Source organism: Papaver somniferum, chromosome 2, assembly GCF_003573695.1.
Source record: "Papaver somniferum cultivar HN1 chromosome 2, ASM357369v1, whole genome shotgun sequence".
Lineage (NCBI taxonomy): Eukaryota > Viridiplantae > Streptophyta > Magnoliopsida > Ranunculales > Papaveraceae > Papaver > Papaver somniferum.
Window position 1 is genome coordinate 97,159,890 of NC_039359.1, and position 72,089 is coordinate 97,231,978.

The 72,089-nt window shown below is 37.7% G+C and overlaps 2 protein-coding genes and 1 long non-coding RNA gene across 4 annotated transcripts; 2 read left to right on the forward strand and 1 right to left on the reverse strand.

Annotated features, from left to right (window-relative positions):
• Nucleotides 1-20,920: 20,920 nt before the first annotated feature.
• LOC113348499 (cell division protein FtsZ homolog 1, chloroplastic-like) lies at nucleotides 20,921-25,642 on the forward strand. Its single transcript, XM_026592300.1, has 6 exons — nucleotides 20,921-21,411; nucleotides 21,920-22,019; nucleotides 22,878-23,107; nucleotides 23,887-24,054; nucleotides 24,192-24,425; nucleotides 25,132-25,642. Exons 1-6 carry the CDS (start codon nucleotides 21,148-21,150, stop codon nucleotides 25,357-25,359), a joined length of 1,224 nt encoding a protein of 407 aa, XP_026448085.1. The 5' UTR covers nucleotides 20,921-21,147; the 3' UTR covers nucleotides 25,360-25,642.
• Nucleotides 25,643-26,161: 519 nt separating this feature from the next.
• On the reverse strand, nucleotides 26,162-31,554 carry LOC113348500 (transcription initiation factor TFIID subunit 6-like). Its single transcript, XM_026592301.1, has 13 exons — nucleotides 31,386-31,554; nucleotides 31,044-31,244; nucleotides 30,255-30,341; nucleotides 29,340-29,441; nucleotides 29,144-29,252; nucleotides 28,493-28,596; nucleotides 28,249-28,386; nucleotides 28,065-28,163; nucleotides 27,816-27,940; nucleotides 27,337-27,469; nucleotides 26,962-27,087; nucleotides 26,724-26,835; nucleotides 26,162-26,621 (listed from the first exon to the last, which is right to left on the reverse strand). The coding sequence occupies exons 2-13, from the start codon at nucleotides 31,167-31,169 to the stop codon at nucleotides 26,269-26,271; spliced, it is 1,614 nt and encodes a 537-aa protein (XP_026448086.1). The 5' UTR covers nucleotides 31,170-31,244; nucleotides 31,386-31,554; the 3' UTR covers nucleotides 26,162-26,268.
• A 30,333-nt stretch (nucleotides 31,555-61,887) lies between these two features.
• On the forward strand, nucleotides 61,888-65,023 carry LOC113353744. Of its 2 annotated transcripts, none has more exons than XR_003361502.1 (8): nucleotides 61,888-62,227; nucleotides 62,616-62,676; nucleotides 63,056-63,183; nucleotides 63,265-63,339; nucleotides 63,452-63,517; nucleotides 63,654-63,842; nucleotides 63,957-64,049; nucleotides 64,406-65,023. It is a non-coding gene; the product is annotated as an uncharacterized LOC113353744 (long non-coding RNA). The 2 variants fall into 2 exon arrangements; XR_003361503.1 differs by lacking the exon at nucleotides 61,888-62,227 and adding an exon at nucleotides 62,335-62,468.
• Nucleotides 65,024-72,089: the final 7,066 nt, after the last annotated feature.

Sequence of the window (72,089 nt, forward strand, 5' to 3'; positions counted from 1 at the left end):
TATATATATACATATCAACTAGTACAACCAGCTACAGGTCAAAGAAATTTTATACTAAAACGAATCAACAACACCTAATACATGAATTTCACTCAATGTTCCGAGGTTTAAAACTACAAAGAAACAAAATTAAGAAACACATGTACAGAAAGGTAAATCAGTACCAGATTTTTTTATTTATTTTTTTAAAATGAAATGATATGCAGGTGCAGCTAAAACAAGATGGAGATATGCAATGAAACTGAAAATTAAAAACTACAGCTAAGTTATACTATAACAGGAAACGTAAAATCTAAACGAGTATATATAGCCTACAGATGCAGTTACGTGAAATGATAATGGAAAGATAGAAACTACAGTTACTACAACTAATATGTTACAGAACCAAGCTACAGCTATAATACAGGCTACATATTATAGTAACTAATGAACTGAGAAAGAAAATAAAAAAAAACTAACAAATATGATAAGAAAACTTACAGGATTATGATGCATATATGAGAATGCAACGCAACAATGATGCACTTGACACTAATACTAAGATGCAGGTTATAAATACAAATGGATTAACTACTAAGTTATACTATAATGACACAAAACAATACAACAGAAGACAAACAAACTACACTAACAACATGAAACAGAAAAATCTAAACACATATATACAGGGTTATACTAAAAATCAGCGAGGTAGGGATAGAAACTTCAGCTACACCGCTACCGAGTCCCCGGCAGTGGCGCCAAAAACTTGGTAGGACTAAGAAAGAGTACCTACAATGATAACTGCAAGTGCACAATGTCCTAATGTAACACAGGGCAAGCACAGGTCGATCCTCAGGGACAAGGTGGGTGTAACATGAAGCTTATGGTCTTACTAAAACTGATTCGAGACAAGAGTAACCAAAAAGGGGGGGGGGGTTGCCGATACGGCCAGATGTTGGTTATGTAACACAAAATAGATAACAATAATGCAAATTAAAAGGCACTAGCGCAGTTGAGTCCACCACTAACTTACACTAGTTATTCTCCTAATGACACTAACCTTGTCCTTATAACTGATAACAAGAGGGATGTCAATCCTCTGCGTATCTAAGGTCACTTTGATATGAATGATCCAATCGCAACTAAGGTATCTTCCCTAAGCATTAACTGTCTGTTTAAGGCACAACTAATCAAAAGGTCAATATATGTGATGAAGCATGAGCTGCAGTTCTACAACACAGGATTGTTCTAACTACAATGGATGCATGAAATACACTGTGAAAGTAAAGTGTTGAAGCCCCTAAGATGGAATTCTATTCTAAATCATTTAAGCACAACAAGATTATTATCAAGAGCATGAATAACAAGCAATAAGCTAGGGCTTCATCTCAACCCTAGGAGAGTAATTTAGAACATGATAATAACAAACATAAACTACAGCTTGGTGCACCGGCTAATCCGGGCATGAATTTTACATCACAATCTCCTCCTTATTTATACACAGTTTCACTCAATCCCATGAACATGAAAATTAGAGAACAACCACTTACTCAAAATATGATTTCCGACAAACCCCTTCTGCAATTCAGACCTGCACTCTTGATTTGATGTTTTCTTTTTTCATTGAAGATAACCCTATCCTTATCTCTCTCAACCATATCTTCTAAGGTTACTGTTTGAGGAGAAGAAGCTATAATAGAGATAGAAAGGGACTAGGAGGTTGATTGATAGCATAGAGTGGATGATAGGGTGGCGGAGCTTCAGAGTTGGTCGGTAATGGAAGTGGTGGAGGGAGAAGTGAACTGATGGTTTTGCAGAGCTTAGATAAGATGAGAACGAAATGGAGAGGAGTGTTTGGTTTCTGCTCGTACCAGGGAAGGATATAGGAAGCTAGGGTGTTAGGCAGGCGTATCAAGATTTGATGCATCGGTTGGAGACGTCGTTGGATGCTTAGTAGATAGATCAAATCTGACGGCTCAGGATATAAATGGGTTTGGGTCTTAGCTTTTGGATTTAATTAGTACAAGTATTTATTCTTGAAAACCAAGAAAATACAGAATTTGGGATAATATATGATTTTAAAGCGCAAACAATGAGTTAATTGCCAATAAAAAGGTATATAAATATGCAATATTTGGCACTCATCACCTAACTTAATAATAGCAATAGATAGAATCAACAAATCAATTTAGTTGGCCACCTAAACAATCTATCAATCAATCATAAATATTCAAATAATATAAACAAACGATAATCATATGAAGAACTTCAAAGTAGATTAATATAATAACTCAAATCTTGTTTACAACTTAGAATTCATCCTCAATCAATAGGTGATTAGCTACTCATGGATGTAGAAACATCCATGATATACATATGAGAAAAGTAAAGAGATAACGTTACGATTGATAATCGCTCCGTATGATGTTTCTTCTCTCCAAACCCTAAAAATCTCGTGACCTAATGATGTGATATCATTTCGCATAACCTAATACCTTTTTATAGGTTTACATTGCTTGGTATTCACGTATTGGGTTCGGTTCAAGAATCCAACCCAAAATAACGAAATAACGTTCCCAAACGTGCCCTTAGGCTTTCCAAGGAGTTTATACACGTTTCCTACTACCTAAGTTTGCGAACCCAGTCCGAAAAATTAAAATTCCAGAAGAAATTTTTGGAATTAAGTCTGCGAACTCGGTATGCGAACCTAGTTCGCGAACTTCATTGTCTTCGTATTCAATAAAAGCTTGTTTTGGCCACAACTTCTTCATCCGAACTCGAAATGACCTCATTATTTTTGCATTATTTTTATATTTAAATTCTCTTCAAGATAATGATTATAAATCCTTAATTTGAATGAGTTAAAATCGGTATTTGGTCTTTCTCTTGATTTTGAGCGTTTTGCTCCTTTTCGTCGCACTTCCTCTACTTCTCTTGGACTTTGACACTTGGATACTTGGAATACTTATCTTCCTATATATTTTCAGAACTTTGTATCTCCTTTGTGGATGATTCACCTAATAGAGTCAAACAAGAGAAAACAAGAGTAATAATACGAAAATATGCAATAATAATAGCTAAAACAAGTATGGAATGGACACTAAAATCATATGAATTATGCACTTATCAAATTCCCCCACACTTAGATTTTGACAATCCTCGAGAAAAATAAATAAAACTAATCCTAAATACAAGAACTCCATGTCGTGAGGATATGGTTACTCTTAGCATGAATAACAGGCCTTTAAACCCCTAGGTGTCCCTAGTAGACGAGTTATAGTCTCGTGAGGGCTTACAAGAGGTATACCCACAAAACCTACTCCAATTTCTCGCCTTGGAAGAACCACTAAGGATAGACACAAAGCAAAAAGCCAAATAATTAGCTTGCTTATGTTCTTTAGATGCAAACATCCCACATACAATCCTACCCGCACACATAAGCAATTACCTATGTATGTCATTCAACCTGCTTGCAAAACTTTACTAAGATAATCATTGTAATTGTTGCAACGTTTTCCACAACACTCGCATACTGAAATCACATGTATAGATAAGAAAATGGAAATAGAAAAGTGAAATGTGCAAATGTTGACTTAAGTGAAAGATGTTACCCACAATACTTGTATGAATGTCGTCAAAGGATCTTTATTTATAGCACAATAGATGAGAGAAATACACATTTACCACATGATTAGATACTCTAAGCGCATGTTCCTTTTCAGCAAGTACATGATAGTCCCCTTGGATCCTGCGGTCCACGCTTGCTTAAGCGACGGAGACAGGGACAATGTTTCACATACTGCTATCAAAGTGTCAAGAACATCATCAATAGTCTTTTTGACTTGCTATATAATGATGATATGGTTTTTATTTTCATCGACTATGATTAGTCCGAAATTCCGGACTTATCATTTATTAAAGTCGATAAATGAAGAGGAGCCTTTTTTTTTTCTCTTTTTTTTTATATTTTTTTTCAGCTCACTCTTTATGAGTGTAAGACAATTGTCTATGGGGATTTTATATACTCAACCAATGATTACCTTGCTACAACATCCACGGCAGTATCAGGATCCCACCAAATCACATTAGAAAAACATAAAACTGCAAAAATAAAAAGAAAATGATTCAGTAATGATTAAACGCGAGGATGACTCTTTCAGATGACTACCATATCTGAGTTTCGCATTCAATTATGAACGTATATATTTAAGAATTGAAATAAATGGAACTTAATCTACAACTGTAAGAACTGTTTCAACCTTAAAAGGTTTAGAGTGTCATCCTAATTAGCTCATAAGTAACTCCAAACTATGAAGTCTCAAGAATTCAAGAAATCAAAGAGTATTATTTATTTATGTATATATTCAAATAGTATGATACTAAATGCTCCCCCACACTTAAACTCAACATTGTCCTCAATGTTCAAAACCGAAAATTTGATTTCTAACATAATAGCTCTTAAAAACTCGAGAACTGTACAAATGGGTAGGGATTTAGGAAAAACATCCTAAACGAAAGTTGTTCGCCTACTTATTTTCTATAAGGTTTCAAAATGGAACAGTGTTTCGATAAATGGTCTGACTTTTATGGTCTCCGGATTGACTGACATGCAATCTGAAAAATTTCTGGAAAAATATCGAAACTCAAATTCTAGGCCTATCGCTCCAACCTAACATACTCCAAATTCAAATTTTCTTTTTGGAAAAGAAAGGTATGTATGTCCTATTTAAAAGTTGGGGTCAACCTATCAAATCGGACTCCTATGAAGTCTCGAGAGCTATTTTCGTGACAAGTGCGCAGTCAGAATTTTCTGACGAGAATTCGTCAAAACTTTCATTATAAACATAATACTTGTAAAATCTAAGATGGGAATGCAAGATATGACATGCAAAACTAAGAAAACTAAAAACAAAAGGGATAGATATACAAAACGATGGGTTGCCTCCCATTTAGCGCTTAGTTTAATGTCCCCAGCCCGACTTGGCGTTCCTTCAATTGCTCCTCCAGAGGGAGATAATCATGAAATTCTTGCACATCTATATCCACATAAGCAATGCTTTCATAATATGTCTACAATCTATGGCCGTTCACCTTTAAATTTTTCCCATCTCTAAGATTAGAAATTTCAACTGCTCAATGAGAATAAACATTAGTAACAACACACGGTTCAATCTATCTGGACCTTAGCTTACCAGGAAATAGTTTAAGACGAGAATAAAATAAAAGAAATTTTTGACCCACAACAAAATTCTTTCGAGAAATCATCTTGTCATGGAAAAGTTTCGTCTTTTCCTTGGAAATATGAGAACTCTCGTAAGCATCATTACGTATCTCCTCTAGCTCATTAAGTTGTAGCTTCTTTTGTTTCCCCGCATTGTCATAATCCATGTTGCACATCTTTATCGCCCAATATTCCTTGTGTTCAAGTTCAACCGGAAGATGATAAGCTTTGCCATACACCAACCGATATGGAGACATACCAATCGATGTTTTATGTGCCGTTCTATATGCCCAAAGTGCATCATTAAGCCTATAACTCCAATATTTCCGTGTAATGTTTACGGTTTTCTCAAGAATGGATTTAATCTTACGATTTGAAATCTCGACTTGCCCACTAGTTTGTGGTGATATGGCGTACCAACCTTGTATGTTATGTTGTACTTCTTGAGTAGAGCATGGAAGGATTTCTGAAAATGTGAGCCTCCGTCACTGATAACCACTCTTGGTGTACCATGTCTAGAAAAAATATATTCCTTCACAAACTCACAAACAACTTGAGAATCATTAAGGGGGGTGGCTTTAGCTTCCACCCATTTTGAAACATAATCCACAGCAAGAAGTATATAAAATTTTCCATTAGAATTGACAAAAGGTCCCATAAAATCAATTCCCCACATATCAAATACTTCAACAACAAGAATTGGTGCGAGTGGCATTTGACTTCGAGCACCTAGATTGCCAGTTTGTTGACATCTATCACAAGATTTGCAAAACATATATGCATCCTCAAATAAGGTAGCACAATAAAATCCACTTTCAAGTAGTTTGAAAGTGGTACGTCTAGAACCAAAGTGACCACCACATGCATAAGTATGACAAAAATTAAGAATAGATTGAAATCCAGAATTAGGTACGCACCTGCGGATGATTTGATCAGAATCGTATTTCCACAAGTAAGGCTCATCCCACACATACTGCTTGGATATTTTCTTAAGCTTAAGCTTTTTAAAATTAGACGTTGTACTAGGTACTTGTCTTGTAACCAAGTAGTTCACTATATCCGCGTACCAAGGTGTTGAATCTTCAATTGAGAAAAGTTGTTCGTCTGGAAAACGATCTTGTAAAGGAAGTTCTTCTTCGGAAACAACAAGTCTACTAAGATGATCCGCAACGATATTTTCAATACCTCTTTTATCCTTTATTTCATAATCAAATTCTTGCAATAGTAGTATCCACCGTATAAGTCTTGGCTTAGCTTCTTTCTTCTTTAGTAGGTACCTAAAGGCCGCGTGATCGGAACACACAACCACTTTTGAACCCACCAAATATGATCTAAATTTTTCTAGTGCAAACACTATAGACAAAAATTCTTTCTCGGTGGTAGAATAGTTGATTTGTGCATGTTTAGGGTCCTAGATGCATAATAGATCACATGAGACAGCATGTCTATTCTTTGACCCAAAACGGCTCCAACTGCATAGTCACTTACATCACACATTAATTCAAATGGTAAACTCTAATCTGGTGACTTGATAATTGGTGCAGTTGTCAACAATTCTTTCAATTTATCAAAAGCATCTTTACACCTTGATGAAGTCAAAAATAACCTCCTTTTGCAATAGTTTGCACATCGACGTTGAGATTTTGGAGAAATCCTGGATAAACCGCTTGTAAAAACCTGCATGACCAAGAAAAGAACGAATCTCCCTCACCGAAGTGGGATATTTTAAGTTTCTTACTAAGTCTATCTTGCTTTGTCAACTTCAAGCCCTAGAGAAGACACAATGTGACCGAGCACTATGCCATGGTTTACCATAAAGTGACATTTCTCCCAATTTAAAACAAGATTAGTGTATATGCATCTTTTAAGCACTAGTTCAAGATTTTGTAAAAAAAAAATCAAATGAATCACCATAAACACTAAAATCATCCATAAATACCTCAATGATGCGTTCCACATAGTCAGAAAATATACTGACCATACACCTCTGAAAAGTGGCAAGCGCATTGCAAAGACCAAACGACATCCGTCTATAGGCAAACGTACCAAAAGGACAAGTGAAAGTAGTCTTATCTTGATCTTCTGGTGCAATAACAATCTGATTATATCCGAATAACCTTCCAGAAAGCAATAATGTGAGTATCCCGCTAACCTTTCTAACATCTGATCAATGAAAGGCAAAGGAAAGTGATCCTTTCGGGTTGCGGCATTAAGCTTTCTGTAGTCTATGCACACTCTCCATCCAGTTTGAACTCTTGTAGGAACAAGTTCATCATCTTGATTTCTAACAACAGTGACACCTGATTTCTTAGACACCACTTGAACCGGGCTAACCCATTTGCTGTCAGAAATTGGGTAAATCACCCCCACACCTAGTAACTTGAGGATATTTTTCTTCAAGACCTCCATCATTGGGGGGTTAAACCTACGCTGAGCATCACATACTGGCTTAAAATCATCTTCCATTAGGATTCTATGCATGCACATGGATGGACTAATGCCTTTAATATCAGCAATTGTCCAACCAATAGACGTTTTGTGCTCTTTCAGAACCCTAAGGAGACGTTCTTCTTGTATTGGGGTGAGGTTCTTTGCAATAATCACCGGAAGTTCTTCTTTATCACCAAAGTACGCGTACTTCAAGTGGTCTGGAAGCTGCTTCAAATCAAGTTTCGGTGCCTGCACAATAGAAGGTAAAGGAACCTCATTAGTTATGGGTAAATAAATATAAGAAATATTACCCGGTTTAGCTTATTGTAGTGCTGTTAAGGCACCACACATCTCAACTAGCTCTTAGGCTAAGTCAACGTCCAGGTTCGGCTTTCCATGAACGTCTAAATCAATGTTATTCCGTAGCACAACTCCAAGTTCATCTTCACTATTCAGCTCAAACATTTGTTGAGCTAACGAACCAATAACATTGTGGATGGGGAAAAACGGTTTGCTGGTTTTTTAGGAAATGAGGGAATCACGTGCTATGGAGATTTCTCGAACCGACCAAACTGCTCAACCTCACACAGATGCACTGCAAAGGGAGTACTTAGATTCCAGAGATCAATTTGTAGGACTCCGGCCTAAACCAAGTCAATGGCCGTTCCAGAGTCAATTCGGTCGCAAAGAGGGAGATGGGTTGATCTGTAGGAGGGAAGCTGAGAATTGTGCGGGATCAAGGATTGTGGATGCGTTGAAGGTTTCTTCAATAATGGTGAACTGCTGAAGTTGAGTTCTGTGAATAATTTTTTAATCGAGTTGTTGACGAATGATGATCCTTATCGGTTGTCTTCAATTTGGACTTATTTATATTGCAAGAATGATGAACATCCTGATCCCTGTAAGTGTGACGGTTTCTTGGGTGAAAGAGTGGGAAAGTGGAAGATCATGGTGAAACCATTTCCAAGTCTTGCGGAGACTTGGTTAACCGTCCACCAACTACTTTGCTAACTCCTTCAACCGTTGCACGACTTAATCACATTCTCATCGTGGATGAATCCACGTGCCGTAGGCCGCCAGACCAAAATCCTAATTGATATCCCCCATTTGTGACGTGATTGATGTCTCACGAACCGTGGAGTCTGCATGTCAGACGTGTGTTTAATTAGTCACGTTGAATGATTTAGACAATGAGTCTAGGTTTTGTTGAATTGAGCATGAATGACGAATTTCTCAGTGGAACACTCGAGTAACTGAGCAAGTGTTTCTCGACGAATTACTGGATATTGATGGTTGGACCAATATTCAAGCAATTGAGCAAGTATTGTGAATTACTGAATATTGATAGTTGGGCAATTGAGCAAGTCGACGAATTACTGAAAAATTACTGAATATTGATAATTGGATCAATATTCGAGCAATTGAGCAAGTATTGCTCAATTCGACGAATTATTTATTGGTGATGTGACCCAATAAAATATTAATTACGGTATATTACCAAATATTATACAATTAATCCGCGTGTTGTTTGCTGGATCAACATAAATTTATTTGGTGTGTGAACATGCTCAGAATGATGATTTGTTGAGCGTTTGTTCAAAACCCTAGTTTTTGATCGATTGTTCGTTAATTGGTGGATCGCTGAAAATAGGTCGAGTGAGAGAGGACCGACCACGTGGAATTATGGACGTCCATGTGGTGCCCGAGCGCTTGAGTAAGCGTGCACCAGAGTTGGTGAAAGAATGATGATTAAATGCTGGTTTCATCATTTACTGAAATAGTGCTCGTCTAATAAAATATAATTTATGGATGAGTGAGGGACCGTCCAAGAAGGCATGGAACCATCCCTTGAGGGTGTGAGACCAGCTGATGGTCGATTGAGAAAATTCCAAGTTGTTTGGAAAGATCTTGGACAAAATATGAGTAATTGCGCAAATTTGGTCAAAATTAGGAAAATGTGTGGGACCGTCTTTGTACAAGCCCTAGGGACGACCCTGGTCGGTCAAGAGGGCATGCACGTGTTACCATGGTATCCATGTTTCCGTACTGAGACTTTCAGCATTTTCTGATGTGCGTTCGAGCAACATTGTGAATTTTCAGAAGAGTTTCATCTTGACTGAAATTCTTGATTTTTGCTGGAATGAGCATGTATGCTCAATTGATCAATATTTTATAAATATCAAAATAAAAATATTTTAATATTATTTTCGTGAGTAGCCTAGTCGGTCTTGTGACCATGTTGACTTTTGGCTTTTTCATGGTTTGAGCAATATTTGAGAAAATATGGAGAAACCATGATTTTTGCTGAAACAGGGAAGTTTCACAAGATGAGAGAAATAATAATTTATGAAAGATTAGGGATTGCAAGGTGTGGGACCAGCCACGGCTAGGGCATGGCCGTCCGGCTAAGTTGCTCGGTCCCGTGACTCCTTTCCCTATTTTATATTATTATTTTTCATGAAACCACGAAAATATGGAGAAACCATGAGTTTTTCTCAAACAAGGAAAGTTATTAGAATGGAGGAGTCTTCATGGGTTCATGAAAACAACAAAAATAAGGAAAATAATGGAGGAAGCATGGGACCGGCCACGGCTAAGGCATGGCCGGTGGGCCTTGCCCATGGGCGCTTCTCCATTATTTTAATGTTATTATTTTATCTCTCCTGTTTTGTGCGGGATTCCTCATTTGTCCATATTTTGGATGCTCGTTCGTGCATTTGGGTGCTCGTTCGTGCATCATGGTTGAGTACACTTGCACTATTTTATGAGACTCACTCAGGAATAGCCCAGATGCCCGATTTCTGAGTATTTATTAATAATTTATGAAATTCAGTGGAGAATGATTCATGAAATTGAGCAATAAAAGTGAGTAGTTTATTATTATCAATTCATAGGATCAGTCGTGGATTCGACCATGAATTCGGAATAATAATAAAATAAGTATTACCATTCCATGGGATCGTGGATTCGACCACAGAATCAGAGTAATAAGATTTGTGGTGATATTACCATTTCATGAGATCAGCCGTGGATTCAACCATGAAATAGGAGTAATATATCTTACCATTTCATGAGATCAAGCCGTGGATTCGATCATGAAATCGGAGCAATACATTTATCTATTACCATTCCATAGAACCATTCGTGAGTTTGACCATGGAATAGGAGCAATAAGATAAGATAGATTATTTTCTAGGAATCCAGTGGTGGATGTCACGGTAGAATTACTCTATTGCAGAAGGGATATTAGCCAGTTAAAGCGTCATACCCATTCTGAGGTGCATAGTCAGGAAACAACGGATGTTTGCCGAAGTCCCGAAGACGTTATTGCTCTCAATCTTACGGAGAACCGCCAGGGTCTACACACGGTCTCTCTATATAGTCATGGAACAGTGAGTGTCACCGACGTCCTGAAGGCATTATTGCTCTCAATCTTACGGATAACCGCCCGATGTTCTTCCATGTAGAGGGGGGTCTCTCTCATGTAGTCAGGGAACAATGAGTGTCACCGACGTCCTGAAGGTGTTATTGCTCTCAATCTTACAGAGAACCTCCCAATTATGTTATTCTACATAGAGGGCATGATGAAATGTGAGGTATCGAATGCTCATCTAGTGGAGGCCTTCCGAAATGCATAATCATCATGGTTTCGTAAAATATGAATCGTCACATGCCTGAAAGCCGTGTCATAACATGTATCATGATTTTACGGTTTTGACCTTTGTTGAAAATCCACCATCTACAAACATCAATGGAGAAAGCAGAGTGAACATCACAAGGATAGCGCATGGTTTCAAAAATATTGAACCGTATGATCTCCTTATCAAATTCCATAGTGAGTGCCCCACTATCAACATCAATCTTCGTCTTTGCAGTTTTCATGAACGGTCTCCCAAGAAGTAACGAAGTAGATGAACAATTATCTCAATTGTGCATATCCACAATGTAAAAATCAACCGGAAAGAGTAACTGATTCACTTGAACTAACACATCCTCCACGGCTCCCTTAGGATAAATATTGGACTTGTTAGCCAATTGAATAGTGATCTTTGACTCTTTCAAAGGTCCAAGATTCAAAGAATTATAAACATTGGCTGACATAACACTTATGGAAGCTCCCAAATCAAGCAAAGCACGCTCAAATCGTCGGTTACCAATGATAACCGGATAGGGATGGCCATGGGGCGGGTTTGGAGCGGTTATGCCAATCCCAGTCACTGCCCCGTTCATAAAAAAAAACATACCCGCGCCGTTACCCACATGAATTGGGGCGAGGCGGGTATGGGGAATATCCGTATGGGGTGGGTTTCCCATGGGTTACCCGTAACACGGTGTTAATACATAAATTAAATTTATAATCGAAACTTAAATATGAGTCAAACAAAAATAATAACATAATAAATAACGCATCCCAAAATTTTAAATTCAGAAATTTATCTTAAAGTGAACCAAAGAATCTTTAAATGACTTATTAGTTTTTCTACTTTTTCCTTTCTCATTCTATCTTCGTACATGTTAACCATTTCTTTATCTGTATCATTTTCACTATTTTAACTTTTAGAGAATATGTTTGATCACAACAAAGAAGCGACAGTAATGAATATACAAGAATGATCAAGAATATAATAAATGGAAGAGAGCTTGACTAAGTAGTAGAATTATAAAATTCGATACAAATTATTGCATAAAAGTATAAACCCTTATAATATGAAAGCTACGGGCGGGTATGGGGCGGGGACCTTGAATCCCATCCCCACCCCATCCCCATAGCTTAGGTTTCGGGTATTACCCATACCCGACCCCATCTCCATTTGTGCGGGTAAAACCCTACCCAAACGGGGTGGGTACCCACGGGGATGGGTTTGGGTGGGGCAAATGGCCATCCCGATAACCGGAACTGTGAAACCGCCAGGATCTTCACACTTTATAGGCATCTTCTTAAGTAACATAGTTGTAGCACTTTCGCCCACCTGAGTAATCTCATTAGCAATCAACGTATCCTTCCTTGTCCATAAATCCTTCAAAACCTTGGCATACCTGGGTACAGTTCTGATGGCCTCAATAAATGGAATGTTGATGTGTATCTTGCTGAAAATATCCATGATCTCCTTGTTTTGAGATTCTTTCTTGGATTTGGCAAAACGACTAGGAAAAGAAGGTGGTATGGTAAAAGTGGGAACCGTGTCCTTAAGTTGGCCGATTGAGGTTGGCTTTTCCTTTGGCACGGTTTCCGCCTCTACTTCCTGTTAGAAAATTGATCGATCGAACTCGCATGCGTTGATATCTCAAGCATGTTTGTCAATGTTAGTGATCAAAACTATAAGTCTTGATTTCTAGTCTACTATAGCTAAGGTCTCGGACTAGGATAGAAAGTGTAGTTGAGCTTAAGAACTCCATGGAAATCATCATACAAGATAAAGGACTACTCAAGGAACTGGTGGATCTTCATCGACTAAAATGTATGTGGAGACTTGAACTTATCTATCACTCAAAAGTCTATTTATATCCTATCTTAAGACAAAAGTCATTTTGCTATATAGACTTAGATTATACACATTTGGTATTTCGAGCCGAGTTTACCTCGCCTATCTGTTTATCGAAATATGTGTTGGTAAAGCTTTCGCTTTAGCCAAGTTCATCTTTACCTAGTGACGAAAGTCATGTTATGTTTCAATCACTTTGAAAATTGCTCTGACGAAAAATGGTTTGTGAATAACAACTATGTAATGTTCTCTGAGAATGTTTCAATGATTGAAATGAGAGTTTAGACTATATAACCATTTGGAGGATATAAGCATTACTGTGTATACACATATATGTATAACTCCTTATTGCTTGAACCAAAGTTTGCGAACTTTGTTAATCAAGTGAACCGGAGTAGTGCGTGAGCTAAGTCCGCGAACCCGTGAAGTTCTCAAACCCGAGAATTTCTACTGGAGTTTGTGAACTCCATCCGGGAACTTAAGTCCGCGAACCCAGTCCGCGAACTTGAGTAGGTTATGTATAAAAACTATGTTTAGTGAACTTATCTTTATAAGCTAAGGAATGCAATTGCAAACCGTGGATATAGAGTTCATGAACCGATTCATGTTAATCAAATCGTTTTTGCTACAATTGTGTCTTGTGTAGTACATAAGATTTCCTTGCAATTGAACAACTCTGTAACTAGTTCATTTTGAGTCATTTGAACTAGTTATGGTGAAGAAGAATATGGTTGATATGAAAGTAATCATATGGCTAACCATTTGGTTAACTATAGTTGAACCAACTAATGTACAAGTTTGGGTATGGTTACACAAGCCCAGGAACGTGCATTGCATTTGTGTATAACAAGCTATGTTTTTGATCTAACGGTTGATAAATATTATCTTGAATCCAAATCAGGTTTTCATCTAACGGTGAATATTGAATGCTTTGTTACCAAGCTAACATTGATTGCAAACCCTGATTTGAAAGACTATATAAGGGAGAACCCTAGCAACTGGGAAACCTAATCCCCACACATTCTATGTGATACTAGTTGTGCTAATCTAGAGTCAATTTTCCTTTAACCTTTGGTTTCTTCTTATAAACCAGGTTAACGACTTAAAGACTTCATTGGGATTGTGAAGCCAGACCGATACTACTTTTCTTGTAGTTGTGTGATCTGGTCTTGCTGTTTCTATCGTACGAGTACAATTGTAATAATTGGCTTGATATTTCTATCTCCGATAGGCAAGATAAAAACTAATCACAAACATCTTCGTCTCATCGTTTGTGATTCCACAATATCTTTTTTCGCTGCGTCGATTAATAATATTGTGAGGTGATTGATAATACTATGTTGTTCTTCGGGAATATAAGTCCAATTTATCAATTGGTTCCTGTTCACCTTGATTTATCAAAAGACGGAACAAAACTCGTAGGTATATTCGTGGGAGACAGATTTATCTATTAGACTTTTCTGTGTGATACAGATTTGTTTATTAAAGTCTTCGACTTTGGGTCGTAGCAACTCTTAGTTGTGGGTGAGATCAGCTAAGGGAATCAAGTACGTAATATCCTGCTGGGATCAGAGACGTATGAGCATAACTGTACCTTGGATCAATGTGAGATTGGTTGGGGTTCAATTACAGTCCAGACCGAAGTTAGTTTGGAGTAGGCTAGTGTCTGTAGCTGCTTAATACAGTGTGTGTTCAATATGGACTAGGTCCCGGGGGTTTTCTGCATTTGCGGTTTCCTCGTTAACAAAATTCTGGTGTCTGTGTTATTTCTTTTCCGCATTATATTTTGTTATATAATTGAAATATCACAGGTTGTGTGTTGTTCAATCAATTAGAATATCTGACCTTTTGGTTGTTGATTTAAATTGATTGACACTTGGATATTGGTCTTTGGTACCATCCAGGTTATCTATCTAGTATTTGATAAAGACTCGCATGTTTCTATTTGCTTGAGTATATATCAAATCAAGAGATTGAGATATAAACTATTTGATATACTTTTTATCTGGATTGAGTCTGAGTGTCTAGTTGATTCTCTAGAAAGTATATTAGAGTTTGTCCATACAGATTGCTAAGCGAAATATTGGGTGTGGTTGTTAGACCCCCGCTTTTTCACTTCCTTTTCAATATCGTCATTTGGTATACGTACTGCTCCTGTATCCAGATTAGAACCTTGTTGTTGTGGATCCTCAACTTGTCTTCCACTTCTTAGAGTTACTGCATTAACATGTTCTCTTGGGTTCACAAAAGGTTGTGATGGCAACTTTGTTTAAGCTTGCGATTTCATTTGATTCATATCTGTCGCCATTTTGCCCATCTGAGTTTGTAAATCTCTGATAGTGTTATCAGTTTTCAACTGATTTTGATCGACTTTCTGTATGAACTGTCAGTTTTCTACATGAATTGATCAGTTTTATGCTGACTTTGTTGAAATATTGATGAAAGACTTTGCATCATGGTAATCATCTTCTCAGAGGCGTCCTCCTTTAGAGCTTGCTGTTGTGGTTGGAATTGTTGTTGAAAACCACCTTGTCTTGCATATGGACTAGAAAATGCTACTTTCTTGTTAGCATAACTGAAATTAGGGTGATCTTTCCAACCTGAATTATAAGTATTAGAGTAGGGATCATACCTTTGCCTCTGATTTGGAAATACAGCGTTCACCTGTTCGGCCTCTTCTTCATAAGAAGGAATGAGCACGGCTGCCATCCCATCATAAAAATACTGCACTATGAGTTGCTCACTGATTTAGTGGTGTGGACAGCTAGACAATAACTTCTTGTACCGTTCCCAATAGTCGTAAAGAATTTCACCAACAATTCGCTCAATTCCACTTATTGCTTTACTAATAGTTTCTGCTTTGGAAGAGGGAAAGTACTTTTCTAAAAACACTTTTTGCTTCTTCCGTGGAATCTGTCAAAGGAAAAGGAAAAGCTGTAAGTAAAGCTCTGTCTTTGTCAGTCCCAGTTGGCTTCAAACTTGTCAAGCTATGTTGAAATAATAGCAAGTGTTTATTCGGATCATCTCCAGGTAGCCCTTTAAACTTCGGCAACCAATGTATCAACTGAGATTTGAGTTCAATAGAATTATCAAAGTCGATGCAAAGCTTTTTTTGATCAAAAGATGGAGATGTTAGATCTTTGAGCGTCTTCCTTGGAGGAGGAGGTGGTGGAGGATCTATCTCGTTGTCTGTATTAACCATCTCTTCTGTAGAGGGTTCTCGTTGCAAGCACTGACGTGCTTGTAGTACCGTTCCTTTGCGAGTTTGAATACCACACCTCAAATAATCCCAATCTTTCGGTGCCAGAGATTAATCATCTGAAACCACAAATCTAGAAAACGAAATTAAAAACTACAAATTAATTCTAAAAACAATAATAATAAAACTAAAAGAAATAACAACTAAAGCTACCGACTGTTCCCCGGCAGCGACGCCAAAATTTGATGTGTGTCGTGAGTGCAATCAAATAAATAATCTTATTTGCACATAATTAACTGGTAATATAATGGAAGTAAGGATCGTTCCCACGAAGAGCAGTGAGTTTTAGTTGTCAAAGTGTCACAAAGGTGGGGGGGTTTTGTTTTAGATTATTGAACAAAATAAATAATCAAAGCAAATAAAGTTGTATTGTAATCAATAGAGAGAGATATGATCGAGGAATCCTTCTTCGTTAATAAACCGTCAATGAGCTATTATAGTTGCCTACTCGTCATTAATCATAGACTATCACCAACCGTAGAATAACAGCTAGATCAGTGCTATCCCCTAAATTCCTTATATCACTAGATACGGAAGTTCTAGCCTACCAGATTCTATTCAATGGACCACCAAGTAGTAGATCACTCAAGGTGTAATCCAATTGAATGCTTTATCTTTTGTCAATTTATAGGTTGATCCTACTAGTTAGACTCTTAGATCAAGGTCCACTTTTTAGTGTTGTTTATACACACAACGCTCCACAGAATCCCTCTGCAAGGTTTTGTGTTCTCTACTTGTGTACAAGTTATTCGACGATTACTTATCTCCTAACTTAATACTAGCAATAAATTGAATCAACAAATCAATTTAGTTGGCCACCTAAACAATCTATAAATCAATCATAAATATTCAAATAGTATAAACAAACGATAATCATATGAAGAACTTCAAAGTAGATTAATATAATAACTCAAATCTTGTTTACAACTTAGAATTCATCCTCAATCAATAGGTGTTTAGCTACTCATGGATGTAGAAACATCCATGATATACATATGAGAAAAGTAAAGAGATAACGTTACGATTGATAATCGCTCCGTATGATGTTTCTTCTCTCCAAACCCTAAAAATTTCGTGACCTAATGATGTCATAACCTAATACCTTTTTATAGGTTTGCATTGCTTGGTATTCACGTATTGGGTTCGGTTCAAGAATCCGACCCAAAATAACGAAAATAACGTTCCCAAACGTGCCCTTAGGCCTTCCAAGGAGTTTATACACGTTTTCTACCACCTAAGTTTACGAATCCAGTCCGCAAACTTCAAATTCCAGCAGAAATTTTAGGAATTAAGTCTGCGAACTCGGTATGCGAACCTAGTTCGCGGACTTCACTGTCTTTGTATTCAATAAAAGCTTGTTTTGTCCACAACTTCTTCATCCGAACTCGGAATGACCTCATTATTTTTGCATTCTTTTTATCTTTCAATTCTCTTCATATGATGATGATAAATCCTTAATTTGAATGAGTTGATATCGGTGTTTGGTCCTTCTCTTGATTTTGAGCGTTTTGCTCCTTTTCGTCGCACTTCTTCTACTTCTCTTGGACTTTGGCACTTGGATACTTGGAATACTTCTCTTCCTAGATCTTTTCAGCACTTTGTAGCTCCTTTGTGGATGATTCACCTAATAGAGTCAAACAATAGAAAACAAGAGTAATAATACGAAAATATGCAATAATAATAGTTAAAACAAGTATGGAATGGACACTAAAATCATATGAATTATGCACTTATAAGGGATGGAGTATGATATTGAGGAGGTGAACACCAGCGATCTGGACTCTGATGCTACAACAGATAAAGCAAGGACGGAGGCATATTATGACAGGAAATTGAAGGGGAGGTTTGAGTTTGAACTGTTAAATCCCAAGATTTATGCAAGGACAATGCGTGATGGGGAGAGTAGCAGTGATAGTGAGGAGACTCTAGAAGATGAGACCGATGAGGATCAGGATGGAAGTGATGTTGATGATGTTGAGAGTACTCCATCGTCTGTCGACACATCTCATGCACCTTATGATAGTGCAGATGAGTGGTTCCGAGAAAAGGACGATTGGGATTCTGATGATGATGACTATTAGTCGTCTCTTCACAAGTACTGGGATTAGCCAAATCTTCAATGTTAGAGAAGATTTTGAAGATGGTAAACAAGTTTTTTGCACAAATGTAATTCCAACACTTTTTCTCGTTCCTCCTAAGTCTCCTACAGGTGGTGATGGATTTAAGGTAGTTGCTTTTCTCTATACGGACGGTTTTTGCTTTCTTTTGTTGGTGCAGGTGATGTGAATAGGAAAGGATGTTGGATTTGGTATTTTGATAGGTTTTTGTAGTGGGTTTCTGGTTTTTGTGGTCATGAAAAGATCGGATTTTTTTTGGTTGTTAGTATCCGAGTGTTTAATGAACAAGAAAATATTGTTATTGCTTATGGTGTTGGTATAGTGGTTAGAATGAAATTTTTTGTTTACAGAAGCACATATGATGTGATGATTAGGAGCTCTGTTTAGGATGTTCAACTGGGTGTTGATAGAGTTGTAATGAACTTTCTTAATACCAGTTTTTCCTTGTGTAAAATCAATTGAATGAACAATCTTAATGTTGCTAAACAGAGTTTTTCTTGAATTTAATCTTGAGATTATATGTTTCGAAGTCTTGTAGATAATATTGTAAATGCAATAATCACAAACAGTGAGCAAACAAAGGAGGATTGAGTGAATGAAGGTAGAAATCAGGTAAGTTTGTGAGGAGATAGTGGGAAACATTCAGGAGAAATTGAGAGGAAGAATTGCTGAGAATCAATGGGTTGTAAATGAGAAATTGTTGTCACTAGATTGAAGTACAACTCTCTAATCACTGATATCCCTGAAATGTCTCAATCCCATGAATTCGTAACTGCAGTTGTTCAAATTCTCTATGGATATTTGCACTCCAAATAATTTTTTAATCCACATCCAGAATTCGCAAACAGCCAACCCAAATCTCATATATCAATTTGTTGTAGTCTTTATTCTCGTCTTCATACATTGCCCATACAGCCAACACGCTAAAACCCTCAAATCCATTTATGTTGTTGTCACTGCTACCACCAGAAATTGCAATTCTCTATCAAGTCCAAGTTGCGCATTCCCGGTTCACTTAGCTCAGATGCTCCACTGGCTTCTATTTTTTGCAGTGAACATCATTCCCGTCTCATTTAACTTCAAAACACCATATGAATCTCGACCAACAACCCCCAAAAGTCTAATCTGATTCGTAAACTGCACCATGGCCATGGACGAACTCCAACTTATGTATACATTGGATAAAAAAATTAATTTCAACTAGAACTCATCACTGCCTTAATTATGAAATCGGAGGACATCAAAACAACACTAGTAATTGACGCCAAAAATGGGTCAAACCAATCTCAGACACCACCGATCCATACCAGCTCAACCTCCACTCGTTGCTGTTGAGAAATTGGAAAAATTGCATTGAATCTCAACCCCAAACATTTCCTTCTTCAGTCTTCAATTCTATGTCGAGAATCTCTAAAATTCTGACCATCGCTTCAACTGAAATTGACCCAATTTTAGCTTGTAATACGAACCCCTAAATACCATTGTTTTTTAGAAGAGACTTTACTGCCATCTTCAATTCCATGTCTCAATTCTATCGAGAACCGCGAAGTAGACACAATTCCAGTTTTCACCAAAAACCCGTCGACACATAACTGAAACGAAGCTTCACTCCTTCTCCATTTACGTCTCATAACTGCAACCTGTTGTTTCTATTCCACCATAGATTTAGAAGGTAAAGTTAATTTCATTTGAGTCTCCTAGTAGAAATATTCGGTGAATACCCATCTGAGTTAATGGCTTGCTTGTAGCAGCAACAGCTAGGGCACAGGTCTTGGTGTTGTTGAGAAGAGGAAGACTAAATGAACTCGACCTAGATTGTGAATATGTGATAAGTATAAAAGGGTTTTCAAGGGTAAACATGTAAAACCCGACACATTTTTTTAACAAGTCAACGAGAAAAACCAAACCCGCGGATCCTAACGGATAAATTAATGATAGTAGCATTAAATAAATCTTGAAAAAAAAAAACGGTGGCATTTTATTAAACCGAAAAACCAAAGCCTGTCGAGATCGTCTGTGCCACTGCTTGTGTGTGCCCTATGTGCCATACCAATAGAAACACGCCACATCATTCCTCTCATTAACCATGACTAACTAAATAGATTTTCTATTTATACAACACTAATCGATTAGGAAAGATAATTAATTAGTTAAAGAAGATATTACAAATCCAAGAGAAAATACTGTGTTTCTATTGGTGTGGCACATAGGGCACACCCAAGCAGTGGCACAGACGATCTGGACCCCTTAAAAGAAGTGGACAATTTTTTTTTTAATTACTTCGTAATAACACTATTATAACTTTAACTTATCTGGTAAACCTCAAATAATTTGAGTAACGCCAGGAAAATTAAGGACCTAGCCGGACTTTAGCTTTATCATTACTAACTAACTTGACCAAACTGTATAACAATTCACCTGTTGAATTTCTTTTAAAACCCTAGAGCCTAAAAACCCTTACATCTACTTTTAAAAACTTAAAAAAATCCCTTGTTAAATTTGGTTAATTTTGCTTTAACAACCTTTTTCATTTTTCCTCTCCCATTTTGATTTTCTCCTTCTTATACTTTTCCCATAAACAACAAATCTTGATTTCACTTTCACTTTGGAAGGGAGAGAAGAAACCTTAGAAGTTTTTTTTTTTTTTTTCCAGAAATGGCTACTCTTCTTAACATCACAAATGCCAGCCAACTAATATCATCTCCATCAATTTCATTAGGGTTTGCAAAGAATAACTTCTGTAAAGATGTTTATCAAATGGGTTTCTCTTCAAAAGCTCGTTCAAGACGTAGAAATGACTTTGGTGTTTGCTGTTCTGCTTCTTCATTTTCTGCAATGGAGTCTGCTAAGATTAAAGTTATTGGTGTTGGTGGTGGAGGAAATAATGCAGTTAACAGGATGATTGGTAGTGGATTACAGGTGCATTTTCGGCAAACCCACCATTTTCTTATTTCATCAGTTTTTGTTTGAATTTGATAATCAGCACTGTTTGTTCGTGTTACTGCAATTGACTAATTGAGGGCATCTTTTTCTTGCTAATTCGTTCCATAATTTTAGTGGAATTGTAGAGCATGTAACCAGATTTAATTTGTTTACCGACATTTCAGAATTAAGTAAAGTTTACAGAAAAAATGTTACTTCCTAGTTTGACATGTCTAGGACATGCTGTAAGTTGGGGTTTCTGAACTGTTACTTCTCTTGGATTGTGTAGTTTTAAGGATGTTTTATAGAACTCTGATTGTGGTTTGAATTGTGAAACTATGTACCTATGCGACAGACATTTAATTGGTTCTGTAATACATGATGATTGAGCTAGTTACAATGTTGTAAACAAATATCTATGCAAGTTTAATGCTCTTCTAAGCTGTATAAAATAGCATCCTTAATTAGAAAAAGCATTAACGTAATCTTCTTCTTTTGATGTCAGGGTATCGAGTTCTATGCCATAAACACAGATTCTCAATCTTTGTTACAATCTGCCACTAAGAACCCACTTCAAATTGGAGAGCTTTTGACTCGTGGATTAGGTTTGGCGCTCTTCCATTATGAATTTTTGTATACGCTGTTAAGTCCACAGCTTTGTGTATATGTATCGTTTGTTCCTTGGGGACATCCAATAAAACATGTATATATGTATCTTTTACTATTTATGTAATTATATCTCCGTGGAATAAGGTGAAACTAGTATAGTGGGATGAAAGAAACAAACATAAGAAAGAGTCCAAGTGGTAGGAGTTGTCTTTTTTATGGTTTACACAACAAATCAAGATTAGCCTGATTGCTAGGATTATTAGTAATCAGGAATAAGGTCTGGTTATGGATAAATCATGCATTAAAAATTTAGTTTAAGGTTAATACTAATTAACGTTAAAAAAATATGAGGTGTCCCGTGCAGCCAAGGTGTCTCTTTAACTCGTGATGGAAAGGTTAGCGAGACATGTGGCAAGCATGGTTAGGTCTCTATTAGCCTCTTGTATCTCCATCATTCAAGCAAGTGGGAATAGAAGTTGAAGTCCGTGTCTAAAATCAATTCTTTGAGCTTATTAGTAATCTGTTCATCTGGGTTTCCTGCCGTTTGTGACAGTATATGATGGTTTTTCTATTTCTACAGATACAATAGGGTATGTATGTTCTATAAATAGATGCGATTTTGATTCTCATGAAGTGCTGTCATTGTGTTGTAGTGTATGTTAAATACTAGAGTTGTGTTGTAGTGTTTGTTAAATACTAGATTATTTGTTTCAGCACAAAGTATTGATTCATAATCATGTTTAAGTTAAAGTTTTGATGATATGAATCTGAAATACCAACAGGAGGGACTAGCTGGTTTACTGTAAATAGGTATTTGTTATCCGTTTGATGGAAATTACTTAATAGAGATGCAGGTACTGGTGGTAATCCTCTTCTTGGAGAACAGGCTGCAGAGGAATCAAAAGAAGCTATCGCAGGTGCTCTCAAGGGATCAGATCTTGTGTTTATAACAGCAGGCATGGGTGGAGGAACTGGTTCTGGTGCTGCCCCAGTTGTTGCTCAGATAGCAAAAGAAGCAGGTTATTTGACTGTCGGTGTGGTTACCTATCCATTTAGTTTTGAGGGCCGAAAAAGATCTGTTCAGGCAGGTGCCTTTTAGTTTTCATTTGATAAAATCATGCATGCTTATCTTAGATGCACAAACTTTGAATGAAGTTAGCATAAACACAGTTGCCCACATGTATGTGCTACTATCATTTGGAGGAACCTCCTCAAATACCAACGGAGAATAAATTATGGAAGAAGCCAAAGGTTTAAAGGATTATCAGGAAAATGGTAGTTTTGGTCGCACCTATCCCTTGAAGGCCCTGTTAGCCAAATGATTGACATTTTCATATTCTTTTCTCAAGTCATTAAGATAAATTTGAACTATTTTCCACTAGGGCTGTGCTTCCCCAAACACCCTGCATCAAGACCTTAAGACTTTCTAGCTTACTAACCAGATGGTTTCTTTCATTCATGGAGGTTTGACTTGATACATGTCAATTAGGACTTCTAGCAGACAGCTTCCTAAAGGAGATGTGCAGTGCATTCCCCTCACGACATTTTTTAACGATGTGATCCTAAGCACCCGAAAGTAGAATATGTCGGTCCTACAAAAAACAGATAAAAAGATTTAGTGAGAGGTTGCACCATGCATCCCCATTGGGGAGCTGACTGTTAGCATTCCTCCCAGTATCATGCAAGTTTTTCAACACTTTTGCCATTGAAAGCTAGAGGTTTTTATTTTTGTTTGATCAAATTTTCTCTCTTTGACGTTGTATGGAAAATAATGATTGCAGTTCTTATAAGAAGAATTATTGTTTTGGAACCTTCTCTTTGTTTGATTCCTTAAGTTTGTGTCCGTTCTTACTTCATTTTCAGGCATTGGAGGCTATTGAGAAATTGCAAAGAAACGTTGACACCCTTATAATCATACCCAACGACAGACTGTTGGATGTTGCTGATGATCAAACATCTCTTCAGGATGCTTTTCTACTTGCGGATGATGTTTTACGCCAAGGAGTGCAGGGAATTTCTGATATAATCACGGTAAGTGGTCTGTCTCTGTAAGACACAACAACAGTCCTCAGTTGATGAGTATGTGGGTTTTACATTAGTTGTGGCATAACCTCCTGATGTCACTTGAATATTTTACATAAATGAATTGGGTTTATTTAACTTTGCAGATACCTGGACTGGTAAATGTGGACTTTGCAGATGTCAAGGCTGTCATGAAAGATTCTGGAACTGCAATGCTTGGGGTCGGGGTTTCATCTAGTAAAAACCGTGCAGAAGAAGCAGCCGAACAAGCAACTTTGGCACCTCTAATTGGTTCGTCAATTCAATCTGCTACTGGAGTTGTATACAATATAACTGGAGGGAAGGACATGACCTTGCAAGAAGTGAATAGAATCTCCCAGGTACTCGGATTATATTTTTTCACCTTATTTTTTCCATTTGTAACTTTATCTCTTTCACCCCCTAGGAAATTGCTCATCTTGGATCTATGTCCTTTACCTTCTAAAAGCAACTTCTGTTAACCATGTGCTTCGCTGGCATTCTCATATCTCAAAAACTGCAAACTCACAAGCATACTTGAGAAGTAAACCCCGCATTGGTAATATTAGTATCCCATCTTCACCACTTATATCTATTGTGGCAAATATTTTTAGGTTTCTTTATATTTTTTGCTACAGAGATATCCAACTAGAGATGAAGGGGATAAAAAGATAGAGGTACAACTGGTTGTTGGAATTTTTAGACTTCTTAAATTTTAGATTTAACAGTCCCAAAAGCCGTATTGACAGAAATGCTTGGTCTTGGGTAGAGTAGTTCATTAAAAAATGGGGATTGATGAACTTCAGTGAATCATTTTCAGTGGGAAGATATGGTACATTTGTTAAGACAAGGTTGACCCTTTAATAACGAAACATATGCCATTAATCGAGCATTTTAGCTTGTTTTAGGATCCCAATCTCTCATTTGAATTTTATTTTGTTACCAGGCTTGAAATATCTGCTGGACTGATTTCAGAACCAGTTAAATCTCTCATCAGTGTTAGACAAATTATACCTACTGTGCCACTCCTAATAAGATGTTCTTTGATGTACTGTGCAATACTCCCAGGTTGTCACTAGGTTGGCAGATCCATCTGCTAACATAATATTTGGGGCTGTTGTGGATGATGACCGATACAATGGTGAGATTCAAGTGACAATTATTGCAACTGGCTTCTCTCAGTCTTTTCAGAAGACTCTACTGACAGACCCGAGAGCAGCACAGCTCGCTGATAAAGTAATGGCATCCCAAGAAAGCAAGGGAACACCTTTGCCCTTAGAACCAGCCAATGCATAACCTGTTCCACCTCGGTCAACGCGAAGGCTATTCTTTTGACCTCTGCCTGAGTCATAGTATTTTCTTACCTCTCTTTTCTGTGCTTTATCCTTTCCTACTTCTCTTGTCAGTGCTTTTAGGTAGTAAATTTGTATGCGAGGTGAATTTAACAGACCAAGAGATATATGCTACAGATCTGTTTTACATCTTATCAGTTCTTTCTATGTTCTTTATTGTTATTTGCTACATCAATTAACTAATTAAGGCTGAAAAAATATAAATAGATAGTGTGATTTTGTGGATAGGAATATTGTTAAATTTTTTATTATTATAGTTATGTACGTGTAATTCGAAAAATTGATCAAAAGAAATGGTACCGAAGTTTGAACTTTGAACCACAAAAAAGAAAAGAAAACAGGATACAAACAAAGTACTTGCAAGTTAGGCCAAGCACTATGGTAGTGCATTTTGCTTGGCTATGGCCACTTTATAACGTAGGCCAACCATTATGCGCTTAAGAGATGAACAAATTTGTTCTGCGTTATAGCTAAAAAATATCCAACGTTCGAAAATTAAGTTTCCATCAACCAATATGGAGCCAAGTAGTGAAAGTCTGAAGCAAAAAATTCTGACAGAATTCTGGACTCTAGAGCTGTGTTTTAATAGCATTTCTGTCTGACATAATTCCTTGGGTAGTTATTGCGCGTCTCAGAGATTTATGACAGTAAGCCCCCTTTTATTTGGAGACTTGGGAGTGTAATATTCATCTTTATTTTGATTTTCCAATTGATGTAAACAAGTGTAGAGATTTAGATGTTTTTTGTTTTTCTTTTCTGTCTGGCCTCGGAATGTCTTGGCTAAAGTTTTTTGTATTTCTCGAGTTTCGATGATTAATACAAAATATGATTAACAAAGCTACAGATAATAAGATCACAAGAAGAAAGACATCTCAGCTGAGGGAGTGAAGGATAAAATGCTTTCACCAAACAACTCAAACAATGATGCTAACAGATGGCCGGCGTCCATGTCCTCCTTCCAGGCCTGGGTGAGAACAGCTGTTACTTTTGGAGCACGACCATCCTTCTTCTTTTCTAATCTGCTGCCACCAGGTAAGTTATGGTTCACAAGATGTGCAGGTAATGATGATGTCCCACCCTTGGACTCCATCCCAGGAAATCCATCTATTTGCATGTCAGTTGCCAGTGAACTCATTGGACCATCATTTACAACTTTCTTGAGAGGTGGCTGTTGAATCGAGTGGTCCATGGTTGGTTTGCGTTTATCTATAATTACATAAATGGAAGGGACAATATTGTAAGCAAATAAAAATCCAAGTAAGTATCCCGTCTTAAGCACATACACAAAGGGGAGTGTGACAAAATTACTTGGCATTGTAGTTGCAACTCTTCGATTAGTCCTCCAGGCTGTATGTGGAGGCGGGGATAGCAGAGCTGGGAACAATTTCAGGCGTTCATACATGCACTGACCTGCAGCACACTGAAAGTTTGTTATCGCGTTAGTATCTAGTAACTAGTTGTTATCCGGCATCTTTTTTAGTTGGCACTAAAAGTTGCACTATGATAAAGGTTTAGAACTATCGAGGAAGTATAAAACAACACTCACCAGCAGAGCCCCATACACACGCCAAGCTTCATGCCTCTTCATCTCGTTCTTTTGCTTTTCAAGAAGCATCTCTGGCTCCAGTAGTTTTAAATAAGGCTCCAGATTGGGAAGTATTAAAAGACGTACCTAAGAAGTCGATATACATATTTTCATTTGCCAAAAAAGCAAGAGGGAAAGAACTGAAGGAGACTTCAGTCTCTAAGTCGAAGAAACATCATACACAGTTCGGAATATAAAGCAGTGCACATATGACGAGTAAGATACCATATACATATAGAACAAAAGCCTTCCGAGAATTGGTCTAAGAATTTCGGATAACTATGAGCACAAAATCTTGACAGAAAGAAACTAAGACCACAAGAAAAGATAAATTACCACGCTGGGTCCCAGAGCAGCAAGCCCTTGAATAGCACCATAATGTTGGGTCATTGCTTTCGTTGGATCCAGAAAAGCATGAAGCAGAGTTCTCGTTACCCGCGGTTGTAGATTGTGATAAACATGCCCAAATCTGTAACAGCATGTATGGAAATAAATATCAAAGGTAGAAAGTTCATCAGAAACTAACCCAAATACAAGAAATTGCAACACAAAACGCAATAAACTGAAGCAAAGAATTCCAGTCTAATGTGTAGAAATGTTATAACTGCAATGTTAAATAGATGATGAGCATACTGTAATTCCACTTATGTCAATGTTGATTAAAGCCACTAACTACCTTAGTGAAGAATATACTGTACATCTGTATTTATTGGCAAAATTAACTAGTGAAGGAAAAATCAACAATGGACATACACTATTTTTAGGAACCCACAGGAAAGAGAAACGAACGGGTAATGGCATCAAAAAGATCTTACCTCTTGCATACTGAAGCAACTATATTTGCAGCGAAATCCCGAAGCTCCCAGTGATTGTCAGAAAACCTATTTCCCAATCTTTTGGCCACAAGGCAGGTAATCACAGATGGCATTAGCTGGTGCAGCTGAGGAGAAAAAAATTAGCTCCATTAGATGGGCAGGCTATCTAATCACAGATGACACAATAATTTGAATATTACACCTTTACTAAATCATCTCCAGTTGAAGCAAATCTACATTTGAACTTACATAAGGTTCTATGTGTATGTGTGGATTCTGGAGAAGACTCAGAACAACGCGCATCAAAGCGAAAAGAAGAGGGAAGTCATTACTCAAACTCTTCGTGACCTGTGTTTATTTAGGAAGCATTAGCCCGGGGAAGGAGATGCTTCATACTGATTTTTTATATAACTGAAAATAACTAATAGCTTACCTCATCAGCAATAAAATATGTGAAATAAGGAACTAAAGGATGAAGTCCTGAATCTGTAGCCAGGCTTACTAATGCTTCTTTAAAGAGAATGGAGTTAGATTTACTGACAGTTAGCTCAGTGATTTTATCAAAATATAGCTGCAAAAACAAAGTGGAAATGCACGTCAAGTAAGTAAATGCACATGACAAAGAAAGTTTGACAAATGAAAGATGGGACAAACTAAATAGCAAGCACAATCTTCACCTGAAGCTCCCTAGATAATATATGCTTAACAGGCAATTTAATATCGGCAGGAAGTCCATCATCTTTGTGTTCAGACTTTTTTGTGTCCGAAGGTGCAACAAGTGCTACAAAAAAAATAAAAATAAATAAATAAAAATAAAAACATAAGCTAGTTTTACATAGTGACTGGATAGCGAGAAAGCCCAGAGCCTACAATCAATCAAGATTGACTTCAGATATGTATAAGAATGAGTTAACGTACATGCCCTAAAAATATGATACAGAAAGTTACTTGCACTGTCAAGGCCTACTGCATTAGAAAATAAAGAAACTGGCATTTCACTTTGATGGATAATATCAGATGGGGCGACTGAAATTTAAGGCCAAACATAGCTAAGGAAGCGTGGAAAGTTGCTTTTGTAAATTTGAATTAGGATAGGAATAACGTTGAGCTCGCTGGCCTTGGAATGCACAACTAGTCCAACAACTGTGTGGAATTAAATACCCCTTCTCTGGATCATCACTCTTATTTCATAATAGCACAGTATGTCAATGATTGGGTTGATGTGTTGCTCGTAGTACCACCGTGTATTTTTTGTCACTCAGTCTACATGCTTTTATACAGTTTTGCTCATCTAAACTAAATGCTAAACATAAATTTTAGAAGTTTACCTTCTACAGGAGCATTTTCCGGAATTGCTGGTTGCACTCCTTCAATAGCTAGCCAATGAGCAAGGACAGCTGTATCAAGCGGAGCTTTTGGTAAAGGAGCATCAATCACCTAAAAAGCCAAAAGAGAATATATAAAACAAAAGGTTCAAAAACATAACTTAAATAAGTGAACGAAAAATCATAAGTAACTTCTTACATTTTTGAACTCAACATCCTTGTCATCAATGTAGAACAAATTTTTATGTCCAACAGCCCTTTTAAAGCGCAGAGGATCTCCGGAGGCAAAGCCATACATTGGCTGAAGCAAGAACAGTATTAGACATAAGCAAATGGAAATCCTGTAAGAAAATAGAATACTATCACATTTGAAACATGCATCTCTTTCTTTCACTATAATAAAAGAAAAGTTACATATAGAGAGGTATTTTTTGTCGTTTCCAATTTTATTCATTGTATAATTGTGACGAATAAAGATATGGTCAACAAGCAAGTTCCATAAACCCAAGAAAGATCTCTGCCCAATACTTATAGGAAGTCAAAATACACCATTACAGCGAGGTAAGACGCTAAAATACTACTATTAGCTACAAACCCTCAGAAATACATACTGTCAGACAGTCTTTTAACTACAAAGTAGAGTTTTTCTTTTCTTTCCATAGGCGATAAATCTTTATATATTAGCAGATAAGTGATAAAACCACATTAATGAGTGTACAAGTGATGGATGGAAACAAAATATTTGAATAGAAACGAATAAATCATTACGTCTTTGAGAAACTGCGTTCAACAAGTATAATGATGGACATAATTAAGACGCTGTCCAGCAAGGTACATAAACTGATGATGGAATTAACTTCTACACATTTGTGATAATATACATGCATTTCTAATTAAAATTTTGGGAAGCTAAGTAACAATCGACTAGCAATACATCTTGGAACGATAAGCATGTCAATACTAAACGGCCAAAAGAATTTTTTTTAAAAAAAGTACAATAGAAGTAAAGTACATTTCTTCCTAGACGAAAAGGAAAGGCAGGTAATAAGGGAACAATACTGAATATAGTTGATTAGTTGTACTCTTGATTCTTTGTTTTTTCTATCGAAAGTACCTCCACATTTCTTAACTTAAGGGCACTATCCACGTCATCAGCCGTCAAAACCGTTCTCTTCGAGTGGCGCATGCACTTGATCGCCTCCTACAATTTCAGAGTAATGAAACATGTTGGTCATCCGACTGTAAATTTCTTCATCAACTCATCTAAAATCAGTAATATTTATTAATCCAGAAAAACCATAACCATAAGTACAAAAACAGCAACTTATTACAATCTCCAATCTGACAACTACTTTTCCCTCCTTCTCCACTTCTTGCTGGAAGGATACGGGTTGGAAATTCTGATTACTGTAAATACAGACCCTTTTTATATGTATTAGTGTATTACCATACCCCTCTAACTTTTGGGCATTTAGATAGTAAAAGGCCATCAACAGAAATAAGAACTAAAGTCTCCAAAAAAATGATTTTGCTCTGAGTTTGTGACAATCTTCAATACCTAATAGATTCATAAGCCATTCTCCTAAGCTTATTACATGTAACATGATTTAGCTTTCTGAGTAAGCTTCTGTGAAAAGGAGTTACATGGATAGGTATAGGAGACTTGGTTTTATTAAATTAGAACCTTGAGGATGGGTTTAACACCAGTATCAATGACACCAAAGGCACATTTAACATTAAATAGTATTTGAACCTCAGCCTTTTTCATTCAACTATACAGTATCAGCATGATACAAATTCGGTGTTAAGCAAAACAAAGGCAACAGGATTCCAGATAAGAAATATTTAAAAATTCATTACATGAACACAATGTCACCAATCAAACATACATAAATGCAAGTACCTGCATGATCTCCCGAACACGATACTCCACATCGGGAGCAAGAGCAAGTGCGACATCAGGAGAAAGGTTACTAATACCAATGCTCTGTGCAATGACCTCAATCGTTTCCTTAGGCACAATGCTCATCTTTCTCCAGTATTTATTTCATGAATTTGCACTAAATTGGGGACTTTTTGTGAGTAAAACCCAAACTGTAATAACCTAATACAAAAAATAATCAAAACCCTAACTGTAAGTGACTGAAGTAAGGGTAACAGGCAAGTGATGAAAGTTAATATGATACAGAAGAAACGAGTAAGGAGAAAACCTCTTAGAAATTTCGAATTAAAACAGAAATCTTACCGGAAAATTAGGTTACTGAGAGGAGGAAAAGCGAGAGAGGAAGAAGAATTTCACAAATGACGTCCAATTTAGCTCAGAATTTGAATAATAAAATAAAAATCGCGATCTCCGTCAGGGTTTAGGTCAAGTTTCTCAACAGTGTTGTTCTTTTACTTCGACAGGGTAGTCGAAGAAGAAAAGAGGAAAATTTACTTCTGAAGTCCTTTTCTATTCCAATTTTTTCCCTGTGGGTCCCGTTAATATTTCACCAAGTTAATTTGGACGATTTTTGGAATTGCTATAGATTTGTTTGGGCACGGTATGCCTGTTTGGATAAAGAGACTTCTTAGGCCTATTCCTATGGATATGGCAAAAAAAAAATGTTGTTTAGCATACCAGGTAGCATGGTAAACAAGTTGCAACATTATGGGAAATCCACTTAGCGACAGAGTTTCTAGCGGTCAATATATTTAATAACGTCAACGATAAGTCTTTATCGCTGGGGATATTCACAATACCGCTCGATGTTAACTCTAATGCCAGCGACTAGTTCTTTATCGCTATAAATAAGTAATTTTCAAACTCATAAGTTTACCCAAAAATTTTTACACAAAAGTTTTCTCTAATTCTCTTTTTCTTAATCTAAATTTCTCTATTTCTCAATCTAATTTATTTTTTTTAAATTTCCCAAATGACACAATTTCAAACCCAACTTGATTTTTCGGGAGTAGTGCTTGAAGGTGTCGTTAACAAGATATGTGATAGTTATGAAGAAATAAGTAAGAAGCAAAGAAGTCTCCAAGTTTTGGATATCAACCAAGTCAAAACCGCAACTAAGAAAAGGCAAAGAAAAGTTCAAGGCAAGGAAAATCAAGGCAAAAAAAGCAAATTTGAAGCCAAAGAAGAAGATAAACAAAGGAGAATCCGTACATGAGCGCATTGATTGGAAATTTGGTGAAATGAAGAAGATTAACAAGATGAAGAAGATTGTCCCAAATTTTTATTTTTAAAGTCTATATTTCATTATTATTGTCTAGTTTTATGTCTTGTAAAAAATGATTATTTAATGATTATATCGAAGTTTAATGAATTTGAAAATTTTACGAGAAATGTTGAAAATTAAGCGTAATTTTATTCTTAATCCAATCTTACATTTTAATTAGAAATACATTTAAACAAATATTAAAACCTAATACTTAGACAATTATGAAATTAAAACATAAGAACTTAAACTAATACTTAGACAATTTAAATACTTAAGTGGACAATCGAGAAATTAAAACATAAATATTGGATAATATTTGGGCAAATATTTTAAAATCTCGAAACAATTTTCAAATTGGAGGTCTTTTTCGTAAATGCGATGATATTCCGCACGACACCTACGTCGAAGTTCCATCATATATAGTTGCACCATCCGCACGACACCTTTGTTGAAATTCCATCATGGATTCACCATTCCTCAAATTTGGACCTTCTTGATGAAGTAAAGTAACAAACCTAGGAACTTCCTTATTGATTATACTGGAGCGTTGAATCAACTCTGAAACATCACGATTGTTGAGATTCATTGTTTGTTCTTGAAATTTCCCATAAATCATTTGCCATAATGTTTCGAAATGTAATGCATTTCTGAGTACAGTCTCCTCAATAGAATAAATATAATTATTGCAAATATATTCATCTTCAGCAACAGTGAATTTTGGTTTTCACCTAATTTGACTTCTCCTAGTTTCACTATCCACATTGGCACGATCAACAACTCTTTAATTTGCGTGAGCACGTTGGTTTGCTACGAAATCAGCGAACTCAGCAATGTTCATATTATCATCCATAATCTCTGAGGAATTGGAGATTGAGAAATTCTGAGAGGTTTAGAAATTCTGGTGTGAGTTGAAATGAGATTGAAATTAGGTATTTATAGAGGGGAAAAATAGTAGTCGTTGGATGAAGATCTGATAAGCGATGATAAGATAGGTGAGCGGTAGCTTGACTAGCACTGGCGACTTAATGACCAGCGAGCGCTGACTTGACCATCGAGCGATGGACACTCTATCGCTTGCTGGAAACTCTGTCATGTATGCCTATATGTTATTTATGGCATATATGCACATGAGTTTGGCAGTTTGGCATACCCATAGTGGGTGCATATATGTCAAATATCAGTGTTTGGCATGTGCATAGGAATAGGCCTTAGAAGTTAAAAAAATATTAGAATGTTGTATTTGGTTTCAGTTGTCGGTGATTGTAGTAATATGTTTTTTTGGAGTAGCCTTGGATATCTTTTGTTATTTGTAATGATTCAGAAACTTTCTTGGAAGCCATGGCCTGCTTAACGAGAGCAAGAGATATTTATCAGGCTGAAGCTTTATCTTTTTTGATAGTTGTTCAATGGGTGCACAACAAGGGATTCAGCAATCTTATTTTGGAAGGAGATAACAAAAATCTTATGGAGGATGCTCAAAAAAATCAAATGGAAAATGTTACATGGGAGGATCAGTCTTTGTTAGTTGAATCTTTAAGTTTACTTAGTGGTATGCATGAGGTTAGAGTTCAGTTTACACCCAGATGTTGTAATAAAGTAGCTGATGTGTTAGCTAAGTTTGCTAGATTTAAGGAGTGTAGGAAAATATGGTTTTCTCATCCACTAGATTTCCTTATTTCGCATTGTTTGTGGGTAAAAACCGTTTCTGCTAGTTTTGGGAAATGTGGGTGTGTGGATGAGAAACAAATCTAAACCTTATACAAATGCACTGCACGGGAGTACTTTAGATTCGAGAGATCAATCTGTAAAATCATGTCCTAAACCAAGAAATGGTCGTTCCAGTCTTGCTTCGGTCACAAAGTGAAGGAGAAGGGTTGGTCTTAGGGAGGGAAGCAAAAAAGGTGTTGAGATCATAATGGTTAACTATGAAGGTGTGGCTATTTTATGACTTGTATCAGAATTTGGAACTGGCTTGTGGAATGTAAGCTATCAGTTCTTTGGTATTTTCTGGATAATGTGTTGTTGTTAACCAAAACTGTTGCCTTTTGGTTGAAATAGGTAGAGCCTATTTATACAAGTCATATTGAACGCACCCTGATCTCGTAGAAAGTGGGAATGATTAAGTGATGGAGAAGTGGCGTCGTGTGTAAATTACAGAAAACCACGTTCCCATTATGAAGGAGACGGATTAGTTTACACCCACTACTTCTTGCCGCCACTAACTTCCCTGCTTTCTGACACTTTCTTATAATGGGAGTGTTGCACGCCGCACACTGTAAACCGCCAGACTAATACCCTGATGAGGATCCCCCAGTTTGTGACATGTTTGATGTCTCGAGTGTTTTCGTGGAAAACGTGTAGCAGGTTGCAATGTGTGGCAAGTCAAAGTCAGGAGACTTGCCGCTGGAGAATAGCATATGATGCTATTAGGCCTGTCTTGGATGGTCGCCTAAGACTTGACATAGGCCTGTCAATTCTGTGGTGAATTTGGACGGCTAAGATTGTGACCCACGAGAAAGGGTGGCCATTGATTATGGCCACATTCTGTTGGTGACTGATAATGACACAACGACGTGGTTGGCATAGTTTGTGCATACCAGTGGCACGGTGGTACAAGTAGCGTCTGGCGTAGCCATGGCCGCTAGATTTTGGCATATTGGTGTTAGACCCTAATATGGCTTGGCAACATTAGTTCTAGTTGCCACATCAATACCAATGCTCTGGGTAGCATGATTTGGCTTGGTTGGCGTAGCAATTTCGCCTAAATTAGGGTTTGGCATGCCGAAACCCTAATTAGTGCGTGTGGCATGCGGCCGCGGCATGGTAACGTTTTTTTTGTGCAAACGGTGCCATTTTCACGCCAAAGGAAATATAGTAAGGCCATAATGTGGAAACGGCCACAGGAGCAAGGGTTGCTATGATATGGCGCCATTCCTAAGGTTTCCCGGGTCCCGCATGGCTCGTGGCATGTTGTGGGGCCCAAAGTGGTGTAATTTGAGCCACAATTGGAAAGGGTTTTGGTTAATGCGCCTAAAACAGAGTCGTGCTTCTGACTAGAAAAACCTAATTTAAGCACATCATGGCGTTGGCCACGAACATGAGGTAGATTAGCACGTAAGAGCGCTATTTACGGCATGTTGGCATGTTTTGGCATGCTGCATCAAAGTGGCACGTATGGCGTGGAGGAGTGGCATGTTGGCGTGGCATGTTGACGCGTTTTTTTGGAAAACCAATGGATTTGTGACCATTTGGCGTAGTTTGCCTCTTTTAACATTGTGGCAAGTTTGGAGAAACCTGATTGGTCAATATAAGAGAGGCCGACCAAGCATGGGCGTGGCCACACTTCTGGTATGTGTGTGGCGGATTTAAAGCGACCTGATTGGTCGATGGGAAATAGAGCCGGCAAGTATGGACCCAGCCAGCGTGTGGCGGGTTTAAGGCGACCTGATTGGTCGAAGGCAAATAGGGTCGGTTGGGCAACATGGGGGGTGCCTAAAGCATGACCGCACCTTCCTTTGTTGCTGCTCCTATTCCGCGGTTCCTTTATGATTCTGGGTAGGATTTTGCACCTACTAATCCATGGTGGATTAATTGCTTAGTTCACCTAAGCTTAATTTTGACCAGCGGGGTCTAATATATTGCGCAGGGCGCAAAACCCTAATTTTTGCAAATTAGTCAGGATAATATTCGAATCTTGTGAATTATCACAAAATTGATTGAATTATATGTGTTGACACAGAGTTCTTTAAGTTTATTGCTAGAGAGTAGTATTCTTTCTGATTTAGTATTTTATGCAAGGACCTTAACTTTGATACTTGGAAATTCGTGTTACTCTGCTGCGAGTGAACACAAATTGTCATGCCATATCAATATTAAGGGTTCGGCTGGGGAACATAGCACAGAAAGCATTGAAAGAAACTTATAATAAAGGCAAAGCAAGGTGCCGAAATTTACAGAATATCTGGGATTGTTGCTACATGGACCATTATGGATAAATTTCATATGAAAATATTGAATTTCTCAATAAATGCGCCAGTGAAGAGGTTGAATCACTCATCACTTTTACATGGATTTGTTTCTTTGCAGAGTGACGACATATTAAATGCAAGGTTTTACAATTTTAACCCTGAACTAAAAACCACCATCAACATTAAGTCCCCTGTTTAGCACTTAACAGGGGCATTGTTGCGGGGTAAGCATGAGATGGTGACAGACAAGGATAAAATCAAAAGGGAAAAACACGCGGAGATTGCCAGGAAAAATTCGACTGACCTTTGACAAGAGGCATGGATGGTCCATGATCCTTGTGTTGGCGTACTTCTGGCTTGGCCACAGGGTACTGATGTTGGCGCTGCGACTTCGGCCACGGAGTGCTGATGCTGGCGCTGCAACTTCGGCCACGGAGCACTGCAGGTTGAGCGTATGGCTTGGCCACGAAGTATTGCAGGTTGAGCGGCTGGTGTTCCTCGTGCTGGCGCGCTGCTGGTTCGGTCATGGAGGTTGGTTCCATGAAACATTGGCTCTGCGGGCCCAGCTGCCTTCTTCCGTGCATAGTCCAAAAGGAAAAAACCACATCTAATCGAATTCCAAAAGCGCTTTGTATATAATAAGGCGTGCTAACTTCCTCCCTTTTTATTATTCGCTCGTCTGCTTCTTGTGTTTATTTGCAGTAGCTCGGTCATAGGCATGACAATCGTTAGAAGCAACGTAAGTTCATCTTGTCTTCGTATTTTAGTTGTGAGTGTAATATCCATGTGTAGTTGATCAATCTTGGACATTTAGCTCGGTGTGAATGACCTTATTTGTTAGCGACATAAATGCCAACAAAGAAATCTCCAATAGTTAATCAGCAGCAAGGCGAGCCAGGAGAACTCAAGGTAGGTGCTCTTTTCTATTTTGCGCATGTAGCCACCCAACAGTACCATCGATTTTCTCCAGAATGTGTAATAAGGTTCTGACTCCAGAAGAATGAGCATCTAACCTCTCCAGTGGATTTCCAAATTTACCAAACTCCATTGCACTCCTGGGATGGATGGATGAAGTATATGCTTGGAAATGACTATGTCAGGGCTAATCAGTGAGAGTGTAGATGCGTTGTTGATCCGTCCTTGGTTTTAAGTTATTTGGTGTCTGGACTGATGAGCTGGTGTCTGGAAGGCTTATTCTTTCCTTCCTGATTGTGGTGATGATATGTTGTGGATGCTTGTATGGTCGAAATCTTCCGGAATCTTGGACTATTATATCGAATGGGATGCGATGAGCAGTCTCTAGTTACACTTTCGTCTGGTCATAGATCCGATGGTGTGGATGGATATGTGAATATATTTGTGGCGTGCTTTTGGAGTCTTTGATGCATGTGTACGGCTTCATGTTGAGAAATTCCTGCGGCTCGTAAAGCTTCGGCAGTGATGATGTTGAAATCAGGAGTAACCTGGTTGAGGGAAGTGAAGGAATCTTATGCTGGTAGTCCCCATGTGTAATTATCCTGAGCCTATTTTCTCGTGGAAGATATGTTTCTACTGCATTCACTTGTAAGGTGGTGACTGTGTTTAAACTTCTAAACCTGAAGGAGGCTTTATTCCCCCAGTGTAGCCTACTTTAATTGCATCACCTTGAATCCACACCTATGGGATTTGATACAAGCTTATTGTACTCTCCTGTATGTGATGCTGGGAACATCACATGGACGAAACATTCTGGACAACGAAGAGGTAGAAGTGAGAGAGTTATGTCGTTAATCGTGGCTCCTTCTGTCTTTTCAAGAAATTTTTTTCAGCCGCGTCTCTGGAGTTATCTCATGAATGCTTGATTGTTGTCGGGGATGGACCGATGTGAGCAGTCCCCAGTCGCACTTCTCTTTGGTTACTGAAGTTGTTTTCTCTGAGTAGGCTTGGGATTCGAGCCTCGTAAAGCATTGCAGGCGCCTTCTAGACGGAAAGGTGATGATATCCTTACGTTACACCTTTGAAGAATAGATGACCTTGTTGTGGTTATGACTTTTGGGTTAACCGTGCCTCGCGAGCTTTGAAAGTGAAGGGATTCCGTGTAGAGCCTCAGTCCCCAATTTTGGTTTACATGTTTCAATCTTGTATGGTCGGTGAGTTGACCATGATAAAGATATCATCTTGCATCCGTACTGGTGACTCTATTACTTCTTCCATGTGAAACTAAAATATGGAGAAGTATGGATTACCTTTGTAGTGGTTGTTTCTATGGTAAATCTATGGCTGGTATCAACAAACGAACAACAACTGTTCTTAGCAGCATAAGAGACTACATTGTCGTGGGAACCCAAAATAGGTTGGATGGAATTGCATGGGTGTCTGTGGAAGCAAAAGGATTGGATGGATGCGTGGGAGAGTAAACTATCCATGACCACGAGCTTTGGCGAGATGGATCAAAAAGTGGCCACAACTACGAACCTTGCCTGGCTGTGATTAGGATCCTTGACAGGGAGGAGTGTGGCGTCTACGGCACGATACTTGTCAGGAAGGAGTGTGGCGGCTACAGCACGATCCTTGGCAGGGAGGAGTGTGGCGGCTACAACACGATCCTTGGAAGTGAGGAGTAGCGACTTCTGGAGAGAACGTTGAGGCGGAGCGGCTCCTGGAGCGAAACGTTGAAGTGTCCCCTGGAGCGAAGCGTTGAAGCGGAGCGGCTTCTGGAGCGAAACGTTGAAGCGTAACGGCTCCTGGAGCGAAACGTTGAAGCGGCCCCTAGATCGAAACGTTGAAGCGGAGGGGCTCCTGGAGTGAAACGTTGAAGCGGCCCCTTCTGAGTTGTGGCCATGTCTGTCTGAGTTTTGGCAAGAACTTCATGTCTCTCCATTAAATCGATAATGGTAATGGGAATGTTGGTTTCCTCTGGCTCCTCCAGTCTCTCATCCTGACGAAGAAGTGGTGGTAGTCCTGGTGATGATTGAAGGCGTCATGCTCGAAGAAATATTAGGAGTAGCGGCGGCTCTGGCTCTGGTAATGATAGGAATCACGTCAGAAGGGATGCTTCCGGTTCTGCTGGTGTTGGTGGTAGAGGATATAACGCCACGGGACATGTTGACTGCGCTTGTGGATGGTACATTGGTGTTGGCCATTCCCTTTTTTCTCTCGTCCGATACGGCCACATACTTTATTCGCTTAGGGGTCTCTCCACAAAACTGAATTTTCAGGTTGCAAATCCGAGTTTATTGTGTGATGCAATCCTGGCCGCGAGAATTCCCCAGTCATCCTTTATTGTTCATGTAACATCTCTATGTCGATCCGTGGCAAGGCGGAGAACCTCCAGTCCCCGAGCGTAATTACCCTGAATCAATCTTTTCCTGGACAATGCGCTTCAGAGCGTTGCATTCGTTGGTAGGATGATGAGTAAACCTGTGATAGTGGCAATATCTTGAATCTAGCATCTTATGATCAGTTGGTGGACGCCTTATTGGGGGTAGTTGAACTACTCCTTCTCGTACCCAAATTTCCAGTAACTCTATAACTCTTTTGATATGCAATGAGAAGCGTGGATATTTTGAGTCTGGCTCCTCCCACATCAGTAGTTGCAGTGGCGTAAATTCTTGCAGACTTTGGCATGAAGCTCTCTTTGAGGGCGCAATTGACGCTTTAGTGATCGTTGATTCATGAGCGGACCGTTTACTTCTACTGTATTGCTGAAAGGTAATTTCTCTTGAGGGTCCTGCGTCAGCGACGGCGACATGCGGTGACTGAGCTGGATATTGTTCATTGGCGCAGTGTTCGTTTCCATAAGCGTCTTGGTAGATTTCCCCCTCTTCAGGTGCTTCTCTCTTCAGGAAAGCAACCGTGCGAACTGTTGGACAACTCTTTGAACTTCTGCGAGGGTTTGGAGATAAATGTTTTCCAGCAAGGCTTCATAAGCCGTCTCTTTACCTTTGTCTTGCAGATGTTGTGGCGCACCTGGCAAGTCTCCTCCCCTGGTCTTGTGAAATTGTCCTGGCTCTCTGTGTTGGCAGAATCCAATTGGCCGCTCTTTTGCTGCTCCTTCATGATGTGGCTACGTGCTCCGTCAGCATCCTCATTGGTAGAGGCGCAGTTTTTAGCCAAAGATTTAACATAATTCATATTACTCTTGAAATTGGCGGGATCCTTCGGATAAGCCTTTGCTGATTCTTCCCACAATCAGCTTATTATACTCTTCAGGATATGAAGCGCCTCGTTTTGCTTCCTGATAATATCGACTTGGAGGGCAACCATATCCTCTAGCATTTTTTCCATGTCTTCCATGGTAGTTGGCTTCCAGTTATTCATTGTTTCTGCAAGGTTCGAATGACCCGAATACATCTGGAAAAAAATCTTTGACTAAAATGAGTTTGAATTAAGGATTGAATTGGGCCTAAGACCAATTGGGATTGAAATGAGATTGTGAATTGAATTTACAACCGAGAGATTTAATATCCCACTGTGGTCGCCAATTGTTTGTGGGTAAAAACTGTTTCTGCTTGTTTTGGTAAATGTGGGTGTGTGGATGAGAAAAAAATCTAAACCTTAAACAAATGCACTGCACGGGAGTACTTTAGATTCGAGAGATCAATCTGTACAATCCTGGCCTAAACCAAGAAATGGTTGTTCCAGTCTTGCTTTGGTCACAAAGTGAAGGAGAAGGGTTGGTCTTAGGGAGGGAAGCAAAGAAGGTGTTCAGATCAGAATGGTTAACTCTTAAAGTGTGGCTATTTTATGACTTGTATCATAATTTGGAACTGGCTTGCGGAATGTAAGCTATCAGTTCTTTGGTGTTTTCTGGATACTGTGTTGTTGTTAACCAAAACTGTTGTCGTTTGGTTGAAATAGGCAGAGCCTATTTATACAAGTCATATTGAACGCACCCTGATCTCGTATAAAGTGGGAATGATTGAGTGGTGGAGAAGTGGGGTCGTGTGTAAATTCCAGAAAACCACGTTCCCATTATGAAGTAAACGGGTTAGTTTACACCCCACAACTTCTTGCCGCCACTAATTGCACTGCTTTCTGACACTTTCTTATAATTGGCGTGTTGCACGCCGCACGCTGTAAACCTCCAGACCAATACCCTGATGAGTATCCCCCAGTTTGTGACATGTTTGATGTCTCGAGTGTTTTCGTGGAAAATGTGTAACAGGTTTCTATGTATGGCAAGTCAAAGTCAGGAGACTTGCCGCAGGAGAATAACATGTGATGCTATTAGGCTTGTCTTGGCTGGTCGCCTAAGACTTGCCACAGGTCTGTCAATTCTGTGGAGAATTTGGATGCATAAGATTGTGACCCATGAGAAAGGGTGGCCGTTGATTATGGCCACATTATGTTGGCGTCTGATAATGACACAATGGCGTGGTTGGCATAGTTTGTGCATGCCAGTAGCACGATGGTGCAAGTAGCGGCCGGCGTAACCATGGCCGCTAGATTTTGGCATATTGGTGTTTGACCCAAATATGGCTTGGAAACATTAGACCTAGTTGTCACATCAATCCCAATGCTCTGGGTAGCATGATTTGGCTTGGATGGCGTAGCAACTTCGTCTAAATTGGGGTTTGGCATGCCGAAACCTTAATTAGTGCGTGTAGCATACGGCCGCGGCATGGTAACGCTTTTTGTGCAAACGGTGCCATAGTCACGCCAAAGGAACTATAGTAAGGACATAATGTGGAAACGGCCACAGGAGCAAGGGTTGCTATGTGTGGCTATGATATGGCGCCATTCCTAAGGTTTTCCGGGTACCGCATGGCTCGTGGCATGTTGTGGGGCCCAAAGTGGTGTAATTTGAGCCACAACTGGAAATTAGGGTTTTGGTTAATGCGCCTAAAGCAGAGTCGTGCTTCTGATAGAAAATCCTAATTTAAGCACATCATGGCGTTGGCCACGAACATGAGGTAGATTAGCACGTAGGAGCGCTATTTACGGCACGTTGGCATGTTTTTGCATGCTACCCCAAAGTGGCACGTTTGGGGTGGCGGAGTGGCATGTTGGCATGTCGTTCAGCCTATTGGTGCATCATGGCACGTTTGGCATGTTGGCGCGGTTTTTGGAAAACCAATGGCCTTGTGACCATTTGGCATAGTTTGCCTCTTTTAACACTGTGGCAAGTTTGGATCAACCTGATTGGTTAATATAAGAGAGGTCGGCCAAGCATGGGCGTGGCCACACTTATGGTATGTGTGTGGCGGATTTAAAGCGACCTGATTGATCGATGGGAAATAGGGCTGGCAAGTATGGGCCCAGCCAGCGTGTGGCGGGTTTAAGGCAACATGATTGGTCGAAGGTAAATAGGGCCGGTTGGGCAACATGGGGCGTGCCTGAAGCATGACCACACCTCACTTTGCTGCTGCTCCTATTCCGCGACTCCTTTCTGATTTTGGGTCGGATTTTGCACCTACTAATCCATGGCGGATTAATTGCTTAGTTCGCCTAAGATTAATTTCGACCAACGGGGTCTAATATATTGCGCAAGGCACAATACCCTAATGTTTGCAAATTAGTCAGGGTAATATTTGAATCTTGTGAATTATCACAAAATTGATTGAATTCTATGTGTTGACACAGAGTTCTTTAAGTTTATTGCTACAGAGCAGTTTGCTTTCTGATTTAGTACTTTATGCAAGGACCTTAACCTTGATACTTGGAAATTCGTGTTACTCTGCTGCGAGTGAACACAAATTGTCATGCCATATCAATATTAAGGGTTCGTCCGGGGAACATAACACATAAAGCATTCAAGGAAACTTATAATAAAGGCAAGGCAAGGTGTCGAAATTTACAGAATATCTGGGATTGTTGCTACATGGACCATTATGGATAAATTTTATATGAAAATATTGAATTGCTCAATAAATGCGCTAGTGAAGAGGTTGAATCACTCATCACATTTACATGGCTCTGTTTCTTTGCAGAGTGACAGCATATTAAATGTAAGGTTTTACAATTTTAACCCTGAACTAAAAGCCACCATGAACACGCATCTTCTCAGAGATAAAAATGGGTTACATATTAGTTCTGAGGAGTGAATAGTGTGTTGTTTTAGTTTGTTTGTCTTAGTCTCTATTATGGAGTGTTTGTCTTCTTTGTAAGTTTTGTACTTTCTTGTTTTCAATAAAACTTTATGTTTCTTCAAAAAAATAAAAATACGAGTAGCCTTGAATGACCACTTCCGATATTCATATGATCCAACCCAGCTAAGAAGCTAAAGACATGGTATAGAGGATGAAGTAAGTTGATGTCCGCCTTGTTACTTCCTTTGGTTCTTTTTATGTCTTAGTTATACATCTTTTTTGGCTCTTGCACTCCCTTAATTCTCTTTTCTTGCTTTTTGGCGTTGGCTTTTAACCCGCTAGCTAGACACAACGCTAGACACACAATTAGGTATATTATTATGCATACAGAAAACATCAGATTTTTCCGTATATGCATCCACTATGCGTATGCCAAACTGCCAAACTCATATGTCTATATGTCGGGAATAACATATAGGAATACACGATGGGATTTTCAGCGAGCGATAAACTGTCCATCACTCGGTGGTTATAAAAGCGCTCGCAGGTCTGATCATCGCTTATCAAATCTTCATCCAATGACAACCATTTTTCCCCTCTATAAAAATACCTAATTTCAATCTCATTTCAACTCACACCAGAAGTTCTAAATCTCTCTAGAATTTCTCAATCTCTCAATCTTCTTCTTCAAGTCTAAAACAATCACACCTTCTCTACAATTCTTTATTTCTTGTAATATGGATTCACAATCTCAAAGTCAAGACAAAAGCAAAGCTAAGAAAACCAAATTCAGTGGTGAAAAATACAACATGATAGAAGATGAATGCATTTGTCGTAATTATGTTTTTTTACACAAGATTGTATCGATGGTGCACAACAACATGGTAACACCATGTGCGATAATATATTTCGTAAATATAAAGAACAAACCATGAACATCAATTGTCGTGATGTAAAAGGATTGGCAGAACACTTCATTGTAATCAACAGGAAAGTAGCCGCTTATGTTGCATTAATAATGCAAGTCAAGAGAGCAGGAAAGGAGAGTGGTCAGGTGGATGTTGATTTTGAAAGACATGTTCGTACAGATTGGCAGCGAAAACATGGTAAACAGTTCACTTACGAAAGTTGTTATCATATTTTGAAGGTGTTGAAAAAATATAATCCAGATTTCTTATAAACTAATCAACAAGTACCTGAAAAGTCATCATATAATTCTTCTCCCTCAACACCAAATTCTTCACCATTTTCACCAGGTCCATCAAATTCTTCACCAGATAATGCAAGAAACCCAAATGGTAACTTAGTTTTTAATAATTATGATGATGGTAAGAGAAAACTGACAGGGAGGAACAATGCAAGACTAGCTAGAAAATTAGCTCAAAAAGGAGAGAGTTCTGGTAGACTTAACATGGCGGAGTTTATGGAACATCAAAAGACCGTCAAGAAACAAATAGCAGTTGATAGAAAATTTGAAAACAGGGAGAGTAAAAAAAGTCATCTTTTTCAAGAAAAATTTGGTTGACTATGATAAGCATAACGTTCTTCAAGATAACACTTCACTTATGAACGCCCAACAAAAACATGTGTGGCAAATCGAATTTGACAGGATTCAAGCACAGATTGAACAACAAGCTGAATTTACTAACAACAATGGTGATGATGATGAGGATGGAACTGATGATGAGTTTGATGTATTAAATTAAGTTTTAATTTGAAGTATTGTATTTTAATTTGATATGTTCTTGTTACATTCTACTTAATATTGCTTTGAAATAAAAAGTTGATTAATTTGAAATATTGTTGCTCATTAACTTAAATAAGTCTATTGCTCATTAACTTAAATTAAAATGCATAACTTAATAAACAACATAACTCATTGTCTTCCATGCTCTGCCCAAAGATTCATTCTCAGATATTCTCTTAAACTGTCATATAAATTTCGGTTCTGAACGTAATTAGTCATTTGAGCATAATTCCTTCCAGGGACGCCTCTTTCTGGTTGAATCTCCGGTCTCAAATCTTCATCTTCATAGTTAGTCCACTCCGAATCACGATGAGTTTTCTTGAATTACCATGTTATGTAGAATTATGCAGTGAGCATAATCTTGTGCATTTCATGAGGACTCAACCCACGATATGTGACACAAATAATAGCGAACTTCCACTTCAAAATTACAAAAGCGCGTTCCACATACGTCCTTGCAGCCATTTGGGCATCGTTAAAATGCCGGTATGAACGACCCAATGCACCATCAGGAGGCTGACAGTAGCATTGAACCAAGGTGTACCATTTTGGTTAAATACCATCCGCAAGATAATATCCATGAGTGTACTAGTGGCCGTTGATTATGAAACGGACTTGGGGACAAGTTTCATGCTTCAAATCTTAAAACAGAGGCGACTTGTGCAAAATATTGATATCATTTTGTGAACACGGAAGACCAAAAAAATCGTGCCATATCCAACAATCATAAGAAGCAACATCTTTAAGGATAACTGTTGGTTTTGGATAACGACCCTTATATTGACCGGCCCAATAAACAATGCATCCTTTCCATACCCAATGCATAAAATCGAGACTACCTAGGAACCAGTAATGGGGGAAATAACCGTTGCAAAACATCTAGTGATTGGTAATCTTAATATCGTCAGCGATATTTTTTATATAGCTCGATGTAATATATGACGCTGGCGATACTCATAATATCGCCAGCGTTGTTATCAATAACTCTCGCTAGAAAGTCAGTCGCTCCATGGTTTTTCCATAATGGCGCAATTGGTTTGCCATGCCACCTGGTATGCCAAACAGCTTTTTTTAGCATGTGCATATGAATAGGCATTAGGTATATTTCTTCTGTATTTTCTTTTCCTTTTTAGATCAATGGTATTTAACCTTTTTTTCTATTTTACTTAAGATTTATCGGAATCTGGAAGTACCATTTTCTATATTGACCAACCTAGTGACATTTTGTGGAACTATGTTTTGTTACTTTTTGTCTGGGCTTACGCTCTTTTTCGTTTATATCCACCTGCATGAGATTTGTGTGCCTTTTAATCTGTTCTCTTTGGACGATAAAAAAAATGTGTCATATTATATAATGGACATGTATATCATTATAAGTAGAGTGTATGGAAAAGAAAACATTAGTAGAAAACCACATTTGCACTTAAGTGTTCGAATACCAGTAGAAGAAGTCAATCCCAAAATTCATAAGCAAAAACAAAATGCTTCACAAAGTTTTTCTTATTTCTAAAAAGTCATTTTCAAATTCTCATTTTCGACTGAGAATCTCAGTTTCAGCGAGATGAGATTCAATCGAGATATCCACTGAGACAACCAAGATTCCATCGAGATGCAATTGAGATATTGCCGAGATACATTTTACATATAGAATTTAGTAATAAAAATAAAATACCCAACCTTAAAATATTATATATAAAATTTGGTATTGTTTCTTTGTTTATATATACATATACATATACATATATATATATATATACATATATATATATATATATACTAGAGATAACACGTGCCGTAAAGGCACGGCATGAGACAAAATAGCTTTTGGTCATAATGATTTAAATAAGTACTACAAACTATAATAATACCTTTTTTGACCCATGAGAACTTGTAGCTGTGAAAGGCTTGGATATTTTCATTATAAACTCGGTCACACTTCTAATCGATTATAATAATAATTTCTGGAAAAAAATGCCAGGTAAATTATTTTATTTTGGCCTAAAATTATATTTTTTAGTCGATCCCCAAAAATTGGTGATCTTTGATACTTCTTTGTGTTCTATTCAGACCATTATGCTGAATCTTCATCGATATTTGTAACTATTTTCGGATGAAGATATAACACCACTCTACACGTTTTCCATATTCGATATCTGCAACACCAAATCAGGAGTTAAGAAGATGGAGGTGAATCATGATGATGAAAAAAGGATTTGGTGATAGTGATGGGTTAGTAATTGAAGGTTTAGATAACGATGCTCAATCGTGTTGTTACGGAGGAAAAGACAATCAAGATCAAGAAGATAACAAAATAAACTTAGTAGATGCAAAGGAGAAAGGTAACCATCCAAAAGGTCGAGATTTATGAAAAGATTGGGGTTTCAATTCAGTGTAGCTTTGATAACGAATGTGATTCCAAGCCAGATAGTTGTCCCATTTGCAAGGCTAGGAAGAATGCAAGCTTGCGAGTCTATATGTCCTATCTAGGTCAATTATAAGCTTTGAAATAACATTTCTTTTTTCACTAAAATTAAAATTAGGCTATGATAAAATAACATTTCCATTTTCAATTAAAATCATAATGAAATACTAAAAATTTTACATGTTGTAACCACAAATGTTCTAATGGTATTTTTTATCTGTAGGTTGATAAAGGTGGGTTAATTCGATTTTAAAAAAATATGAGTCAATTTTTCTATCTTTTTTTTTGAACAAACAATGTGGGTTTTACATTGTTGTAACATTTATTTGTAAGGATTTTTTTGTTTTACATTGTTGTAACATTTATTTGTAAGGATTTTTTTTGGCACATTAATTTTCTTAATGAAATAATTATGAGGGTTAAAAATGCATATATCCATAATTGATGGAGGTTACAAATTTTACATCCGTTAGATGTCCTTATCTGGGATGAGATTGGGATGGTCGGACGCAACGTTTGTCTCTCAAAATGTTATCCGACCATCCAAGGCTCAAAAACCCCTTCTGTTTTGAATTATAGAAAATAATAATAGAAATATCAAGTTAATTGGTGTGATACATATGTACCATAAATATGGATATATACAAAGAAAAATAATATTAATAATATCAAAAATACATATGCTCTACCTAATGGGACAACCTAAAAAACAAATTCACCATTTACAACTTAGACGGAAGGAATCCAATGGAAATGAAAAACAAATTTTGGACCATTACCATGTATGGTGAACATTTTACCATTGTATGTTAATATTTTATGCTCAATTACAGTGAACTGGACAAATGTACGACACAAAACTAAAAATGCGAATAAAATGTAATGATGAAGTTTAAAAAAGAAAAAAAAAATCAAATACACATCCAAATTTTGAACCAACCATTTGCTTTGAATACATTTCCGTTCACAATTGTTTTTGGGTTAAGCTCGCAACGAATTTGAAAAAAAAACATTAGCTAGTGGACATGTATCGTCATTTCACTAGTTCTCAAAATTTTAACAAAAGAACAGATTTGGATACGTGAATATTTGGGTAATGTGGCACAAACTCGTACATGTTTTTTTTTCAAAAATCTGCCTCTACTTCAAGTGAGAGTCGCCGACAATGATAAAAATAAAAACAGGTTAATCGTTAACGTGGAGAGATGCTGCAAGTCTGCAAATACTCATTCCTTAAAAAAAAGGTTCACCTGATTATGATTTAAGTAAAAGAAAAATCTATGGAGGAGGTAAACCGGATATATTCTCCAACCAATCTGGCATAAAGCTTTTCAAGTAAAGAGGCGGATTTTTGCAAGGGACTTCTTCGTAAGCTAGAGTGTGTCCTTGTGTAACATATGAGATACTTCCTAAAAGCTCATCGTGCTTTAGAACATATACTCTAAAATTTTGGGAAGATGAATGAAGATTGAGCAACCAAATTCATACGCGAGATTGAAACATGATCAGCTATTACATCTCTCTTATCTTTTGGAAAATCACAAGATGTTCAGTGCAACTTTATATAGGCTTCTCTCCATTGGCCAATGATTGGGTAATTGGTGGAGTATTCATGGGATGAAAATATGCTTGGATATTTTCATTATTATTTAATATATTTTAATTATCTAGAAAGATATATTGTAATTAATTAAGATGTTTTCATTTATTAATAATATTTTAGAAATATAATTGTTTATTAGGGATTTTATATATTAGTTTAGAAATCTCGTATTTTAAGGAATGAGTATTTTGATTATTTGTCTGGAAGTTATCTATATAAAGAGCTCCATGTTTTCATATTAGAGGAGAAGATTTTGATTAATTGAAAAGTAGTATTTTCCTTGAGAGTGGTATCTCGGAAATATGTGGTTTTAGATTTTAATTTTATTCAACGCTTCCGCCCTACATCAGTTGGTTCAGAGACAGGCAACGCTCCTGCATCATGTTTCGAGGAAGAAATTATGATGTTGTTCGAAGAGCCGCTCTCAGCGATGAGAAAGAGCAAGCGGTAATAGATGATCTAGAACGGAAGGTTAAGGCGCTCACCCTCCAATTGGCTGAAATGCATCGTCAGTAAGAGCCCCATCATGGTCCTAGCCTACAGCGAGTGGAGGAAGTGACCGGTGATGAACAAAAAAACTTCCTTGGCGACAAGGAAGAAGGATTTCAAGGAGTTGCACATGATCCACGAGATTCGTTGGAGTTCGGATTAAAGCTTGAAATCTCAAGGTTTGATGGCATTTTTTCTTTTTCTGTGGTTGAGAAAAATAATGTTGCCGTGGATTGGGATCTACCACCAATTTATGATATTTATCCTGATGATGAGATCATATTATGTTCTAGTTATGTTGATTCATACTCTCTAAAAGCTTTATGTAGTCAGGTGGATCAACGACATCAACTCACATTTTCAAAGCGCAAATATTTTTGAGTCCAATAGCAATTATGCCAAGATTATTTAAGTCGACGGATTATAAATATTTTCATCGACGAATTATTTATACAAGAACTAATACTGGCAAAATTCGAGGGCGAATTTTTTCTGAGAAGGGGAGAATGGTGGAGTATTCATGGGATGAAAATATGCTTGGATATTTTCATTATTATTCAATATATTTTAATTATCTAGAAAGATATATTGTAATTAATTAAGATGTTTTCATTTATTAATAATATTTTAGAAATATAATTGTTTATTTAGGGATTTTATATATTAGTTTAGAAATCTCGTATTTTAAGGAATAAGTATTTTGATTATTTGTCTGGAAATTATCTATATAAAGAGCTTCATGTTTTCATATTAGAGGATAAGATTTTGATTAATTGAAAAGTAGTATTTTCCTTGAGAGTGGTATCTCGGAAATATGTGGTTTTAGATTTTAATTTTATTCAACGCTTCCGCCCTGCATCAGTAATTAATGAAACTACTAAAAGAGGATATCGGGAATGTGTAACCGATGGACTAATGAAGGTAAATAAATAATAAGAATTTTTAACCATTAAATAATGTTAATCTGTGTTCTTTATGTTGGGAAACTATAGATGTTCATCCATATGTAAAAACACATAATAGTGGTTTGATCGTGACCGTTCTTTATGTACCGAAACTGTCTACCTAAACACACGTACTAATGATTTGATCATGGCCGTATTTTATGTGTCCAAACTATAGATGACCGTCCAATGAGAAAAACACCATTATCCTTTATAATGTAGATATATATATATATAAGTTTAACGTATGTAAAGTGTGTAAAATGTTAGCCACACATATTACGGGTATAAAATTTGAAACTAATGACTTTGGGATTTCATCGAGAATATATCGAGGTAAAGTTGTCTCAGTGTGTCGGTCCCAACGTGGACAGACCAAGATCCGAGATTGACTATATTGTTCCCACTTAATTTTCGACTTCTTCTATTTTTAGAAGTTGAAAAGTTACTTTTAAGGTGTATCTTTTTTTTCTGAAGCATATTTTTAAGGTGTATCTAAACCTTTTGAAAGGAACATAAAATCGGAATACATTTACACTTACAGGGCGATACATGACGATTGGATAACGGAAATAGAAGTCAATTCCAGTAGTTAGAAGTGAAAACCTAATTTAATCACTTCTAAAAATCATTCCAGTTCCCAACCAAATTAGTCACGATTTATAAAAGGGGATACCAGACCTACTAGTGGCTGATTCCATTTCATAGAGAACAAAAAATATTAAACGATCCTGGCCATTGGATCGATGAGATGGTATCAGCCCCTAGTAGGAGTGATATCCCCTTTTATAAATCATGAAATTAGTGACTTTTTTAGTTCTACTAGCTGTTGCGTGACCTAAATATTTTGTAAAGAATTTGGTGCTAGTGAATATTCAACTTATAAAATTACGCAATAAAAATATCCAATTCCTACAAATTATAAAATTAAAAATTGGAGATGATAAATGAACTAAATGTCATGTGCAAGGGATAACTTTTGTAATTTTTACTCCTGACCATGCGTGGTAGTCTACCACCTTCCCTCACGCAGTTGAAGTTTAGGAAATCTAGAGTCGACCATGTTTTTATAGAAACAGTTCAACTGCACGACACTTTAAGACCCTAACAATGTTAGGTAATGATTCCAGTGGTCATCGGAAAAGAAGAGAAAACCCTCAAACAGAAATATGTACATTTCATTGTGTCTCAACATTTCCGTTCACAATTTTTGTAATTGATCATAAAATTACATTAAACAATTTCAAAAAAATCAATACAAAAATATTATCTCTCAAAATAACTTAAAAAGACAAATTAAGAAGCACAAAATTGCTTTCATATAAACAACTTAAAAGACAGTTTTACTCTCTGCTCCTAGTTTTCCATGTTCCCGCAATCCAAAACGAAGTAAAAAAATACTACAGCCAAATGATCATAATATTCGAGATAAGATGAATGAAAAAGGTTACTGAAGCTAACAGTGATGTGGAGAATTTTCGAAATAAACTGGAAACTGCTTGTGCCGAAAGAAGACTGATTTGCGTTTAAAAACATGTTACAAAGTTTCTTGCTATAGACTCAGAATTAAGAGACTACCCTCTTTTCTCTCTGCGAATCAGGTGATAGGAATGGTTTGACTCAGGAAATTTTTTCTCACTCACCTGCATGATTTCTCATGATTTCACAAATGTATACATGATTATGTGTTTGTCTAATTGAAACTATTTGTTATCTACATGCTATTAACAACCTAATTTATATCAATTTACATTATACCTCTTCTTTGCTTCCCATAATCTATTTTTTCTTATTTCTGATTTAATGGATTTCTAATTAACTTGTGTCTCTTCATCATGTGTATGCAACTTGGATTATCCATAATGTGGTTTGCCTTAACGTTTGTGTCAGTGATTTATGCGTTTGCAGAGAAGTTAGCTAATCGTTTGAATGCTAAAATGGTCTTTAGAAATTTCAGTGGGTTGCAATGGCATAAGGTCTTGGAACGATTTACGAAGCTGATTCAAGTCATCAATTCAGCCCGCCATCAAAGGAATTCAAATTCCGTGATTACAGTTATACAAGGAAACAGATAAGTTGTTACCTTATTCTGCTCAGTTGGTCAATATATTCCATACCTATTATTCAGTCTTCAAACATTGACAATTTAATTTCTCATCCTAATTTTGGTGGAAAAATATTTAGAATTTCTTTTGGAAACCCTAATCGCTATCCCTTTCTATATCTTTCTCTTAAACCCATCACTTTAGATTTCAAAAACTTTCATTCTAAAGATTTCAACTTTACAAGAATGGAGGCGGCAGGTACAAGTCAAACGGGATACCTTGTTAACAGGTTCAAACAAGCAACACTAGACTTAGGTGATACTAGTCAGGTTGCACTCATTTCATCAGAAACTGTTCAAGAAGTGGAGGATGAAAACCTCTGGGAGGCTAGCGCTATTGGAAAAGTTATCACAGATGGAAGAATGAGTTATGAGATGGTGGAAAAGTTCATTACGTTCACATGGCCTTTCCTGAATGAATCAGATCTGCAGATAATTGAAGTTGAGCCGAATATGATGCTTTTCAAGTTCAACAAATGGGACAGCTTGAACAGAGTTATCAATGAAAGACCATGGAATATAAATAGGCAACTTCTAGTATTTCATGATTTCATTCCTGAAATGATCTACACATAAAAACACTGGGGTTTTCAACAATTTTGGTTGCAATTGAAGTGGATACTCCCAGAACACATGAATGTTTCAGATGTAACAAAGATAGGAAGCATTATGGGTGAAGTTGCAGCTATTGACCCAAAAGATGCAATTCCTATGGGTGGAGTACCTGTCAAGGTTTGTGTGAATATTGACCTCACTAATCCATTGAGAAGAGGAGTCAAAGCTATCACTAATGCATGCATCAGCAAATGGATCAAGTTTTATTATGAAAGACAACCTCCTGGTATATGCATAAAATGTTATGTGATTAAGCACTGCAAAGTTGCTTGCAAAGATGCGGCTATATTCTTAGACAAGTCACATGACAAGCCTTACTATTTTGGTAATCCAAAAGTTGTTCGAAAGAATATTACTACAATATCAACCAGTTCGGCTCCTACTTCCAAGATAACTCAAAGGAAGTTTTTGAAGAACAATGTTTTCGTGCCACCGAAAGATGGAGAGGTTGTCAACTTGAATTTCCTAGCTAACATTCAAGAAAGTGAAGAAAGAAGTGAGGATAATAGGCTTGGAAAACGTTCATGTACTAATGAAGATATTTCTCCTGGTGTAGTTCCTGAGACCTCTGCTAGTGTTGCCACATTTTTTTTAAGGACCTTCAAACTTCTCAATCAATCACTGCAAAGGATAGTTCATCACAAACACCACAGATGGAGAGTCAAGTAAACTTCTTAGATTTTCTCTTTATCTTTTCTACTACAATTTGCAACTTCCTACACATAATTTTATCTAAATTTAGTTTGCATCTAGCTACTGTTTTAACTTTCAACTTTTATTACTTTTTGACTTTTTCTGTATTCATAAATTTTTGCATTTAGATAAGTCAATCATTAGAACTGCTTGTTGGAGGAGAATTAAAAGTCCTATTAAACTTCTAATCATTAATTGTGTGTTTCTGCCTTTCACTGCTGGAGAAGATATGAAAATTATCTCATGGAATGTTCAGGGTTTTAAGAACTCAGATACTATAAACCACTTGAGTGATCTGATTCGCACCCAAAATCCAGATATCATTTTTCTATGTGAAACCAAATTAAACAGCATCAAGTGCTCTCCCCTTCTAAAACAGTTTCATTATCCTAATAGTGCTTATATAGAACCTCAAGGTCTCTCTGGAGGTTTGGCACTGCTCCAGAAAGATGGTTTCACTTGTAACATCATTGACACCTCTCATAACTTGTTTAATATTGTTGTGCAGGCTAATTTAAGTAAACCTGAATTCATGCTTACTTGTATGTATGGTTACTCCAATTACTCTAGGAAGTAAATTCAATGGAATCACATCCAGACTATTAGTAATGACATTAACAAACCATGGGTTTTATTAGGAGATCTTAACTTCCATTTGCTTGACTGTGACACTAGTGCCTCCACCTCTGCAGATGGTATGTTTAATAATATCTTATCTACTTGTGGCTTAGAGGACTTAGGGTATGTTGGTAAGAGTTATACTTGGACAAATATCAATATTGGTGCTGGCACTAAACACTCTAGAATTGACATGGCTTTAGGAAATGTAGACCGGAATCTTAACTTTCCTAATAGTTAGCTATATCACCTTAATCAAGTAGGGAGTGATCATAGACCCATCATGTTAGTCATAGATACTACCACACCTAGTTGTTGGAAACCTTTCAAGTTCTTTTTAACTTGGCTTAATGATCCTTCATGTGAAATTGCTATTGCCAATGCTTGTAATTTTTATGTTAATGGCTCACCTGCTTATCAACTGGTAAGTGAACAACACAACACCAGAAGGAAATTATCTCTCTGGAACAAAGAACATTTTGGAAACATTAATCAAAATGTAGACAAGTTGCAAGAAGATTTAAAAGTACTTCAGGAGCAACCTTCAAATTCAGCCAATAAAGAAGAAACAAGCAAGTAAAATCATGAATTATGCAAGTGGCACAAGATCAACGGAGAATTTTATCATCAAAAGTCAATGGACAACTTCATCAAAGATATGGACAACAACAGTAAATACTTCCATACCAAGGTCACCAGTAGAAAGTGCAGAAATAATATAGATTCTATTCAAGACCATGAGAATAAATGGCTTCAAATAAGAGAGGATATTTCTGGTCATCTTACTATGCACTTTAAGAACATAAGTAATTATGTTAATCCTATTCTAAATGAAATCTATACAATGTTCTTCCTTCCATAATTTCAGATGAAGATAATTTGGCTCTTACAAGAATTCCGTCAAATGAAGAGATTCATAACACACTCAAAAGTATGGAAAATTGGAGTGCACCTGGTCCAGAAGGGTTTCAAGCTGTTTTTTATAAAAGTCAGTGGGATGTAGTTGATGAAGATGTTTGTCTAATGGTGAAAAAGTTCCTTGAAAGTAAGCACATCCTCAAACAAATTAACAAGACTTATATTTCTTTAATTCTAAAGAAGGAAAAGGCTACCAGTGCTGCTGATTACAGACCCATTGGTATGTGCAATACTTCTTATAAAGTTATATCTAAAGTCATTGTTAACAGAATGAAGCCTCTAATGGAGAAAATAATTTCACAATTTCAAGCTGCTTATGTTTATGGCAGATTGATAAGTGATAATACTGTGATAGCTCAAGAAATCATTCATTCAATGAAGAAAAAGAGAGGTGACACAGGTTGGATGGCTTTGAAGATTGACATGTCCAAAGCTTTTGATAGATTGTAATGACCTTTATTGATTAAAGTACTTCAGTCCTTTGGTTTTTCTGAAATTTTTTGTGATCTGATATTTCAATGCATAAGTATTACTTCCTTATCAGTTTTGCCGAATGGTTCACCTTGTGAAGAATTTCAGCCAACAAGGGGTATTAGACAAGGTGATCCTCTTCCACCTTATATTTTTATTTTAGAAATGGAATACTTATCAAGACATCTCACTCATGCAATCCAAGTTAAGTCAATTATTGGTATTAAAGTGGCTAATATTTCACCAGCCATTAATCATCTGCTATTTGCAGATGATTGCTTGATCTTTACTCAAGCAAACCATACTTCTGCTAATAATCTACTGGAATTACTTCAAAGTTTTAGTACTCAGTATGGACAGGTTATAAGTCAGCTGTTCATTTCAGCAAAAAAACTAAACCAGAAGTTGCTGAAGCTCTAAGGCAATTACTGGGAGTCAAGGTTATGAATTCTAAAAAGAGATACTTAGGTTTTGCTCTATTATTTGGACATTTAAAGCAAAAATCCTTTAAGTAAATAAAGGAAAGCTTTGAACACAGATTTTCCTCTTGGTCTAGCTCCTCTCTTTCACAAGCAGGAAGAGGTACTATGATAAAACATGTCTTAAATTCAGTTCCAGTTTATCAAATGGCTACTTTCAAACTGCCAAAAAATCTTATTCAGCAGCTAACTACACTGGAAAGGATTTTTTTTTGGGGCTACAATAACAATAGAGGATCAAATCCAATTACTTGGATAAATATTTGTAAGCCAAAAGAATTTGGTGGTCTTGACTTTAGAGATCTGGAAAAATTAAATTTGGCTCTTCTCACAAAGCTGGCTTGGAGAATATGCTCAGATTCCAATAGTCTTATGTCCCAAGTACTATGAGGCAAATATTTTAAAGGTGGAGATCTTCTTCATCATCAAGATACTTCCTCAATCTGTTCCTACACATGGAATGGCATTTCAAAAGGCTTGAAGATTATAAAGGATAATTATTTCATGGAGATCAACAATGGAAAGAAAACAAAGATATGGAAAGATAGATGGATACCTGGTATGTCTCATCCCCCTACTCCCATAAGTGAACTGCACAAATTTTATGAAGATGTTTTTGAACTCTACTTACCTGACACAAGTCTTTGGAATATTGATCTCTTGAATAAACTATTTGATGCTGATACTTCACTTAAGATACAATCCTTTTTTATTGATACCAGTAAGGAGGATGTTATGTTGTGGCCACCTTCTAAAGATGGTAAATTCTCAGTAAAAAGTACTTACAATCTCTTAACTAAGGATAATGGTACTACTCTGATAAATGGAGTTAATATTGACTCAAAGGTGTGGAAGAATCTGTGGAGTTGTGCAACAACTCAAAGAATTAAACTTTTTTCATGGAAGTGCATTAGGGGTATTAACACCACTAAGGTCAAAAGGGCTCAATATAATTCATCTTTAGATACTCACTGTGATATATGCAGTCACTCTGAAGAAAACATGAAGCACATCATATTTCACTGCAAGCATGCAAGGGCAGTCTGGAAGGGTGTTGATATCAACATTGATATTATTTCAGAGCAATTCACTTCTGTTACTGGTTGGGTCATAAGATGGTTTACTCCTGACAATTATGGCATTGAAGAAAGGCTGATGTATCTGTATATGATTACAATATGGATACTTTGGAAAGATAGGTGTGATGTTGTCTTTCAGAGAGTAACATGATTATTGATTTTTTTGGGGTTGTAGTAATGAAGGTTCGAACTCTAAGACTTGTGAAGGTGAAGAATTTTTAGATTTATAAAAATTATATACAAAAATATTGACAAATTGGTAGAGAGGTACTGGGACTAATGATTCGGCCAATCTTCATAACATAGGGCTCAATGATTTATTCTCAACAATAATCGCTCAAAACATATATGGACTCTTATTTTGCCAAAGTAGATTCTCAAAACATTGATTGTAAATGTTAAGCATGGAACATCAAATCACCTAAGCTAAGCATGACCCATCTAATCAAATAACACCCAATTCAATCAAATCATATTTCAATTAATTTTTAATGCAAAAGTCTTAAAAAGAATTAATAAAATTACCCATGTATGAAGCTCGGCCTCCTCCGTCGTCCCAGTGTTGGGGTTTAACTCATCATAGTAAAAGTGCTCTCTAATTTATTATGGCTCAAAAATGGTTTACAAATGATGAGAATATGAGAAATACAATAAAACCAGAGAGCTACGACCCTCAGTGATAAAATAAGACTGCTGAAGCTCTATCGCAAACGCTGTGGAAAATAAGACTGCCGGATTACGACCCACAGGTGTTAGTCGTTATTACTGTAGAAAAACGACTGCTGTCGCAGGTCCGTTCTTCGTGTTCTTCATGTTCATCATCATCAGAAGCAGCAGAAATCGAGTTTAGGAAAACTCGAATTTCTTCTTCTCTGGCTCTCCTCAGCCCCCCAGACTCTCGACAACCTTTCTCTGACCTCCAAGGACTCTATTTAAACTCGAAGCATGCATCGAATCTCCTACATAACTCCACAAATCCTCGACAGTGAAAGAAAATATTTTAGGATATTTTCTTTCCTGTTTTAGCTTTTCACGCGTTTTCTCTGGTCCAGCACGCTCCAATTCAACTTATTCACGCCTCAACACTCTTCCAACGCCAGCAAAACTCCCCCGTGCACACAAGAACTTCAATTTTGCTCGTGTTACAGTACACGTGCTCTGTTTTGGGTGTGTGAATCATACCGAAAATTCCAGCCAAATTTGATCGATCATGTCACCCATACTATGTTCCTTAACCTATATCACATCTCTATACCAAATATCAGCCATTGAATCGACCCATAACCCATTCATTTTGACGATTGAAATTCTGCCAGAACTGTTTAGAAATTTCCCGCCAAAATCGTTTCAAATGGGGAAGAAACTGGTATCCCCCTATCCAGAGTAGGGGTGCGAATAGCAGCTGCCTTGGGGTGACCTGGGGGTGCGCCTTAGTAATTAGGTTACCCCTTATCCAAAAGCGAGAGTCCGAATAACACTTGTCCTCCGGGTGCCAAAATCAACTTTTCGAGACGAATTTTCCAAAAATGTTTATTTCCTAAAAATACATAAAAACACAATATTAGTACAAAAATAGAGTTCCAACAATATGGACATTGAGGACAAATTAGACACAAAAATGTGTCTATCATAACACTAAACCCAATCTCCTCTGTGCATATAATTTTATATTATTTAGCTTCTCATATGCATACATATCCTACTGCTAGCTGAAATCCAACTATCTCGTGCATAAAAAGTTTTACTTCTAACTGGAAAACTCCTCCAGTAGGTGTTGTTAAATTCAATGTTGATGGTTCCTTTGATTATGAAACTAACAGATATGGTATTGGCATTGTGATTCGTGATCACTTAGGTACATGCCTTGGAATCAAATGGAGTCACAGAGATGGAGCACTGAATCCAGAAGTTGTGGAGTGCATGGCAGTACGAGAAGCTTTATTTTGGGCATTGAGGAAAAACTTTTCAAGTATCCAAATAAAAGTTGATGCCAGACTAGTTATAGAATCCATCAAAGAAAACAGTTCACTCATTTAATGGGAGAACAAGAACCTAATAAAGGAGATACAATATCTAATCTCCAAATTTTTATATCGTGTCTCTATTTTTGTTTCTCGTGATGATAATCAAGTGGCTGATAAAATTGCCAAGACTGTAAGATTATCTTCAACTCAGTTTGAGAATTATGTAAACTTTGATCCTGATGTTCGGGGTCTTCTAACACAAGATCTCGAACATAGTTAAGCAATAAATTTCTGTTTTATGAAAAAGAAGAAGTTTCTTGCTATATATTTCAATCAGATCTTTATCTGTAATAAGCACCAAAATAACTTATCAGTACGAATTCGCACCTGCGCATCACATTGTCGTTTTTTGTTTAAACCATGAACTTCCATAATTAAATCCCTTATTCCAAGAAGAAGCTTTAGAGGACCATATTAACAGTTTTCACTGCATTATCTCATATAAGCACTTGAAACTGCATCTGTCTCATCAATTTTTTGACACTCAATATGTGCAAGCTGAAAAGGCCGGTACATGTTGCGCATTATCATCTATTAACACATTATCACATAAATGTACAGTAATTCCCATAAACAAAAGAAAGGTGAATGTATTATAATTTATAAGTCAGTACACTCAAGACTCCATGTAACATCTGAATGTTGACTGATGATAACCCGTTGCAAAAGAATTTTATGATACGTTAGGGTGCACCTTCAATGGCGTTAAAACAATTGGACATTTAACCTCATATTGGGTCTCTCATAACTCGTTTTACTTGAACGTCTTTTATTTTGTGCCAAAAACATACACGTATTTGCGACCCAAGAAACAACCTACCGTTGTTTAGGTTTTTAGTTTCATAGATTTTATAAACATCTCTGCAAACTCGTCCGAATGTAATAATAGTCTACATGCCAGCCCCCTGCATAACACTCAGAAAACATGGGAAATCATAATACTATGAATTCATACTACAATGAAACAACATGATTGGCTGAAGAATTAAATGTAGGTTTATAAGAAACCGTATAAACTCATCACAATAAGAGTATATTTCCCTTGTTCAGTATAAGTCCATTCTCTGTCTCTTAGGTAAATTTATTTCCTCTCTAATGTACGTAATTTCGGTTTGTACCTACAGAGACGCAAAGAAGGTTAGTTATGTATTAAATCACAAAAAAACCTAGTCTAGGTTTGCTTCATCTTAAAAAACCCTAACCTACATTTTGAAAAAACGGCGAAATAGATTGAAAAATAGACTCAAACAATCAAAAAGAGAAGCAAACCTTAACTCTCTTTAGGATCGAACCGATTGGGTTATCAAAAAAACAACATGTGGTTTCCTACGGAACACGAAAACACAAATAATAACTTGATCGCTAGTTATTATTATTTTTTGTTACCCAAAATTATTATGTTTTTGAAACATAAATATCAATCATAACGGGCTTGATCTCTTGATATAGAATCATAGATGGCTTAGGCTTGACAACGCACCACTTTCGACCGTGATCCCTGGTTATCAGAATAACCGAGATTAGGGTTTGAAGAAAACCATTGTTATTAATAGCAGTAGAAGAAACTTGGTCTTTGTTGGGTTATCTTTCTTCTTGAAAACAAAATATACGTACTGATACCTGCGAAATAAAACAAAACAGAACATTTGATAATGTTTAACCATTCTAAAGCAAATAAACGGAGAGAATGGAGAAGGAAAAGCGAGGAAGAAAGAGGAGGTGAAAGAGAACAGGTTTGGAAAAAGATTGTCAATATATTTTCGGTTGGTCTAAATATTTTCGGTGGGGCCAGAAGTTCTAGGAAGAGAGCTTGATTCAGCTTTTAACTACAACAAAGGAAATTCATCTGAAATCATATTATTAATAAGTCGAAAAATTATTTTTTAAGATGTAGTTCGTACCTTCTTATACCATGTTTGGATACCAAAAACTGAAGCACAAACAAATATTTTACATCGTAAAACGTTAACATTGTTGTGCTTAGAAATCATTTTGTTATCGCCAAAATAACATTTCGGTTTGGATGCAGAAGTAGAAGTCAGAAGTGCTTTTCAGAAGCAGAAGTCAGAAGTCCAGATTTTTTGCTTCACTAAAAGTCGACTCTTCTGTTTCTGGAAATCATTCTGAAATTCTACACCCAAACTGATTTCTTGTTTTTTGACTCCTAGAAGTCAAAAAGTTACTTCTGGATGTGTATCCAAACGCGTTATAAGTTAATTATGTGGAGAAGTAGTTTTCCAAGACGCACCCAAACAAATCCTTTAGCTAATCCTTAGTTTTCCAAGACGCACCCAAACAAATCCTTTAGCTAATCCTTAGTTTTCCAAGACGCACCCAAACAAATCCTTTAGCTAATCCTTAGTTTTCTAAGACGCACGTATAGTCTTTCTGTAGTTTTCTTTTTCATTTTCACTCTCTCTCGTCTCTCTACCTCTCTCAATCAGATCACGACGGTGTTTAGGCCGGAGAAATTGTAGATTTCAGATTTGCATTTAGGAACGAATCTTATCAGTCCAGCAAGGAGAAGGAGAAGAAGAAAATAATAATGATGATGATATCAAGGGAGAAAATGACGATGGAACCGGTATTCAGAAATATGAAAATGAAATTGAAATTGAAATTGAAATTGAAGAGAAGAAAAAGAAGAAGAAAAAGAAGAAGAAGATGATGATGATGATGGGAGGTCTCGACAAGGTATAAATCTCTCCCACTTTCCTCTCTAATTAGATAAAAATTTAAAACTAGGGTTTGTAATTTGGGGTCAAAATAGTTGACCTCCAAAGTCAGAGTCAAGGAGGTAGGAGGTGTCCCTTAACGGAGACTGAGCTTCAGTAAACCATTTTGGTTGTTATAAAAGGGGGCCCTTTCTCTCCTCTTTTGTTTTACAACACAAACGTCTTTCAATTCCAAACACGAACCAGCAGCTTATTAATTGGTAATTCTATTCGTCAAACCCTCCATTTTCATCTTGCTTTAAATCTTCACCAGGAAGAATTTGATCAACCTTTTCCTTCTTCTTCTTGTTCTAGTGTATCATTATGATTATGAATTTAACTTTTCTTTCAATTCTTGTATGTTGCAGGTAACAACAATAAAACCCTAGAGATTCTTTGACTGGTTATCATCAAACGGTTCCAATTCAGGTAATAATGCAAAATCTTGTTTTGCTACTTCTTCTGATAAAAATGTTAACTTCTCATACTTATTATGATTTCTGTATAAAAAGATTGTGCATACTTTATTATGTTTATAAATTTTTCCCTAGTTGAATGTAGTTTTTCCACTTTCTCATGTCAAGTTCTTTTTGGTAATTTATTTTGATATTTTTACTAGTGATTTTTAATTCTTCTTCATTACTGTTTTTGCATTTACAAATTTTCTTTTTAATGTGCTATTTCTTTTTGTTTTTGATTTCTTGTTTCCTCTCTTCTCTTCTTTACTTTGATTTTTGTTTTCTTTCTCTGCTACTTCTCCTCTTCCTTTCTTCCATGTTTTAATATTACCCACATGTGTCTGTTGCAGGTATCAAAGGTTCAGAATGGTATATATTTACGAGTTAGAAGACAAGGAGGGAGAAGAAGAGGAGCAAGTGAATTCATGTCCGCCGGTTCAACCAATAGAAACAAGAAATTTGCTACTAAATTTTGCTGGTATGCACATCATTTGTTTTATCACTTTTTTTTTTTGGGTTTTTGTTCATAATTTGATGTTATCTTTTTGTTTTATGCTAGATGAGCATCCAACTAGCATCAGCAATAGCAAGAGGATGTTTGCTGATATGGGTCATCTCTCAAGGGATCATCTTGGTTTGTCACCACCATCCAGACTGTAACAATGAACTGTAATTTTTTCCTGTTACAACTAGTCATGTAGAGGGTTTATTGACTTACTCTTCTTCTTTTCTTTGATTCGTAATAGGCGAGCAAGAGAAGGAACAAGTCAATCTCAACCTGGGGCTGCATTTAGCTTCCCATCCCCATTCAGGTAAATTACACATTAGCATGTGTAAGGTATTCGGTAACTATTGAGTTTCTGTATACGTGTTACTAAGTTGATACATCATGCGAAATGTTACTATTTCGTGTCAAGGATTTGAAATATATTTTGTTTGGTGTCGTAGTTTGTCCAGCCTATGTTGCTTCTGAAGTCGGGGCTTTAAAGAGGTTGGGCAGGGTACTAATAATCATGGTGAATTATCCAAGGGAGAGGAACAAAGCAGAGGCAAAAAGAGGTTTGCTGGCGTTCTTGGTGAAGCAGATCTCGAGTTAGGGCTGCCAAAAGCTTCCAAAAGCTTCCAAGCACGATTCAGGTAAATTAGAAAGTAGACTATACTGTAATCGTCTTACGATTCGTTAGAGATATTATTTGCTGAATTTCTAGTGTAACACTTGGGTTTTCTTTATTTGTTTCTTCATTTATGTAGGCCACAGATTCTCAGAAGTGCTAAGTTGTCCTGCCCATCAAGTGTCATCATCTCTGACTCATCAGAGGGTTCACCCTTCCTGTCCCCATATAGGTGCGCCTGCATTTTGTTTTTGTTTTAAACATTTTTCATCATGTTTCAATTCAGTCCTTATGGGTTCTCTTTCATTTTGTTTCGATTCTGCCATGTAAAAAATTGAATTTATACTTAGTATTAACTGGTGGGTCCTCAGATTTAAGAAGATATCAGGACCCACACTTAACACTTACTATAGTACTGGGTTTAGAACCATCTATGTTGCTTCTGCCCCTCAAATCATGTTTCTCGAGTTTATGTTGCTTCTAAGATACCAAGCCAAAAATCAGCTTATGTTGTATATGCCCCTTGTTGTTACCAGGGCACCTTCTTCCAGTAAATTTATGTTTTATTTTTGCGTTTCTTTTCCACAGATCATCTTGGAGTACCACCTGCACTATTTCAACCGGGATTTGGTTTACGGTTCCTCCCCAAGGACCATGAGGTTATCCTATGGTACCTAAACAAGAAAATAGAGAGACCTACAGAATATGCAGTATGGTTTTTACCAGTTATAACAGATCTCTATCAGCATCATCCCCAGTATATCTTGCAGCGCGCAGCTAAGGATGATATATATTTTTTCTGTGAAAGTGCGAATACATACCATGTGAGCAGAACTGTCAGTGATCTAGGTACTTATAAGATGGATGGTCGGGGTCCTGTGTTTGCAGAGAACACTCAAGAGGTTATCGGAGAAAAAACTCATCTGAATTTCAGAGTGAAAGGCACGGACAAATCATCAAAATGGGTTATTAAAAGAGTACATAAGCAAGAAGCAGCCCTCCACCACCACCAACAACAAAATTTGGATAGTATGCCACCTCTACGAAAACAAGACAAGAAAGTATTAGTCCTGAGTCTGATGTGTAATGATGACTGTTAGCTGTTAAAGTCCTTCTTGACATATAAGACGATAAAGTTGAAATAAAAGATTTCAAATTTGTAATTTTTGCTTTTCTGGATTTTTTTATTGTATGCTTTTTTCTTCTTCTTTTTCTCTGCATTTATTTTTTTTTCACTAGTAAGACTGCAATATCTTATTGAATATTCTTGTCTATCTACATTGGACAGACGGATGGTTTTAAGTTTGAAGATCTTGTTGATGTTGCTGGTCCATGCTCAAAGGATTTCATCTGGCTAAGATGAACTCTGTTTTCAGGTATACCATTCTTGCTTCTTATGTTCTGTAGAAGAAGATTGGGTTAGGTAAATATGGGTTGGTGTGGTTGTCTCTTAGTAAGTAGAATTATAAAGACTAGCGAATGCTGAATGTAAGAAGAGTAGATTGGGATGACTTGAGAGGAAGATAGGGTGTATAAAGAGTGGGATTAAGAGAAGATTGGGTGCATAGAGAGTGGGATGAAGTTAAGGAAGAAGAAGAAGAGTATGTTTTGGGGAAGGAGATTGGGTTAGGTAAATGCGGGAAGGTGATGTTGTTTGACGCCAATGTCTGGGCATCTTCGTGTGGTCGGCGTAGAGGGTACTGAGTCGTTTCATCTTTTGGTGGAATTGTATTTGCGACGTCAGGTAAGGTGAAGCTTGCAGACTTAGGATTAGCCATGAGGGTTTCACATGGTACTGAATTTATGGTCATTTGGTAAAATAAGATTCTTGAAGCCAAGCATGGTGAACTTTTGAGAAATAGATATTTTTGAATGTTTATGCAGGTCATGGATGGTGCATAGTGGGTCTCAGTAGATTGGTAGGAGATTGGGTTAGGTAAATGCGGGTAGGTGATGTTGTTTGAGAAGAGTAAAACTGATGGAGGGAGGGGATATTGCTTGTAGGACTTTGAAGAAGACACTGTGTATTAGTAGAGAGGTTGACGCAATGTCTGGGCATCTTCGTGTGGATACGAGGGTACCGAGTCGTTTCATCTTTTGGTCGAATTGTGTTTGGATGGTGTTTGCGACATCAGGGAAGAAGAAGCTTGCAGACTTGGGATTAGCCATGAGGTTTCACATGGTACTGAATTTATGGTCATTTGTAAAATAAGATTCTTGAAGCCAAGCATGGTGAATTTTGAGAAATAGATATTTTTGAATGTTTCTGCAGGTCATGGATGGTGCATGAAGGGCCTCAGTAGATAGCTAGGACATACATATAAGAAAATGCAGTCATAGTTATCTGAAATTTTGTAATGTGGCGAAGTGGCAAAATTGAGATAAGGCAAGATGACTGTTTGTCGCGATTGGTACCAATAAATTAGGATTCGCTTTTAGGGGTTTTAGCCTGAATTTATATGGAGTCACTTGTAAATTCAGTTGGGGTTCTCTTACGAGCCGTTTGATTTACCTGAGATTGAGTACAATGCGAAATTACTGGCCTCCTTATCCGAGTTGGCTCACATTTGTCATCAGATTTTTTTTTCCCAGTTGTCATTTAGGAATAAAATGCATCTCGGATTTGTATTGGGATCATAAGCACCTGGCTTGTTAATTCCTATGGTAACAAGAGGAGTCATACTAATTGTATAAGAGGGCACATTTACAATGTAGTGTCGAATAAGATTTTTTTTTTTTTTTTCCTTTAATTGTTTTTCTGTTTTTTTTTTCCTTTTTTCGCTGTATTAAGGAAACCCAAACCAACACAAGGAAAGACAATAAAGAAAAAAACAAAAACCAAACTACATGATTTTTCTTTTCCTATAGATGCATATTATGTGCCTTGTTTGCAGATAAGATTTCTCTAAACTCAGGTGAGAATTTCTCATGTGAAGACTGAACCAACCTATTACTCAAGTTTTCACCTTTCTATCTATAAGACTAAGTCGCATAATTAAATGGACTTTAAAACATACAATAGAAATTTCGAGTCAAGTTTATCTTGTTAATTATTCTAAAAATATGAACGACTAAGTTTAAGAACATTTATTCAAAACTTGATGAATTTGGTTAAGAACAATTTATTTTTTATGACCTAAATCATGATTCAAGTTAATCATTTGAAAATAGTCTGGAATAGTAATATGTGTCATTCATGTTATTTAGGAATGTTTCAAATCGATTATTAGAGAGATACAAAACTACTTTAAATCTGGATACAGGACAATACACATACTAGTTCACGTACTGGCGTAACTGTTATAGGTTCAGAGCCGTAATGCACGTACTCAGTACACTTAACGACGTAGCCATAGTTCGGCAATGACCTTTGGTACACATATCCAGTATGGATACCAAAAAGTTCTATTGACTCGTGAACTCTGGAAGGTACATATACCCAATATGGATACCAAAAGTTCCCGAACTGTTTTTGTCTTAAAGGTACCCATACCCCGTATAAGCACCGTGACGAAAATAACTCACGAACTGGAAGTAAGTGCACGTACCAATACACGTACTTATCCAGCCGAATATTTTCAGATGCATCAGAATTATTTTTATGTGATAATCAGCATTTGGATAACTCTTTAAAACACCTAAAGACGTATTTGATCACATTATAACCTATGATTGTGACTCAAGATTAAAGTCTAAAAGGGTTATATGAAAATGATTAAGCTTACAGTTCCTCAGGCTAGTTTCGGCTAACCTTTCATGAAAAAGTCATTGTACACAGTTCGGTTACGGTTCATCTTAATTACCATAGTGTATATTTTGTTGTGTTTATCTCAAGTCGATTTTTCATCTAACGGCGGAAAAGGATTGCTTGATTCCAAAGTTACCTTAACTTAAATCTAAAGCAACTTTCGATCTCGAAAGTCTATAAAAGGAGAACCTCAAGCAACTGGGATTTTTGAATACCCGACACTCTTCTTGTGTGTCCTAGTTGTAAACTAGAGACGCCCTCTCCTTCAAACCTTTTTAGGTTTAGCGACTAAAAAGACTTCGCTTAGGTATTCATGAAGCCATGTCAGACTATATGTATCTTGATAGTTCGTGTATCTTGATCTTGCTACTGAGTGTTGATTGTTCAGGCGGGATCGATAGAAAACACAATGTTCTTCATCTCAGACTCTGTGATTCCACGGGTTAAACCCTCTATAACGATTCTTTGTTGAAATCGGAGTAGGTTTAACTACTGAGGTGAATAATAATCTGCTTGGTTGCTTATCGAGAGTCATAAGTACCCGATTTTGAGGTTTGCTAGACCTAGGCTACTGCAAACGATTTCCTATCTCACCCTGATCTAACGATCAGAACGGAAATCACATATAGGCTTTTATGTGGGAGGAAGATTGTAAAGGAACTCAGCTAAGGGAATCAATTGCACAGAGTCTTGCGAGATTCAAGAGGCGTAAGGAGCGCGGCTGCAACTGAATTACTGTGACGGTGGATTCAGTCTCAACTATATTCCAGTCTGAAGTATTGATAGTACGCTAGAGTCTGTACCGGCTTAATATAGTTTGGTTTTTGGATAAGGTCCCGGGGTTTTTATACACTTGCGGTTTCCTCGTTAACAATTTTTTGGTGTTTATTTTATTTCTTTCCCGCATTGTTTACTTGTATAATTAAAATATCACAGGTATATAAATCAATCAAAGTAGATAAGTCAATCTTTAATTGTTGGATACGAGTGATTGATCTTGGATATTGATCTTTGGAATCTTCCAAGTACTCTCACGGTGTAATTAAACAGGTTCACGGATTTGTTTCCGTTTTACATATTGATTGTGAGAGAAAGAGATGTAAACTCTTCTTATGATTTCCGATTGAGTTTCACTAAGTTGTTACTCTCGAAATTATATTAAGGTTTAGTCCATACAAGTTGTTTATGAAAAATTTGGTGGTCTATCTTCGCACCCCTGCGTTTTCAGGTTCAGACTCAATATTTTTAATATTTTCAACAAGATATGGCATGTGGTCGCTTATCGTATCATCATTTCCTGATCTTACAGACTTATAAATCCACCCTTCTTCATCCACAATGATAACTATCTTCTTTGGAACCTATTTAGCAGTCATCTTTGGCTGTACCTGAACCTTTTTTGGATAATGAGATACAAAATGTCCAAATATTTTACACTCTGATCATACTGAAGGCTTCCATGTATAATTAACGTTGATCTAAACTTTGTCCTTACCATCCAAAGTGAAGATAAAAGAATCAGGGAAATCACATTCCACACCAACTTCAACTTAAACTTCAGCATAACTCATTCTAGTTCTATTCAAAGTTGGGTATCCATCTGTTTGAAGGTGAAAACAGTTTCTGCTGATTTCGGTAATTTCTTGCATGGGTGAAAAACGAGTCTAAACCCTAAACAATGTACTGCACGGGAGTACTTTAGATTCGAGAGATCAATCTGTACAAATCCGGCCTAACCCAAGAAATGGCCGTTCCAGACTTGCTTCGGTCACAAAGTGAAGGAGAAGTGTTGGTCTTAGGGAGCGAAGCGAAGAGAGTGTTGAAGCCAGAATAGTTGATTCTGAAAGGTGTGGTTGTTTTACGACTTGTATCAGAAGGTAAAGCTGGATAGCCAAGATGGGAAGCTACCAGGTGATTTCTAAGTGTTGTAGTGTTCTTCTGACCAAACCTTGTTGTTTGGTGGAAATAGATGAGACCTATTTATACAAGTCGTAATAAAACGTACCCTGGCTTCGTAAGAAGTGAAAGCGATTGAGTGGTGGAAGAAAGTGGTAACAGGTAACGCCTGGAATTGATATTTCCATAAAGAGGATATGTTTCATCACTTATTTCTTGCCATTACTAACCGCCTCACCTTTATGACACTTTCTTGTAATGGGCGTATTGTACGCCGCACGCTGTAAACCGCCAGACCAATACCCTGATGAGCATCCCCTAGTTTGTGACATGTTTTGATGTCTCGAGTGTTTACATGGAAAACGTGTAGTGTGTTGCTAGCGTATGGAAAGTCGGTATTGAGAGGTTTGCCTCGGTGGCGACCTTCGACGGCCGAAATTTGCATCTCAAGAGGAAGAGTGGCTGTTGATCATGGCTACCCTCTGTTGGTAGCCAGCGGAGTGGCCGCGTCATGGCTTACGCATGCTCTTGGCATGGCCAATTAGGGTTTGGTGCCGTGACCGAAGAATTGGTATCGTAGCCAAGAGGTTGCAAAATTCGTTTGGTTTGGTGGAAAGCTTGTGCGGCTGAGATCTGCAACCGGGAGGAAGGGTAGCCGTTGATCGCGGCTACCTTCCGTTTGGCAGCCAGCGGCATGGTGGCTTTGGCGTGGCCAAATTAGGGTTTGGCACAGTGACCAAAGGATTGGCATCATAGCCAAGAGGTTTCCACAAGTCGTTTGGTTTGGTGGCAAGCTTGTGCGGATGAGATCCGCATCTCGGGAGGAAGAGTAGCCGTCGATCGCGGCTACCTTCCGTTTGGCAGCCAGCGGCATGGTGGCATGGTCGACATGGCTTTGGCGTGGCCAAATTAGGGGTTGACACCGTGACCAAAGAATTGGCATCGTATCCAAGAGGTTTCCACAATTCGTTTGGTTTGGTGGCAAGCTTGTACGGCTGAGATCTGCATCTCGGGAGGAAGGGTAGCCGTTGATCGCGGATACCTTCCATTTGGCATCCAGCGACATGGTGGCATGGCCGGAATAGCTTTGGCGTAGTCAAATGGAGCCGTAAGCATCGTGTGGAGTTGTTGGTTTGGCTTGGAGCCGATGGCATTATGCGGCTTGGAATGGAGCCGTTGGCGTGGTGCGGCTTGGAGACGCTGGCATGGTGCGGCTTGGATGAAGCCGCTGGCGTGGTGCTGCTTAGAGCCGCTGGCATGGCGTGGCTGGCATGGACGACACATACCTTTGGCACGGTGGCGTGGATGGCATGGTTGGAATGCCTTTGGCACAGTGGCGTGGCTGGCACGGTTGGCATGCCTTTGGCACGGTGGCGTGGCTGGCATGGTTGGCATGCCTTTGGCACGATGGCGTGGCTGGCATGGCCGATGCATACATTTGGAATGGTGGCGTGGCTGGCATGGTTGGCATGCCTTTGGCACGGTGGCGTGGCTGGCATGGCTGACACATACCTTTGGCACGGTGCCGTGGCTGGCATGACTTTGGCACAGTGGCGTGGCTGGCATGCCTTTGGCATGGTGGTGTGACTGGCATGGATGGCACATACCTTTGGCACGGTGGCGTATCTGGCATGGTTGGCATTCCTTTGGCACGGTGGCGTGGCTGGCATGGTTGGTGTGGCTGGCATGGATGGTGCATACCTTTGGCACGGTGGCGTGGCTGGCATGGTTGGCATGCCTTTGGCACAGTGGCGTGGTTGGCATGGTTGGCATGCCTTTGGCACGGTGGCGTGGCTGTCATGACTGGTGCATACCTTTGGCACGGTGGCGTGGATGGCATGCCTTTGGCACAGTGGCGTGGATGGCATGGCTGGCATGCCTTTGGGACGGTGGTGTGTCTGGCATGGTTGGCATGCCTTTGGCACAGTGGCGTGGCTGGCATGGTTGGAATGCATTTGGCACGGTGGCGTGATTGGCATGGTTGGCATGCCTATGGCACGGTGGCGTGGTTGGCATGCCTTTGGCACGGTGGCATGACTGGCATGCCTTTGGCAAGGTGGCGTGGCTGGCATGGCCGGTGCATACCTTTGGCACGGGCGGCTGGCAGGAGCGAAGATAATGCCAGCCAATACTAAGGGTTCTGCCGCGGAACGCAGTATGTATAAATAAAAGGTACCTAGTGAGTCTTGTATTGGCAAGGTGCCGAAATTTGTAGTGTATTTGGGACGGTTGTCGCATCCGTAAGTCTGGGTAAATTTCACGCAGGCATATTGAATGGTTCAATAAATGTGCTAGTGGAGATATTGGTGTTCACTGATCCGTTTCCTTACAGAGTGACGTCACGTCAGACCAAGGTTTTACGATTTTAACCCTAAGCTAAAAACCACCATCAACATTAAGTCCCCTGCTTAGCTCGGAACAGGGGCCTTGTTGCGAGGTAAGCATGAGATGGTGACAGACAAGGGAAAAATCGAAACGGGAAAGTCATGAAAAGATAGTCAGGAAGATCCGACTAACCTTTTTCGGGGTAAAGAGAACTCGTGACTCTGGAATTGGCGGCTTTGCGTAAATTCGGCTCGTGGTGCTGTTAGCTAGGCCGCAGAGTGGTAGAGGTGGTTGCTGGGTTGG

Bases quoted from the DNA above. Each gene is read 5' to 3' on its own strand.
- LOC113348499 (XM_026592300.1), top strand. From the start codon at position 21,148: ATGGCTACTCTTCTTAACATCACAAATGCCAGCCAACTAATATCATCT. The intron at 22,020-22,877 runs GTTTGGCGCTCT...ATAGAGATGCAG, and splicing joins GCTTTTGACTCGTGGATTAG to GTACTGGTGGTAATCCTCTT. The intron at 24,055-24,191 runs GTAAGTGGTCTG...TTAACTTTGCAG, and splicing joins GAATTTCTGATATAATCACG to ATACCTGGACTGGTAAATGT.
- LOC113348500 (XM_026592301.1), bottom strand. From the start codon at position 31,169: ATGAGCATTGTGCCTAAGGAAACGATTGAGGTCATTGCACAGAGCATT. The intron at 29,253-29,339 runs GTAAGAAGTTAC...TTGGCTTTTTAG, and splicing joins AGGATGTTGAGTTCAAAAAT to GTGATTGATGCTCCTTTACC. The intron at 26,836-26,961 runs GTGAGTGTTGTT...ACAAACTTTCAG, and splicing joins GTGTGTATGGGGCTCTGCTG to TGTGCTGCAGGTCAGTGCAT.